At 41.4% G+C, this 61,873-nt stretch overlaps 1 protein-coding gene across 1 annotated transcript; it reads left to right on the plus strand.

The window, feature by feature from the left end:
• The first annotated feature begins 17,151 nt into the window (after positions 1–17,151).
• Positions 17,152–54,234, plus strand: si:ch211-137a8.4 (nucleolar and coiled-body phosphoprotein 1). The gene is made up of 4 exons (XM_059330994.1): positions 17,152–17,288; positions 45,347–46,917; positions 47,894–48,412; positions 53,121–54,234. The coding sequence occupies exons 2-4, from the start codon at positions 45,549–45,551 to the stop codon at positions 53,141–53,143; spliced, it is 1,911 nt and encodes a 636-aa protein (XP_059186977.1). The 5' UTR covers positions 17,152–17,288; positions 45,347–45,548; the 3' UTR covers positions 53,144–54,234.
• The last annotated feature ends 7,639 nt before the right edge of the window (positions 54,235–61,873 follow it).

The raw sequence follows: 61,873 nt of genomic DNA on the forward strand, positions 1-61,873 counted from the left end.
ATTTGTCCTCTGACCTCAACATATCTGAATGAAAATGTGTTCTATTGATACAAATCTTCCTTTAAAGACATGCCCGCTTTATGCTAATCCCATACAGTTTGGGGCAAAACTACCTAGTCTTTCTCATGCAGTACAAATGTGTTATTTTGCAGACTGTATGTATATATTTATGCATGCTGGGGTCCCTAAAGAGTCAGTTTCATAAATTGTGTATGACTGTAAATCTGAGGCTCTTATGGATTCAACAAGCCCAATTCATGTGTGTGTGATTTCATCGTCCCCATAGCTCCAAATCCATGTAACAAACACTGACAACACAAAAACGACTGCATGTTTCCTGCATGTTAGGATACATTATGCTTTAATTCTACACAGTATGTTTTCATAAACTCAGCCTAAACTTCTACTTAATTATGTGTGTATTTGAGAAACTAGACTTGTCCCCACTGACTATTTCAGTAAGATATTGACACCATACACTGACCACAAATGACCACATATTACATCTGTGTTGACATCTTTGCCATGTAAGCACAAAGTTAAGTAACCTTAAATGTACCAGAATAACTGGCACTGTACCACGACAGAAGAAATTTCAGTCTCATTTTGATTCATCCTGAAGCAGCCAGAACTGAATCCAACGTCGTGTGGATTAAATGTGCATTGAACAACCACCTCTCCGCTTGTTCTCCTCATTCATCAAACCACAACAAAAATGCATACTATCACTGCTTCCTAATAGACTTTCAGTTCAGCATTCCTGAAACTGATATTAGGATGGTTACTATGCTAAACAACGTTGACATTGGCATTTAACTCTGTGGCTGTCGACTCCTGCTCCTTGTTTCTCTCTGACATGATTCATGGAAGCGAGTCCTCCCGGGTTCTGTGTGTGAACGAGGTCGGAGAGATAAACAGAGAGAGAGAGAGAGAGAGAGGTCAGGATTGATAGAGAAGACGAGGATGGAGAAAGGGAAGTGAGTGGTGTATGGAAGAAAAAGGACAATTCGGAGAGGAAGGTGAGAGAAGTAGAGGAAGACAGAGGAGGAGAGGACAGATGAGTGGAGGGACGGAGGTAAAACTAGCCTGAAACCTAATTACACAGATTAATGTGGCTCGGAGAGAGCAGTTACCCAAATGGACTCAAGAGAGAGAGAGACTGTTACACTGCATGATGCTCAAAACTCTAAATGTTAATAGATGAGTCTCTCTCTCTCTCTCTCTCTCTCTCTCTCCTCTCCTCTCCCACTTGTTAGACAGAATGTGTCAGCACAATACTTTATCCTCTGTCTCTCTCTCTGTTATTACCTCTCTCCTCAATTAAGCTCAATTCAGTGGGTTTTATTGAAATAAAGTACAGTTCAGTGTATAAAGTGGCTGAACAAAATAACACCTCCGAGCCTGAGACAGTCCTGAGTGGGCAGATTCCCCAAGCAACTTTAAAGGACAAATTAGTGGAAAATGAAAAAGAATCCAGCATATTTGACTTATGATTTATACATTTCCTTAAACAAATAATTGTCATTGCCTGGAACTGGAGAGAAGATGAAATGCAATCCACAATGGTCCTGTTTGATTGATAGATCCATGAGGTTTAAGATGCCAAAACACTGCACAGAAGCTATTTTACAGCCCTGGAAAGCTTTCACACTCATTTTATCCTCTGTCTCCATGATTGTGAGGTAAACAGTAAATTCAGGATCCTTCAGCCTGTGCTGCTCTTCACCATTCTTTTACAATCTGCCTCAAGCAGGTCCCCCAACTTTATGTTTATATGGAGTGCAATATTAAATCACTGCAGTACATTTTTAAAATAACTTTTTGGGCATCTTGCCTTTATTCAGGTTGACAGTAGCTGACTGGTATAGTCACTGGTAGAACTGAGGGCGCTGCAAAGCTTCTGCATGTAGCTGCTGCATGTAGCTACCACACATGTAGGTGCTGCATGTAGCTACTACACATGTAGCTGCTGCATGTAGCTACTACACATGTAGCTGCTGCATGTAGCCATTACACATGTAGCTGCTGCATGTAGCTACTACACATGTAGGTGCTGCATGTAGCTACTACACATGTAGCTGCTGCGTGTAGCTACTACACATGTAGGTGCTGCGTGTAGCTACTACACATGTATAGCTGCTGCATGTAGCTACTACACATGTAGGTGCTGCATGTAGCCGCTGCATGTAGGTGCTGCACGTAGCTGCTGTATGAAGCCACTGCACAAAGCTGCTGCATGTAGCGGCTGAATGAAGCTGCTGAAGGCTACGCTGGAGCTGATGTGTTGAATGAATGGTTTGCAGTGATTCTTACAAAAAGTGATGCACTGGAATTTATGAGAGTCATGTACAGGCAGGTGGGAGGGGGGTGCATGACCCAAATGAATCCCGGATTTGAATCTAGGAGATCAGTGTGTCCCGTTGGAAGTTATGTCTAGAATTGGTGTTTTTTTTTAAGCTTAACCTGTTACATAAACAACATGTTGAAAACAGCAGTCATGACGTTGAAAACAGGGATCGTCACATGTTTAAAACAGCACTTCTCACATGTTCTTTTTTTTTTTTTAAAACCTGTTGCAGAGGTATGATGTTTAAACTACAGGATTGTTCAACACTGCTTGTGTTTTATGATGCTGCTACAGGTTGTTGAGAGTGAAGACTTGTTATCCTATCAAAGATTTATTTTAACTTTTGTAACAAATGAACTTATTTTAGCCCAAACATGGTCTTTTCCGAAACCTCACCCAGTAGTTTTGTCGCCTAAACCTAAATTGTTGCATTCAGCATGTTCTGTGAGATCACATTGGAGTGGATACTAGAGGAGCTGTAGAAGTTTCTTCCACCTGTCCTCTTTCCTTCTTCCTATACGGCTCCTTGTCTTTACCTTCTCCGGTTTCTCCTCCAGCTCCCTCCTCTTCCCTCCTTCTTTTTTCTTCTTCCTACTTGCTTTGTGTTGTTTGTCCAGCTGATTGTTCAGGCATGAAGAAGTATGATAAATCAGTCTGGTGTTGCTCTGGTGCTATCAACAAGTAAAATCCAATCCTCAAATTAAACCCATGCCTGATGATTATATCACAAGTCTATTGTCTCTAAGTCTTTGTGTCAAGTATAAATCTATTTTAAATATTAAAATAGGTCACAATGAGGGTTTAAAAAAAAAAAAGGTTCAGGAGAAAGTCTGTCCTCCTGCCATTTCAGCTTCTAACTCTTAATTTGATTTCAATGCTATTACCCCGCCTTTCTTTCTTTTAGTGTGTGTGTGTGTGTGTGTGTGTGTGTGTGTGTGTGTGTGTGTGTGTGTGTGTGTGTGTGTGTCTCATTATCACTCTGAGCAGTTCAAGCCGGTCGCTGGAACTAAAGACCACCACAAAACAAAAGTATGACTCATCACACACACACACACACACACACACACACGCACACACACACACACACACCCACACACACACACACACACACAGGCTTAAATTCATGTGAATGGGGTTTGCGGCTGTTTGGGGGTGGAGGACGCTGACATGCATCACAGCACAGCCACTGAAAGGAGACCTGCTCCTCCTCTCACCCCCCCCCCCCCCCCACCCCCCACCCCCACCCCACCCCCACCCTCCATCCCTCTTACTCTCATTCTTCCTTCTTTCTGCTTCTCTGCTCTTCCTCTCACCTCCACAAACTCTCCCTGTTTTTTTTTATTATTCCACGTTCCCTTCTCCCCACTCTGCTCCTTTACCTGCTCTTTTTTCTCCTCCAGCTCCTTCCACTTCCTCCCTTCTTTTTCCTCTTCTTACTCCTCCTCCTCTTCCTCCACCTTTTTCTGCTCCTATCTCTCCTCTTTTCAAGCCGTTTCTCATGCAAAAATGCACTGCAGGAATACATAAAATCTGCATGTGAACTTTTCCCTTTGCACACTGGCTCCAGTGAGAATTATCCACATTGTTCCATTTTACTCTCCACACAACAGAAACCTGTCAGATGAGAAGCTACAATATCTGGTTTCAGATCGTCAGCAGCTGATAACATGAAGATGCTGATGTAGCTGATAACGTTATAGGTTGATCATGGATGTTTAATTACGGACAAGTCCAACAACAGGAGGACCGGCTCTGCATAAGTCTGCAGCCAACAACTAAAAAACAGTCTTATCCAGCAGCCTCTTGCTCGGTCACTCTCTTCTTTTCTCTATTTTTCTCCCAGCAGTCTGAAGCTCCTGCACGTTTTACAGCAAGGAAGCTAGCTATGACCTGAACATATGACGTCAGTTGGATTATTGGTTAAACATCTTTCCACAGGTGGAAGTCCACAGAAATTGAGATCTGTCTGAATATTTTCCCCTGCATTGAATTTGCAGCTGTTCATATAAACCCATTAAATATTTTTTGGTCAGATTTCAATGCAAATGTTTTTGCTGAGTGTGAAACAGCTTTTCCTCTTCCTCTCATCTCTTCCTCCTCTCTCTGTCCTCCTCTGCAGCTCTCCTGCCAGACCACGTCTCACTCGTCTTCTCTTCTCCTCCATCTCCTTCCTCTTCTACCCTTCCCCTCGCTCTTCCTTCTCTTCTTTTTTCCCTTTCTCTTTTTCTTCTCCTCCTCCTCTCCCTACAACTCATCCTTTTCCTCCTGCTCCTTATTTCTACTTTGCCACCTTGTTCCTATATCTCATGCTTCTGCTCCTCCTCTTCTCCACCACATTTGCTCTTTTCTCTCTTCCTTGTCTGCTCCTCATCTACCTTTGGTTCTTGCTTCAATTCCTTCCTCCTCTTATCATTTATCTAATGCTTCATCCTCTTTCCCCTCCTCCCTCTTCTTCTCCTCTCCTTTCTCCTCTCCTTTCTTATGACCATTTGTCCTCGTACTCTCTCTCTTCATTTCCTCTTCCTCTCATCTCTTCCTCCTCTTTTTGTCCTCGTCCTCTGCAGCTCTCCTGCCAGTCTCATGCCAGTCATATCCTTCCTCTTCTACCCTTCCTCTCGCTCTTCCTTCCCTTCTTCCCTTCTTTTCTTTACTTGTTCTCCTCTCCCTGCAATTCATCCTTTTCCGTCTATTTCCAGCCACCTTGTTCCTTATATCTCATGCTTCTGCTCCTCTTCTTCACCACATTTGCTCCTTTTCTCTCTTCCTTGTCTGCTCCTCATCTACCTTTGGTTCATGCTTCACCTCCTTCCTCCTCCTCTTATCGTTCACTTTATGTTTCCTCTTCTTCTCCTCTCCCTTCTTCCCCATTTCTTCCAACCATTTGTCCTCCTACTCTCTCCCTTCATTTCCTCTTTCTCTGCAGCTCTTCCTCCTCCTCCTCCTCCTCCTCCTTGTCTCCCCCTCTGTCTCCTGCCCTCCGTCTCTTGCCTTCCTTTCCCCCACCTCCCCTCTTTTCACACCTTCTGCTCCATCTCTCCCCCTCTAATACACATAGTTTTCATGCTCTTTTATTTCCCTTCAAGCCTGACTTATTCTGTCTGTCACACACACATTTTCCACCACTTTCACACATTTTCACCTCCTTCTCCTTCCATCCTTCCCTTGTATACTTCTCCTTCCCTCCTCCTCCTCCTCCTCCCATCTCTCCGTCTCTCCTTCTGTTATTCCACCAGTCAACATTGATTAGATATCGAAGTTAATCCCAGATAAACTCCTCCGCTTATAGCCCGCTTTCCTCGACCAATCACAGAGCTGCTTGCTGCAGACAGGGGTTCTAAGCAGCATGGTGATTGGCCGACGGCTGCGGCATGCCGCCACACAGGCACACCGCACGTCCGAAAATAAGCGAGCAGGGATGGGTGAGCGGGAAATGAATTTGACAGGAAGCGCTGAGAGCCTGATACGACACACACACACACACACACACATGCACACCGCACACACACCTCCCCTAACCCTTGACATATACATAAGCTTACACACACACACACACACACACACACACACACACACATGCTTACTCAGCCATGCAGCTCAGCATGAAAAGGCACACAAAGACCAGATTTTATGAATGTACTCTCCACGTTCACAGATGCAGATTCAAAGAAAACGCTGCATTCACAGTTTCAGTCACATGATCGGTCGAGTAAATGCACATTTAGATTGGAACTTTATTAAATCTCTCAAATCTGCATGATTTAGCTTCGAATGTGGATGTAGTTTCTGTATTGTTAGACAGAACATTAGTCACATTGTGATTTCTTTCTATCAGCTTTTGTAAAGGTTTTTACATCTACACAAGTGTTTCTGTCATTTGAGGGGTCCCAGATTCTTCCACTTTGACACACATGCTATGCACTATTCCCTTTATATGCACAATATCATTCATGTTTACAATTGCATTTCCATGCTGCTCTGCACTTTGCACTTCCTTATAGCACCTCAATAGCATACCTCAAAAATTGACTACACTCTGGCACACTGTGAATTTTCTTTATATAACTTATATGTCCATTGTCTGTGTATATGTTGTGTCCATTGTTGTTGTCTGCTTGCACTATTTGTTGTATGTTATATGTTGTGTGTTACTCATTTACTACATTTGGAGTATGGAGAAATGCATTTTCAATCATCTGTGTCACTACCTGTTGCATTGTTTGGTTGACAATAAAGTTCACTTTGACATTAACTTAAATGGTAGTTTATATATTATTGATATGCAAAAGCATAAACCTGTTGAGAGAAATATACGCCAGATCTGCCCAAATTATGGTTTTATCAACATTAACGCGGAAACATTTTTTAATGGGCTGATCTGCAAAAACATGCAATGACAATCCATTTAATTTGTTTTCCCACAATGTCCACTTTTGCAGCAAAGTGTCTGCTTGTAAAATCAATAGTTTTATGGCCAAATAGTTTTCACATAAAAGGAACTCACAGTGTAAAAGCCAGGAGGCAGAACATAAAATCCAATAGAAAAGTTAAATGCAGCAACAAACTCAAAAGGCGAGCAACAACTTGTGCATCTTTCTAACATTTAACCAAAACTATTTTGTAATCTAACACAAACTAACACAACTGACTCGCTCTTTAACTCACTTGTGTGTGAATCAGCATACTGTTTTTTTCTGGTCACTTCTACCATTGCAAGTTAAAAAGTTGGCTGAACAAACATAGAAAATAGTGATATGGAGATGTCAGTTTGGATGTTTGGGTCTCTGGGAAGTGAGATCCTAAAACACCTGCAATTACTATTTATCATCACAGGTTCAGCCAAAGGGAACGAAACAGAGATCATCTGTAAATTTAAACTAAAACAAGGGAGTAACCTGGTTTCAGCAGCCAGACAGCTCAAGGCAGAGCGGTCTTATGAAGAGAAAAGAGAATAATAAAAGAGGAGAGGTGGAGGGATTTTTTCTGCTTTGAGATAAGAGGGTTTTAGAGTGAGCAGAGGCCAGAGATAGGAGGGTTTGCGTCAGTATTCTGTCCTACATAATGTAGAGCAGAACTTAAAAAGTTCTAATCTCTAACTTTACTGTCTTCTTTAAAGGCTCAGGGTGTCAGTGCGAGTGTGTGTGGTGTCTCACACTCACACGGTGTCTCTGAACTCAAGCAAGATGCTTTTTAACTCAATTCAGGATCTTTCCAGCAGCTGCCAAGTCATGTATGTGTGTCACATACCAAGGCTTAGTACTGAGGTGGAGATCAAAGAAATGCTGATATGAATAATTTAGTTTCAGAAGCCCCAGAATCACTCTTATGACTCATCTGGACATTTGGATTTTTAGTTTTTAAGATTATAAATATAATATACACATTAAATGTTATTGTTCATTCTACAAAGCAGTGAATCGTCTCTCTGTGATGCTCACTCACACACACGCCCCACACACACACTCACATAAAGCTCATAAGGTGTTTGCACTAATGCATGGTGATAGCATGAGTGGGAGGCAAGAAACGTGCGTGTGTGTGTGTGTTAGTGTGTGTGTGTGTGTGTGTCCTGGTCATTCACAGCTGCCTGCTCAGTGCAGAGCTGAGATAACAGAGATGACTTCACTGCGAAATCCCCCTTAAATCCCTCTCCTGTGCGTGTGTGTGTGTGTACATGCACATCCATGTCCTGCTCCATTCACATTATCGTCGTCCTCTCTCTCTCTCAGTCTGAATCCGTCTCATTTTCTCCTCCTGTCTTACTTAATGTCTGGGCGTTCACTCTTCTTTTTCAGAGAGAAATATTATTTTATTATTTCATTTAATATTTGAACGTATCACTTAACTGGGAATTACATTGCTGCAAAAAAAAACATATTAATAGGAAACCGAAGTTTGTGAGAAACTGAACCCAATTTCACGGCTGTTTATCCAGTGAAACGTTTCCCCTTGTTAGCAAAAGACATTTTTCACATGACTGAGAAATCAGGTCAAATTATGATAAATGAGGTCCATTTTCACGAGTTACTAGTGCGTACTGTGACTAAGATAAGATAAGATATACTTTATTGTCCCCAAGGGAAGATTTTGGGCAATAATGCTCCATACAGCTGCATTCATAAATTAATAGCTTGATATAGTTTTAGTCTGCTACCATCCCCAGCGCTAAATCCACCCGACAGGCCCGAAAAAACACAATTTACCAATTATACTATAATTTATTATTCCCAGCACTTCCTATTAGTCCTGATAATCCAACATTATTTATCGGTCCCAAGAACCACACAAGAATTTAAACACCATTTATAATCCCAGCCTTAATAATTAAACAACATTCACTATCACCAACACCATTCATCAGGCCTATTAACTCAACACCAACTACTGTCATGTCAGTTGGTAGGCTACATATGAGCCCTAATGCCATTTGGTATCACCATAGCTATTTACCATTTCAAAGATCCCTGGGGCCCATTTAACATCTCTGAGATGATCATATGTTAATTATCCATTTCCCCCTAACACCATTCCTAAAGTAATGTACCATCCACAAAACCATCTCCTAACGAACTTACCAAATTCAGTGTTTAATACCATTGTGCATGCCTTATTAACTAACCAAGACACTAATTACCTGCCGTACCAGTGGAACACTGTTGACTCATCCAAACACCACACTCTACCAGAACCCTTTACTGAACCTAACACAGGTTACAAGCCCTTAAAACACCACTTACAATCCATACTGGCACAAAATAATTCCCCATTTTGTATTCCCAAAGATTTCAGTAACTTTTCTAGGATGCCCCTGGTTATAATGCTCTATAAACTATCATGCAAAAAAGCTAATTATGAAGTATACTTGACCTTGACCCCAAAAGTCATTACAAAATGCTTTATAAGGTGTTATGATTATAATTATAATCCCTACTCATCCAACACATTTTATCTGTATCCATATCAACTTTCTATACCTAACACCATTTATTATCCCTAGTGGTAATTACCCTCCCTACCAGCAACATGATTGCTTAAACCACAGCTACAGTTACATCAACACTATTTGTTGAGCCGAACACCATTTGCAATGCCTGTTTGCGCAATTTTGTATCCCTCAACAAATCAAACCATTTACCTGCCATACTAATGGGACACATTTTACTATCTACAACTCCAAAGTCCTACTAACAGCTTTTTCAATCCCTATGAGTACCTTGAGCACACTATTTCACTTTATATCCCTAAAAAACTTTTTACTCACACTCATACTCCCATCCCTAACACCATTTATTATCCCCAGCACCATTTAACTGGCCTATCAATGCAACACTATTGCTTAAACCACCACTGCAGTTCTATTAACAGTATTTACTGAGCCTAACCCCATTTACAAGTCAAGAAGTTTACAATCCCAACTGGGACAAAATAATGTCCCATTTTGTATCACTCAACAAATCAAACCATTAACTATTCCTAACACCATTTATTATCCCAGCACCATTTATCTGCCCTACCACTGCAATACTGCTTAAACCACCACTACAGTGTTCTATAAATAGTGTTCTATAAACACTATTTACTGAGTCTAACATCATTTACAATCCCTACTGGCACAAAACGATTCCCAAATTTGTACACCCCCCCCCAAAAAAAAAATCAAAATCAAACCATTTACTCTTCCTAACACCATTTTCTGTACCTCTAACTAATAATATCGTAATATGCACAACCCCAAAGTCCTACCAGCATAATTGTCATTCCCTCTGAGCGCAAAACATTTCCAATTTTGTTTCACTCAAAAAATACCTTCCCTTACCTCTCCCTAACACCATTTACTATCTTCAGTGCCAGTAACTTGTCCTACCAAAGCAACACCATCCACTGAACCTTTTTACAGGTCCTGCGACCACCATTTAAAATCCCTTCTGACACAAAAAAATTCCCATTTTGTGTCCCTAAAGAAGACATTTCAGTTTACTGTCTCTAACACCAGTTCTACTGCCATTTAGCAAATATTTCACCTCTTTCTTATCCCTCCCATCCATCTGTGTATCTCTCTATCTGTCTGTTTGTCTCTGTCTCTCTCCCTCTGTCTGTCTGACATCACAGTGATGGTTATTTATTACCCAGCAGCCCCTGCTTTAGCCAGGCATGCCAAGGCTGGTCGCCCTGTCCTCAGGCAAACCCTCTCTCTCTCTTTCATTACCCCTCTATCGATGCCTCCGTCTCTCGCTCCCGCTCTCTGTCAGTGTCTCTCTCCCTCTCTCTCTCTTTTTATGCTGCTGTCTGGCACTTTCTCCGTCTCATTTCTTCCTCTGTCTTGCCTTCTGTCTGTTTCTTTTCCCTGTCGCTCTACATCCTTAGCTTGTTTTTTCCTCTGTCCATGTCGCTGTTTACATACACACACACACACACACACACACACACACACGCACACATACACACACACTGCTGTCACCAGAGGCAGGGACTCTCTCTCTAGACATCTTTCTGTCTGGTGACATCCAGACGACATTGGACTGTTGTGTTTGGATTTTGTGTGTGTCTGAGTTTGCACTATTGCATGTGTGTGTATGAGTGTGTGTTTTTGTCCTTTGTATGTATGTGTCATTAGACAGACAAAGACGAACGGATGCATGTATGGACAGACAGACAGATAAGCCTCCACATATGTCAATTCCTGCGTGTGTGTGTGTGTGTGTGTGTGTGTGTGTGTATGCGTGCGTGCTTGCGTGCGTGCGTGCGTGTGTGTGTGTGTGTGTGTGTGTGTGTGTGTGTGTGTGTGTATTCATTCAGCTTCCATACCAGCACAAACATAAAGGGTGCTTTGAAAAGATAGAGTGATGGAGATATAAAAGAATGCAGGCGGCGGTCAAGTGAGGTTGCGATCGGGAGGGAGAGGAGAGGAAAGGAGAGGAGAGGAGAGAGTTTATGAAAGGGGGATGGTGTAAATATATGCAGAGGTGTAGATAGAGGGAAGCAGAAGGAGCGTAGAAAGAGGGGATGAGCGGAAAAGAGACTTAAGAGGGAATTAAAGATGAAACCATGTTGGCATGTTTGTCAACTTTGCCCTGAAGCTTTATGTGTGTGTCTGTGTGTGCGCGCGCATGCATGCAATGAAAGCCACTTACAGCTGTGGAGCTTAATTAGCCTTCAACAACAGGCTCATTAGTGTGGTTTGAACTTCAAGGCCAAAGAGGGACATTCTGGTTTCCTCTGCAGGGTCTGAGTGGGACGCTCCAGCTTCCATTATAAGGTCAGAGTGGGACAGTCCATTCTGCACTGCGGGGGTCACAGTGGGAAAGTCTGCAGGGCCAGACGTAGCTGGATAACCTCATAATACCATGTGTCCCTTGTTTTTGCATACTAGAAACAGTTTAAACACCGATTAAGATATGAGCAGTGTTCATGTACTGAGGTACATTACAGAAACAACTCTTGTCTCAGCAGAATAACCATTGAGTTAGCTTAACATATCTTGTTTTGGAGATGAGCACTCCTTCAGAGGAACCTTCAGAAGTTTGTCAAGTTGACAACAGCTCAACAGTCACAATCATTTTTGCCTAGAGGAACCTGACGAATCTGCAAACTCATGTTTGGCCAATCTGGTGTGTGGTGGAATCTGTGATGATAAAGTCTAGGAAAACTCCAAAGTTAGTTTGCTTTACTATCGGCAGCAGAGCAGTTTAAAAAAATAGTTTCCTACCATGATGACTTGTTGGAGGTTCAAACTACAGTAAGGACCTGCAGATCTCCACCAAACCATTTCACTGCTGCTGCTGCATCCTTTATCCTTCCAGCAATCTGCAGCCTGCAAACATATACAGTTGACAGTTAAAACAGAAGTAACTGATTGTTGCAGGTACTTGCACCAGCCTTTGCATTTGTCTGTAATGGTTTTACATTAGGAGAAGGCTTGCAAGATTTCTTTTTCAGTTACTCATTCTGCTCTACAGTAAAACAATCCCAAAATTCAACCTCAACAAACCAACTTCATTACAAATATATAAACACCATGGAGAGTCTCTTTACCCTGAAGTCATTTTCCCACAGTTTAGTGCCAGGCTGTGTCTGTCCCAGCAGCTTCCACCAGTTTAAACCTCACCAGAGCTCCCAGTTCAACAGCCTGCATGTAACAACTGACTCAGGACGAAACATGAAACCTTTCTGGCTGCTCATCACTGATGTGAACATTACATCAGAATAAGTCTGCAAGGGTTTCCATTATCTATGTAGAGATTGATTGATATGAATATCATTTTTGGCTTTTCAGTGTGTGTGTGTGTGTGTGTGTGTGTGTGTGTGTGTGTGTGTGTGTGTGAAGGTATTCCTGGTCTCAAAGCCTCATTAGGTGAGCATATGGAGCGATCTGCAGACAGTCGCACGGTGATGTGGAGCAGAAAGAGTCTGACTCAGCACTCCTGCTGCTGAATTACAGCTGGAGCTTTTTCTTTTCTCCACGTTTTAATATGATTGAGTCTTAGTAGGATGCAGTAAAACTCGCCTGATTTGCCTTCACATATCTGAGATTTTTTTTATTGGCCAGCGGAGGATTTTATGTCGACTTTAAAAAGGTAGAAATTTAATGGCTTTAATTTGTTTTTTAACCTTTTTTTCCCAGTCAGGAAGTGTCCTCTGAGCAGAACGACCTGTTACTGCGGGTCACTGAGCAGCTCTGATGGAGCCGCTGGGGTCTGATGCTCTGCTCAGAGACACATCGACAGTAACATCAGGCCAAGGGAGGTTTGTCCAGCTGATGCAGGGATTCAGGCCAACAACCCTCCAGTCACTTGTCTCAGTGGTGGATGTCAGGCTGACTGATGACAGATAATAAAATGGGTCGGCTTACAGTAGTTCTTAAAAATCTCCATGTTTAGAGACATCAGAGTGTCGGAGTTAAACATCAATAGATCATTACCACTTTAATGTCAAGACATTGGTGTAATTACTGCAAACAGGAGTAGCTCAGCCTCGACTCGGACACACAATCAATCAGGTTAGGTTTTCTTCTGCAAATGCAGAGTATTGGAAACAAGTTTTAAAATATGCACCATGCAACATTTTTTCAGGGCTGATTTGTAGATTAAACACACTTTAAGTAAGTTTGTTAGTGAGTCAGTCAGAAAGCTAACCTTTTAAACATCTTAAACAAGCCAATGTTCACATTTTTGTTACATTGCAACCATTTAATCCAGTTACTTTTGGTTTGCACTGACATTATGAAAACACACTGAAGAACTATACATGGCCCAGCTCTGCCTGTCTTTCTCCTCCTTTTGGAAAAATTACTGAAAAGTGACAATTCTTTTCCAATTGACTGTAAAGTCGTCCAACCAAATGTTAGTTAAACGTTTGATCCACGGCTCATTTTGTTCTCGGTTGCCTTTCCTTTTATGATGCACAGGAACTGGTACAGGTGTTATCAGCAGTTATCAGCCCATTCATACTGCTGATTAGGAGCCTGCTAAACTGCAGGTAGGCCAGTAGGTCGTTATCAGCCCATTGAATGAACTGATGAGTTAACGTATGATATTTAGCAGCATTCTGGTGAGTGAAAGTGTCGAGGGAAGCAAGGGAGAAACCAGGACTTTCACCAGGAGAACCAGGTTTGTGTCCCATGTCAAAACAAAACATGAGTGAACGTCTGTGCGTCATGTTTTTACGTGACTTACATAACTGTGTCACTTCTGGCCCTTGTGTCACCTTCACTTCCAGCATTTACATGCATTTATTTCACTTTTTAAACTCTTCTATCTATTTCTCTTCCTTTTCTTTCCACGTTACTTACCTCCATCTCCTCTCCTTCACCCATAAGAACAGACGAGGTGTAAGAGGAGAGCGGGAGGAGCAGCTAGCTGCTAGCTGTCATGTCCAATCATCCTCAGACTCAGTGACTCGTCTCTGTCTTCCTCTCTGTCCGTCTCAATCCTAATTCCAGTTCAAAGTTCTTCAAACAAGAAAAAATGCTGCTATATCTCTGTCTCTCTGTCTCTCTCTCTGTCTGTCTGTATGACTTTTTCCACACAGAGAACAAAATCGTGTTCAGGTTTTTTTCTGTAAAGACTTCTGTCACCACTGAAACACCTTCATCTCCTCCTCTTCCTCTTCACCTGCAAACAACAAACTATGCATCACAGACAACATGTGTTTAGCAGACGGACAGACAGACGGACAGACAGACAGTTTCTGCTGGTTAAATCTCTGTTCTGTCTGTTCTACTCCCTGTTATCACGGTGCTGTATTTTTAGTCTCTGAGTTGTTCTCATTTGCATATGTTTTTATGTTTTGTGTTGTCAGACAGCTGTGTGAGCAGAAAATCTGAAAAGCCACCTGTTAACCAGGTGAAAAGTAACTTCATTTAAATTTTATGATCTCTAAATTATGTGAAAAAATTAACATTAATGCAGGTTGACAACTGTGTGATCCGCTACAATGATATTTTTTTAAATGAGTGATCACAAAGAGGTGACATCAAGTTGTTTTCCTAACTGGGCATGGCCTGAAAGCCTTGAATCATTGCTTTGCAGGAGGTTTGCATCAAGGCTTGTCCACTCACACACATACAATAACTTTATTAATCCCAAAATGGGGAAATTCCATCTCTACATTTAACCCATCCTTTTTTTACATTAAGTGAACACACCACTTGTAGCTCTTCGCTCCACTCTGCTGCGTCAGGTTTATTTTCCCAGAGCAGCAGATCTTATGAAGCATTAATTCACTTGTTAGTGTACATAAAACCCAAATTTCCTATCAGTTTACATGCATTTAATATTTACCAATGCAACACATTTGTTCTTAACTTTATCTTTATGTAAATACAACAGCAATACTTCCTCAATTTTGTCGTAACTTCTCTGCACTTGTCTTTGAAGCCAGAGAAAGAACTTTTGTGCTTCCTAAGAAATGATCGACAGAAACCAAATGAAGTGGTATATATCTGCCGATTCTGACTGACCCTGTTCTGTTCGATAAGTGATGGTTTTAGGAAAACACAATACTCCAGAAAAAAAAGGACACCACTGTAGCGAGCTATGCGTGCTTGGCTCCACTGTTGACAGAACGTTATTGTTCATGAGTGAGGATTTTCACATCGTCATAGTTATCGTTAATAATTATTGGTGTTGACTTCTCTTAACCCTGACTTTTTTCTGACCTTACTAAAGTAGTTTTGGTGCAGAAACATAACCGTTTTACGACATTAACAACATGTGTGAAACGTAGACTGGCTCTGGGCTGCAGTAACCGTTATAAATCACGCTCATGATTGTTCAAGTTTTCATTTCCGATCAGTTTTCTATGCACCTTAAGTAGTGGCAATCTCAATTTCGTTGTATAGTTTACTATATAATGACAAAAGAGGCTATTTGATTTGATAGATTTCCTGCATCACGTTTTTACTGAACTATGTCACTTCCAGTAGTCGCATCGTCCTCATAACTACTTCACCTACAGTATTTACATCATTTATTTAATGTTTGAAGTGCTGACGGAGCACAAATTCAGCCAAAATGCAGGATTTTTTTACAACAGTGAACCTTACGTTTATATATAATGACGTGCAAGCTATTTTTAGACACTGCCGCTCTGTACCTCAAGCACAAAACGCTCATATGCACATATTCTGTTGCTGAGGTTGGAGATCCTGTTGGATATGTCGCAGGATGTTGTATGAAACGCTCTGCAAGAGTTTTCTCAAAAAATCATGTGAAGCTGTTCATGAGGATACATTGTTACAGTTAAGGAGAGAATGTGGTTATGGTCAGGAAAGATGCAGCAGGTCTGTGACGGGAACAAACTCTGTTCTCTTTGTTACTCAGTGTTGGACGTAATTAACTGTTTAAAACAGCCAAAAATTACCTTATAGCAGCTGAAACTAAGTGCTGAGGACAGACTGCATGAATACGCTCGGCTGCTGCTGAGCGGACGCTCGAGTGGTGACAAACTGGAACGCAACATCCAGTGAACATGTTTAAATTTAGCTGGCTTAGTGTGGACGCAGTCTTTGCTCTCCATCTTCATTCTGAATGCTGGATCTTTGAAAGAAGAAGGGGGGGGGGGGGGTCCTCACCCCTCCCACACACCCACCCCCTCTTTCTTGCTCGCCCTGATGCTTTGCCCCCATTGTTCTCCTGCCTTCACACACACACACACACACACATGCGCGCGCACACACACACACACACACACACACACACACTGGTACAAAACAAAGCCCGAAACGTGAATGGAGCAGCCACCACAGGGAGAGTTGTAAGCTGTTGGCGCCCAGACTAGTGCTGACTCTCTCTCTCTCTCTCTCTCTCTCTCTCTCTCTTTGTTTGTCTCTCACTCATCTTTCTCTCCATCTTTTTTTTTTTTGATCGCGAATGAAAAGCTCTCGCGCCTCACGTTCACATCCCAGCGGCCAGAGAACAAATTAACCCCCGAGAAGATAATTTTTCTCTAAACCCTCTTAACTGGGGGATGAAATTTAGGGAGGGAGGGGGTGAGGAGGAGGAGGAGGGGGCGAGGGGCGGGGCTGGCGGTGGTCTTCATGGTTGCTAGTGGCAACCATAGGGGAGTGAGCGAGGAAAAAAGGCGTCCGTGTGTGTGTGTGTGTGTGTGTGCGGGGCGTGCGTGTAAGACCTGCCAACGTCCCGCTACGAGACCCCTCGCGCCAATTCCATCCCTCACAATTGGCAAAGAGAGAGAGAGGGAGAGGGAGAGAGAAAGAGAGAGAGACCTAGACTGAGACGCGCAAGGGAGAGAGAGAAACAGACAGTGAGAGAGAGACCTAGAGAGAGACCTAAAGAGAGAGAGAGAGAGAGAGAGAGAGAGAGAGAGAGAGAGAGAGGATGGCTGGTAGGATTTAGCCCCGGCAGCGTCTTTTCCCGTCCAACACAACAAGCTTATTACCTTTCTCTCCACGCGCTTGGAAACGGATTTACGCACACGAAAGGAGGTTTGTTTTCCTCTTTTATTTATCTATTCTCTTCTCTCACCTTCTCCCTGTCTGTCTGTCTGCATCCATCTCTGCCTTGCATTTATTTATTTCTCACCTCTTAAATTGAGTGTTTTGTTCGCCCCGGCGGCTGCAGTTTGAGGCTACAGGTCGCGGGAATGCGTTTAATGGCGATTAGCTGGCGGGTAATTAGTCGTTAACGGCCACATTAACCTGGTGGTAGTAGTAGTAGTAGCGGGAGTCGGGCAGGTTACACCGGCGGAGGGGCTTGTTTTGTCGCGGCTGGAGGGTCTCCGGTATGGAGAGGAGACGGAGAGTGGCGGTGGCGGAGGGGGACAATGAGCGGGGCTGTTGTTTGGCGACGCTGCGCGCCGTGGTGTGCCCAAAAAACCGTTGATCCAGTAGCTTCTGGAAGCAGCGGGGTAACAAAAAAAAAAAATAGAAATTTGTCCTTTTTATGATCCAGTCAATCACATGTTCTCTGCTGAGGCTCCTGATGCTTTCAGTGCGCCTTTTTATTCTTCTCATGGAGCAACAGAGGAAGATTATGTGCATTATATATGTTGTAATGTGCATGTGTGGCTCATTAAGGAGCTTTGTGATATTTTTAATTTCATATGGAGACGTTATTTATTTATTGCAGGGTTGTAAAGCTGCTCTGTGATATCATGGTTCTGATATTTCTATAGGGGCGTTTGTTGCGAACATACGGTCAAATGTTCAATCTGCTTCTGTGCATCTGACATGTGAGTCTGTCATCTGCTCATGTGTGTGCGCGCCTCTGTGTGTGTGTGTGTGTGTGTGTGTGTGTATGTGTGTGTGTGTGTGTGTGTGTGTGTGTGTGTGTGTGTGTGTGTTTGCATGAATGTGTGTTTTCGGCGTGTGCAGTCTGGAGAACAACACACAAAAATCCATAGGTGTATGAAGTTGTTTATGCGCCTTTATAAAATAACATGCAACAGTGCGAATAAAGCTGAGAATATGATACAATGCGCGCGCAGTGACACAGAGACTGAAGAGGGGGGAGGTAGAGAGGGTCTCTCAGCCATTTTTCGATGAAGCGCGTGTTAAAACGCACGCACATGGCGACAGACAGACTGAAACACATCATAATCACCGCCTGTCGTCCATGTGTGAGATGTAAACGAGGTCAGCGCGCAGAAAGCCGGGAATCATGATTATATTTAGAATCAAACGATGATTATTTTAATTATTATGCTTATTATGCTTATTAATGTCCGCAGCAGCAGCTTGTGTGTGAGCAGTGTGGAGGTTTGACGGTAGGAGGCTCACAATAGACAACAGCGCTGCTTGTTGGGAATTTGGCGCTTCACTTGTTTTGCTCAATGAGACTTGAGTGTCCCCCCCCCCCCCTCCCCCTGTTGTTGTTGTTGTTGTTGTTGTTGATGATGATGATGTTGGAGGCTTCATGAACCTCCTCGCTCGCTGCTCTTTCATCACTATTGATTATTAGTTTCCCTATCGATTGGCTGATAAATGGATCATTTAGCGCGCGCTGGGTGCACGCGTGTAGCCTGCCTGTGGCGTCACACTCAGTCTCTATTGTTCCTCAACACGTTCAGACAGGAAACATTTCAGTCATGAAAAGTCGATATTAGGCTTTCTGTAATATATTTAAAGAGTTTGTGCAGAAGCTCCGGTCAGCACTGAGCTCCTTCATGCTTCATGTTTATTTTCCTTCTGGGATATTTCTATAATTATTCAGCATTTCTGTAAATATTGCTGCAGAATGTGCAAAATATTCCATAATATCGCCAATATAATAATGCATCCTTTCATGTTTTGTGTGTTTCTGTAAGGAGAAGGAAAAGCAGAACCCGAATAAAAACATGTCGCCATATTAGAAGCTTTTTTTGCCCCCCAAAATGGAGGGGGAGGAGGCTCACAGCTCATTAGCAATGCAAATTAGTTTTTTTCTTTAACGGGGGCTCGGGCACCTGCTGTCTCGAGCATGCGCGCGCGGCTGGATGGCTGACTGGCCTCCTCCCGCCCTCCTCCCCCCTCGGCGTCGGGAGCGCGCCTCCCTCCCTCCTCCTCATTAGAATTATGTTGCTAGTCCCCGGCGCGCTCACGCTGCTGGAGCTTTGACGGATATAAAAAATAAAACAAAATAGAAGAAGAAGAAGAAGAAGAAGAAGAAGAGCGCTGTCTTTAGCATCACAAAAGGAGGAGAGGCAGACAGGCAGCAGAGAGGAGAGAGAGAGAGCAGAGAGACAAACAGACAGGCAGCAGAGAGGAGAGACAGGCAGCAGAGAGGAGGGACAGACAGGCAGCAGAGAGGATAGATAGACAGCAGAGAGACAGACAGGCAGCAGATAGGAGAGACAGGCAGCAGAGAGAGAGACAGACAGGCAGCAGAGAGGAGGTGAAATAAAGAGGAGGACAAGATTTTAGCATCATAATCCTCTCCATCATGTGTTTAAATGAAGGTGTGAGCAAAGATCAGGTGTGAAACACACGAATAAACACTTTTATCTGTGCAACTAGTGAATTAAAGTGTGTTATAACGCCAAATTATTCTCTCCTGATGCTTCAACTCATAAAATATCTCATGATAAAGATATTTATCATATTTTTTTGCTAATTCAATAAATTCATGAATAAATAGCCTAAATAGAATTACAACTTCAAATATTAGTTTATTAGTCAATTAGTCTACAGAAAATTATTACCAACAATTTTTACCAAGTATAATAGTTATTTCATGCAAGTGTCAGTAAATGCTGTTTCGGGCTTTGAAATATGTCAGTTTCCAGCTTTTTTGTTTTGTTTTATATCATATTAGATAAAATAGCTGTTGGAAATTTAAAGACATCGACGTGGACTTTGAGGAACATATTTTACTGCTTTATAACATTTTATAGACCTAATGATAAACTGTTTATATGAAAAAATAATCATCAAAATAATCAATAATGAAAATTATCTTTAGTTGAAGCCCAAATGCAACCCAGATCCCGATTGGATGTTAGCCAGATTTGGATGTTAGCCAAATAAAATTAAAGATTGTAATAATTCTTTTGTAAGATATAAATATATTATGTTCAAAATGATAATTGTTTTTGTAAATATACATTCAGAACTTTATATGAAACTTCTAAATGACATAAGAGAAATAAAAGCAATGAAGAAAAATATAAGGTAGACATTTACCATATTGTTAACCATTATTTACATTTATTGAGGCAACAGGACATATTCAAACTAAACGGATCATAAATCATACTCAACAAAATATTAATCTGAAAGGTGAATAAATGTAGTGAAGTAAAAATGACAATATTTCCCTCTGAAGTTTGGTGAAGTTTTAATTTGAAGTCAAACAGCTTGTGACCCTGTGATATTAAAGTCTCTGTTGTAGTTTAACAGCAGATCGAAGTGAGGCTCTGTGGTCTCATTGAGCACAAACATCACTAATGTGCAGAATCCTGCAGCACTCATCGGGCTGTGAAAGACTTTCTGACAAACAATAGGAATATTTGTTCATGCACAGCTCATAAAACAAATAAAACCATGAAATATTTCATCTTTTGGTTCAGTAACAAAGATTTCTTTGTGTTCTGTCACCAGCATCAAGTGTTTGAGACAAAGAGAAGGCTTCACTACTCTGAGATATATTTATATAAATATTTAATAAGGTCAGAAGGAAAGGGGGGGCTGGTTGATTTTGCTATTATTGTTATTATTTTTATACAGACCAAAGCTGAACAAACAGTATGAGACCTCAACACGAAGTAAAGCCGATGGGACAATAACAAAAGAGGTTAAAGGGTGAAAGGATGAAGAAGAGATTAGTGGAAGACGGAATGGTAGAGGACATGAGATACAGACAAGACACATTAAGACGAGAAAGAAGAAGAGTGTGATGTTGGAGCAATGAAAGGCAGATGAGAGGAGGAGAGAAGACAGAGGGACATGACAGCACCGGAGCGAAGGATGGACGATGAATTTAAAGAGGAGAGAAATGAGAGGAAAGTGTACAAAGAAAAGGAGAGAAAGGGCTGAGGATGGGAGGAGAAATTAGAAGAGGAAAGAAATGAGACATGAAAAGAGAAAACAGGAGGTTAAGAGGAGGAGAGGAGAGAAACAAGAAGGAGATGAAGAGGAAGAGAGAGGAGAATATGAATGAAACTCATGAAGAAGAAGAGAGAGAAAACACTTCAAAGGAGAGAAGAAGTGCTGATGCAGAGGAGAAGAAAGAGGAGTTCAGGAGGAGAGGTTGAGAAGACAGGAAATGAAAGGAGCAGAGGAAAGACAGATAAATTGAGAGGAGGTGAAGGAGGACACATTTAAAAAGCAGTTAAAGAAGGAGGAGGGCAAAAGGAGGCAAGGAGAGGAGGACAAAGATGTAAAACAGGGAGAGTGTGGTGGAATGAAATGAGAGAAGAAGAAAAAGGTGATAAGAGGAGAGGAATGAAAGATGGAGGAGCTGGTGGAGGAGGCCACATTCACAAACCGCGAAAAATCCAGCGAGCAGATGGAGAAAAATGGTTGTTTAGACATCAAACATGGCGTCGGCTGCAGAGACAAGGAGGAAACTGTTCAGTAACGTACAGACGTTCTCACATCACATGAGCTCATCATGAGGCTCAAAGTTAAAACAGCAGCACGGAGAAACGATTCACCTCCTCGTTCCCACTAAGGTTTACCAGAATGTAAAGTTTACCTTTAACACTGATGGAGCCAAACAGCACGGCCTCATTACACACAGTGAAGGTTAATGTTTTATTCCATAAAAAGTATAATAACTGTTTATAGCGTTATCTAAGCTGATCTTTGATTTGTGCATAAAACACTTCACAGTGGTGCTGTTTTTAGATTTTACACCTTTTAATATGCAAAAGAAGATCATTTGAGGTTATGATATTCATTGTCAGATATACATCATCACAGAGTTTGAAGACAGACTCGCTGTATATACCTGCAGGACAAAACAGTGACATGGATTATTGTAAAGCCTCTGCAGGTTACTTTTCATTCTGTAGAGACATGAAGGAAACACGCTGAGCGGTAGCAACATATATTTGGAAAGTTTCCAGCAGTAATGTTTGTGATTTGTAATTAATGTGCTAAAAATCAAACATGTGGCACTCATTGGAGCCATGTCAAAGACTTCAATATTGCACTTTTTAAAAATGAGTTCAAAGAGAGTTTTAGTAGAAAACTACATTTTACAATTACTAACTTCACTAACTCTATGCCTTTTGTGTTCTGTGTGTTCAATGGAAGCATGTTGGAAATAATTTCCTTTATATTCATCAAGCAGTTTCATTTATTTTAGCAGCCAAACTAAGTACAATTTAATGTCTTTGTTTATTTATTGCAAGTAATATTGTTAGCACAATACCTTTGTTGCATATCATACACTGGACTCTCAGGAAACCTTAAATATTAGACTAAAGGCTGAAATTACGACCTAAAAGTATGAATAGTTTTACAGAAAGATATTTCAACACCAGCTCACCAAAGCCCGACTTTATGCTGCACCAGTGGAGGAAAATCTTCATCATGATGAATTCTTTCATGAGTTTTAGGAATGTAAATGTACAAAAATGCAGCTTTTGTTTCTCTGCAGCTGATTAGAGCCGTCATCATCAGCAGAGTGCGTTTTGTCTGAATTTTGATAATCGATAATCGACATTCATCCTGTGAAACTGCCACACAGCCTGCTGTGGTTCCAAAATCTCAGATTGGAGGACGTGCAGCTTCTATGTGTTTTACATGATTGTAAGCTGAATATTTTTGGTGTTTTGGACTGTTCGTCGCACCAGCATTACTAGATTTAATATAATTATTTAATTTTCTCTCTGTAGGCCCAAAAGTGGCATTTAATCATTTAGTGAGTAGTTAGTGTTAGCATGTCCGACTCATTTTCTTTCGTTTTCAAACATGTTCGTAAAATTGCAAAACATGGATTCTGCGTTTGCGTTTACCTGACTTCTCACATAACCTCCTTCCAGCCAATCATGCTCATGTCAGCGATGATGAAAGTGACTTGTGATGAGTTTAGGCGAGTCAATTAAGTCTTTAAATGTGTGTTTTGTAAAGTTACACATTTACAGCTGTTTGTTCTCGTGGTAAGGACCCGTGTCCGATAAATCACCTTAAAATACGATAAATTTAAACCTCTAATGATGGTTTCCCACACGGGGTCACACAAAAGAGGTGGTATGAAGATGTCATGTTGTGCTATGGGAAACTACGTTTTTTAGACCTAATGATGGATGGCTTCATAAAGAACAGATGCTTTTAAATTTAAACAATAATTTGCAGCTCTACGGCTAAGTTTTCTTCACTATGGTCGTTTGCATCTGAAGAACAATTGTCTGAACGTTACAGTCCATCATTTACACGTCTTCCAGCAGACAGAGAGAGAAGACAACACGATGACATGGTGCACAGTTTAGCAGATATGAAGAGATTATTTGATCAGAAAATAAAATATGATAAAAAAAAACCTCTGCTGGAAAGACTTAGGAGATAACATCAAATCGGTATTAAGCTACACAGACAGATAGCGTGGCCATGGATAAAATATTTAGCTGGCTTTCCAAATCAGCCTTTTCCCTCTCGCTCTGCATGTGTGTGTGTGTGTGTGTGTGTGTGTGTGTGTGTGTGTTTCCCCCCCAAATCCTAACCGGCATGCCTGTTCACTGTGGAAAACAGGGTCAGGCTGGAGAAAAAAGAGAAAGAGAGAGCGAGCACATGATGGGCAGATAAAGGCTTGTCTGTGTCTGAGGGAGAAGAGAGCGAGGAGGATGAGAGGAGGAGGAGGAGGAGGGCAGCGTGATGAAGGGGCCTCTCTGTTGAAGGAGGGAGTTGCGGCTCTATAGAAGGCTCCCATGGCGGACAGAAACAAGGCATTTAGTCTGTGAGTCGGCCTCTGTAACGCCATAATAGGCTCTTATAATGATGCCACTATGGACAGGGAGGGAACAGAAAACACAGAATGTCCCTTTAAACTGGAGGCTTGTTGTGTGGAATGCCTATAGTGTGATGGAGGTGGAGGGAACAAGAGGAAGTGTGATCTGTGTGAGAGTTTACAGCCTGAACATGAAAGCCTGAACACTGGAGCATCTGATGACTTACAGCTCAGGCTATGTCGAACTTTTCAAGGTTTAACAAAGTAAAAACTTGACATTTCAACCCCGTCTTCCATAAATGATGTGGATGTTTAATTACTTTCCAACAGCAAATACTGTAATGACCTCTGGAATATGTTTTATTAACAAAATTAAAAAACATTCATTAACGTATCTGCCCAAGTTTGACTAATGGTGTGTTTCATTTGTTTTCCTGCGGCTGAAATGTCTCTGCTGCTGTGTGGTGGTTTGTGATATTCAGGCTGCATGTGGGCGCTGCAGGATGTGTTGCACGCTGGAACCAGTTTGCTGGTTTGCAGTCCAAGTTGAATTGTTCTGGTTTTTGGTTTGTGATGGGAAAATGTTTACTGAAGAACAGAGAAAGATTCTGGTGTTGTCATTGAGGAGAAGGAGTTATTCTGTTTAGTCCATCCACCATATAGTTGAATATTTTATTCTCCTCTTCTCTTGCATAAGTGAATGGAAGGAAAATACCTGTGAATGTTAATTCTGCAGATGTGTGACTGGGCCCTAAAGCCGCCCGCACATGACCAGCAGCAAAAAACAATTTGCGCTGGCTCTGCTGTTATTTTCCTACGGGGAGAGTGGTGGCAGTGGTTTGGCGCTCTTTAAGCTTGGATTCACTTTGACCTTTCAACATGAAACCAATAAGATAACAGCTGGCTGTGATGTAGCCAAGGATCCAAAGATCACAGTCTTCGTAAAATACAGAAAGAAACATATTTACTGTACAGACAAATAAGTGATTTTGTTGCTTGATCAGAACTCATTCAAACCTGGCAGTGATATCATCGGTGAAAACGGTACACATTTTCACTCCTGGAAGACATCTGTAGTGTTGTAGTTTTTCACATGAGGAGCGACAGAAATAGTTTAGTTAAGAAAGGAAATGGTGAGAATTGAGAGAAAAGTTCAAACCCTCCAACAAGCAGGCACAGACAAGCATCCTGCTGCAACTGGTGGCACATATTAATATAATGCAAACTATAAATTTTGGAAAAAGGGTTGAAAATTGTTCATTTATGGTTGGTTTGTTTGCAGGATTTAAATGTTGGTGCTGAAAGTGAATTATTTTGTCTTAGGGAAAGCTATCCGTCCCTACATGAAGCAGGAGGAAACCAGTCTACAGTCTGAATAGTGTTTGGAGTAAACTGCATTGTTACAGCAAGAAAGAAAATATTGTCCTCCTGCTTTAGTCAGTCAGGACTGAGATAAGACTGAGTTTGGACAAACAATTACAAAGATCTTAATTATTTTGCATAAGCTAAAGATGTGAACATGATTTCTAAATTACAGCTTCACATCTAAACATTGGTCTTAAACTGTGACAAGTTTTTAATGTGGCAAAGATGTTGAAAAGATTATTGGGGTTTGAAAGCTAAACGTATCTCAAGATTCTCATCACGAAGACTTCAATAAATCCCAGCTGCTGTCTGGAGATGATGGAATCAACTTGTGCGGATACGATTACAAGCATTTAGTCAATAAACAGACTATTAATCTGAACCAGAGTCCAGAGGAAGAATAAGACTTCATTGTCTCAGCAGTGATGGTTTTGTGCAGTACAGATACAAAATCTAAACTGTATTAAAGTGTCTATAATGTGAGATCAACTCACTATTTGTTCTGCAGGTTCTCATTAAACATCTAATCTTTAATATTCTTATTTCAGTCCTTCAGTTCAACTTGATCCGATCAGTAAACTTTATTTTAGTGCAACATTCAGTGTACTTTATTCTTAACTGGAGGGTAGTTAAAATGTAAACTGTCTGTAAAACAAACAGGAAGTGACAGAGTCCAAGTTATAGATGCACCCAGTGGGGAAATAAAATCATCTTAAATACACTCTTTGTTCTCCTCACGCCACCAGAACAGAGCAGAGCAGACTGGTGATAAAGACGCTACCTCTTCATCTATAGACAGAGGATCTCTGGAAATAAAGCAAAGGCAACATTAAACTGTTTCCTCTGTAGATTTGTATCATTACAGCCTAAAAAAAACATCTTGACATTGAAATTTTGTCTTAAGTGGACGTCAAGTTGATAGTTTTCTTTTCTTCTTATTCTTCTGCTCCTTGTTATAAATCTGTAGTATAAAAAGCTTAATGGAGCTGAGCGGTGTCCTGTACTTTGAGCAGGAGCTGTTCCAACTTTGACTTTGAAGTAATAAGAGACACAAAGCTTTTGCATCTGCACAGTTTTATGTATTTTAGTGATATTTACGTGGCTTATTCATTTCCTTTATGGATTAAAGGCTTCGATGGAGCCACACAGATTTCTGTGCGACCTAAATGAGAAAAGTTTGTAAGTTAAATGATTCTCAGGTTGATTCTTGTCTGGTTTTGTCTAAATATTTTAAAATCTGATTAATTTAAAAGCAAATAAATTAAACAAATTCGATTAAAAGACATTAAGTGTTCTCCAGTACAATCACTGGCACTGTAAAGCCTTCATACCAGTGTAGGAAATAATGTTTACATTAAATGTTGTGAAAAAGTTTTAAGGATGCAAACAATTTCAGAATTTTGGCATTTTCATACACGACCAGTCAAAATTTGCACTCAGAACTTCTGGTTTTAGCTCTGATGGATGTAGCATCTCAGCTTCATGGATATAAACTATCCTGACTAGTTTATACTTTTATCTTTATCTATATGTCTTTATGACTGAGGGACAGTAGCAGGTGCCTCATCAGTTTATTGCATCATGGTGGTCTGCACATTATTTATACCACCTGTGAGTGTTAGCGCACGACATGTCATTTTTGTAACTCTGCAAATAGCTTTTAATGTTCCAATAAATGAACAAGCCAAACAATAAAACGTTTAAACGTTTGCTGTCAGAAAAGCTGCCTGAGTGATGTTTCAAGTTCATTTCAGTCTGTTCTTGTCATGATCAGCTGATTGTTTTCTGAAAATACATAAATATCAGGTGGAATTACATTTTTTTAAATCAAATATTCAGTGGGGGGTTTCGGTGGGTAAAGGTTCTGAGTGTGTGTGTGGACGACATCAGATCTGTAGTCTGAAGCAGCAGACAGTGTCTGTCCCGGTTCAGACAGTTTAAACCTGATCACAGTCGTGTTCAAGCTCTGCAGATGTGTGTTCGCTGTGTGTTCAGTGTGTTGTGCCTCTCTGTGTATCTCCCTTCACATGTTAACCTGTGTGAGAGCTTTGCGTGCAGCCTCTGCTGATCCCTCTGATGGATTTAACAGGCTTAAATCAAGTGTCATGTAATTTGAAACTTTATTGCTCCCTGCAGGGAAATCCTCTTTTCTCCTGACCCTCCACTCTCAGGGGTCAGAGGTCAGAGGTGAAGGACGGCCGCACAGGGAGCAGATTTAAAGTTCTGTCGAAGGGCGTGTCAGCAGGGAGGGTGGAGGTGCAGTGCAGATGGAGGTGCAGTGGAGGTGTAGGTGCAGGTGCAGGTGGAGGTGGAGGTGTTTGGTGGCTGAGGGACAGTTTCTGTAACGTTACATCAGACATGCAGCTCTGCCAGCATCTTAAACACACAAACAAAACCAGATTTTAAATAAATCAAAAGGCTCCAACACAACAAAGCACTGGAACCTGCTGCCACTAACAGTCACAACCACTAACTCTAACCCTGGGTTTAGTCTGTCAGGCTCAGATTTATTTGTTGAGGGCTGAGACTTCATTACCTTGAGCTTCACATTCACAGTTACAAATCTTGGCACGTAATATTTCTGACTGTGTCTGGTAAACTCCTTTCAACAGTGAGCTGATCTTTTCTGCGGGATAACAACATATTTATCAGATGTTTATGTGGATGAATGTGTTTATTTTGATATTTATTCAGTGTTGACTACAGTTAGACACAATGCTAATGCTAACATTCTAGTGCCAATTTGTAACCAATTTTAGAAATGAAAGAGAAAATTAGGAATAAAAATTTAATGAAAAGCTGAATGAACATCGGTAGTGTTCAGTATCAATTAATGAGCATTTTACTAAAGAATTGTAACAAATACAGTAAATTGCTCACATCATATCTGAATCAAGTATAATTTATTGTATTATATGATCCGTAAAAAAAAGTTTTCATACCGGACAACAAAGACGTTGATGCAATAGATGCCAATATGTCTGTAATAGGCTGTCCGACTTTAATATCAGCTGATAAGACTGGTTTAATAGGGGTTTTTTTTAAATCACAGAATGCATAAAAACATATCCATTAGACTTCAGCATCTTATATATCTGGATGTTGTTGTTTATGCAGTTAAATAACAGCAAAAATGTTTATTAAAAAATAGAAATGATGGAGGACTGGGCATTTTATATATTTTTTGGTTTAAATTGTGAAATTCTTTACCAAAGCTGCTCTTCTCTTCTCTCCCAGAGTCACGAACAATCCCTCTGCTGTAAAGCTGCACACACAAATCTTGCTCAACATTTCTTTTCTGTGCAGGAACTGAGTTGAAAATAAATGGACCCTAACAGCGTTGCACATGAAAGCCTTTTCAGAGCGCCCCCTCCCAACCCGGCCACTGATGCAAAACTACGACAGCAGGGATAATTAGGGAATTGTATTTTGAAAATATAGGTCTGCATGGTAATGAGGGCACAAAGCCCAATAAAAAAAACCTTCAATTCAGCTCAAACTGCTCGAGAGCTGCAGAGAAGATGAATGGCTTCAAGGCAGATATTGAGAATAAAAATGTACTACTGTGGATTAAAAACAGATCACACACACACTCACACACACACACTGTGAGTCTCTGCAGGCCGTGACATCTGCAGGAACTGAAGAACAGCAACACAGCAACTTATTTAACTGCTGAAGGAAGATCACAGACAACATTGTTCAGAGCTGCAGAGAACAGTTTCCGCTTTTGATGAAACTCTTCATTGTTTTCTCACTTCATTTATAAATCAGGCTGCAGAATGCCGAGGACCTGTCAGGCCGTGTCCGCTCCTTTGTTCCTCTAATAATCCACAGCCACAGATATTCAGTTTACTCTCATAGAAGAGCAAAAACAGATCATATTAACATTTCACTCAGTTTTTAACATGTTTTGCTTAAAAGATGACAATAATCCAATCAATCACTAATCAAAGTTGTTGCAGAAGACTGCGAAATTAAAAGGACAATGCAGGTTTTTGTGCAGACCCAAACCAGCATAAGGTTAAAGGTTCGCTATAGTTTCAGACCGTATCAGATGGTGTTATACCAGGTGAGGTAACTTCCCTTCACACAAACAAACAGGAGGATGTTTGGTTTGTTGGGGACTATTTTCAGCAGAGGATTAATCCACATTTAGTGAGTATCATTAGTGGGATTAAGTCCAAAATAAACTCCAGTGTGTTTGCTCATGTTGACGACACAGAGCAACAGTAGTTCCCGTTCAACTGTCAAGCAAACTTTAAGCAAATCTTTGAAATGTCACAAAAATGAATGGCTTGTTTCAGTCCAGTTGATAGGTCATGTGAGATAAATGTTTGTTATGTTAAAACTTATTTGACAAAGGCTAATGGGTAACGCTTTATAATAAGGTCCTTAATAACCATTAATTAACAAGTAATAAGGCATTGTTCTCGCTTTAGATCCGGTAGTTGCAAAAAGCATAGTTAACTTATAGTTAACTTATAATAGATGAGCAATAAAGTATATTTTAATATCAATAAGCAAACAAAATAAGATTAATAAAGGCAAGGCAAAGACATAATGGGTGGGTCATGGGTGTTTGTAATGCCATTATTAACACTTATATAAACTTATAAACACACAATAATGTTAATAAGCATCTCATAAGGACTTACAAGGGCCTTATTACTTGTTAATTAATGGTTATTACAAGGACCTTAATATAAAGTGTTACCGGCTAATGCAATACTTCAAAATGTGCACTGGTTAGTTTGGTCAGTGCTTTAAAAAAAAGTTTTTTAAATTGGCTTTGTAACATAATAAATTGTGAACAAAATCTTAAGATTTTCCAAACAGTCAGAGTGAAAGTCAGAAGTATGTGAATGGAATCAGCTGTTGTGGAGGAAGAACATCTATCAGGATATAAGAGAAATAAAGAATATCAGCAGACTTGAGCTCACTATAATAGTGAAAATAAAGGAGGAAGCCTTTATCATGGAGGCAGAGGGAGAAAAATGCAGCACGAAAGATGAGGAGGATGGATGAATGATGTGTCGTCCTATGGGCTGAATCCAGTTTAAATTGGCTGCTCTCCTAGCTCTGGATTAGACCTGGGCTTAATACCTTTACACTAAAAGGCCTGTCCGTTCCCTCCGAGGGCAATCTGCTGCAGGAACACACCAGCTTTAATCCACAGCAACAACAACAACAACAACAGTTTATCTGGCTTCAGCTCGCAGCAGGCCAGGCGCTCCGTGTCCGCGCTGCTCCGGTCTGAGTCAATCAGCATGAGGACAGAAAATGTGTGCAAAGAGACTCAGACGAATGGAAGCAGCTTCTAATTCTGGCTGCCATCTTTGTTTGGGTCACAGAAGAAGCAGATTGTGAATGACTCTGCGGTCTGTAGCAGCAGAGCAGTTCATCCCCAGAGTTAATGAGCAGCCTTTTTCATAACAAATTAATGTTTTTACATCTCAATATTCTCAGTTTCAGCTTCTCTGATGTGAAGATTCACTGCCTTTTTTCTGTTTAATATCATTATAAACTGAATATCTTTGAGTTTTGGATAAAACATCTAATTCCTCCTGCAGTCTGAAACCTTTTCTAGGTTTTTATTTTGACGTTTTTGTGATGATGGCCTTCCAAAAATACGATTCAACATTTTCATTCAGATCTCGGGGATATAATCAAAACATCTGAAGACGTCACAGTGAGCTCTGGGAGGTCACCATGGACGTGTTTGATGATTATCAGATACATAAGACTGCAATGCACAATTAAGAGCACAAGAGAAGTCCTCAAACAATCAAACTGTCATCCAACCAACAGTCCAAAACCAACAATATTCACTTTGCAATGATGTAAAACAGAGAGAAGCAGCAGATCGTCACATTGTGTTTGGCATTTTTGCCAAATAAATGACGAAAGTGATCAGTTGGTTTTCAGTATTCAGACAGTTAATATTGATTGATGAATCAATTAATAACCAAAGTATGATTGATTCATTGAACAAAAATAATCATCAGTCAGTTGCAGGTTCTAATGAGACTCAGAGGATTACAAATCTACAAAAAATTCAACTATACCATCAGTGAATGGCATAAAAATACTTAAGCACATGAGATATTAACTATCAGCTTCATAAACATGCTTTTATTAATCGCACTGTGATGAAACTTGAAGCTAACTGCACACAAACTGATCTAACTGCTGAACTGATTCATGCAGCAAATACACATGACCTCATATGTTGTTTGTTTCTTCACTCAAATACAAACCACAGGAGCGTTTCCATAAAAATATCAGCCTTAGCCCACTGCTGCAGGAGACGACTTCAAAAGTAACGGTCACCCTTTTAAACATGTTGTTATTTAACAGCCACGTTTCATTGAGTTTAAACCAAAAAACTACTTCTCTTAGATTAGGGCAATGAAACTAAAGGATTTGTTATTAGAAAAAAACAGTTAAAATAAATGCATGTAACTGTTGAAGTGAAGTAGATACGCTGCTGATGTAATCACAGGAAGTAAAGTATCATCAGGAGACGAAAAGTGGAGATTTATAGTTGATTTGTGCCGATGTTAGACTGCGACTAAAATACAAAACGCCTCACCTTTTAAAGTGTCAGTTTCTCAGTAAAATCAGTGAGAAGTCATATCCCGGATCAGTGTCTGCTTCATGCAGAGCATCCAATCAGCAGCCTTCGTCTGGCTCTGGTCTGACTGGCTCACAGTCAGACTGGTATGGTGTCCAGCAGGGACATTTCATCGCAGACAGAAACAAACATGTAGTCAGATCGTCACAGAGCTGCATGATCTGCAAAGTGATTAGTTTGACTGATATTGCAATTACAGTACGATTCACAATATTGGAGGGAATTATCATTTTTGCATTTTTATTCTTATATTTTTCAAGTCCTGAAAGTTTTTAATAATTTATATATTTTTATGTAATGAATATTGTACCAGTGCATATCGCTCTTTTGATCAAATTTGGATTAATTGTGCAGCATTTATTCAAACTGTTTTACCTTCATCTGCTGCAGGGAGTATTATTATCTTTATAGATGTTTATATATGTTGAGCTGAAGGCAAAAGAACTCCTCGAGCAGTGATTAAATATGATCTTTAGATAAATATTAGTGCTTTCAAAGACACAGAGGAACCATTTCTGTGTCACTTTGTCCAGCTGAAGCTCCTGCAGCAGAGAAGAGATGCTGCTGCCGCTTTAAAGTGGAGAGGCGACCGTGCAGAACATTATTCCTGGAGAAACCACTCCACAGACAGCTGCTGGATGTGTTACTGCTGCATGAGCTTCAAGCCTCCAAATGAAAGTGCAGCAGGTGGAGAATCTCTGATCACTGATGTGAAATATGTCAGCAGGATCAGTTTGTCTGTCTGACCAGGATTTTTCTAAAACCTTTTGATCAGGTCTGCATGAAATCTGGCCGACGCTTTGGCCTCCAGCCAAGGAACAATTGATTAAATTTTTATAGTGATTTGGATCTGGGATTTGTTTGTGTAGCTACGAAAGTAAAGGATGCTTTGCTTTTCATTTCTTCATGGAGGTTTTCAGCATCAATAGACTTATCCTAAAAAGAAGGAAGAATAATCTGGATCTTTGCTCGGCAACAGCAGGTTGTTAGAGTCGTGTCTCTGCTGCTCTGAAGTAAAAGTTCACGATTCATTTTGTTACATAGTGACCACAAGACAAACTGACAGAAATCTGGATGAAATCAAGCCACAGAAGCTGAGAATAGTTACTATAAGATACCTGAAGCTGTTAGCTACTGCTGCATTCAGATATGATCATGGTGCAATAAAATGCACATAATTATCCCATAAAGCTGCAGTGGGTTTAACAGGTCGACAATACAAAGAAGCAGATCGGCTTTAAAACAAAAGACAGAAAGTTCCTCCTGCAGTCTGAAACCTTTTCTAGGTTTTTATGTTGACGTTTTTGTGATGATGGCCTTCCAAAAATACAATTTGACATTTTCATTCAGATCTCGGGGATATAATCCGTTTTGGAGAGGAACCCTGTGCACCCAGCTGCTGGAGATCAGAGGGAGATATATTCCCTGCAGGTTATAAAACTCAGTGTCAGATAACAGAAAGTCTGCTGTTGCTTCTGTTCTTCGGCTGATAATCATCTCCCTGTTTACAGTTTCTACTAATCATCAAAATACGAATGAACAAAACCTACCCGCATAATAATTCAAAGGCTTGCAGACCTGTGGTTCTGACCTGAGTGATTCTACCTGCTCTGAGTGTCCATGGTGATCAGCTCCCATCCCTGCAGGTTCCTGTCTTTGTCTGTCTTTGTAGTCTGGACACAATGGATTGTACAAACAGAGATAATAGCGCACACTTTCCAACAGTAACTCCTCGAAGTTTCAGAGTGAAAAAAGAGAGATTGAGATTGATTTTACACACTCGGCCCATTGTTGTGTGAAGTGATTGTCGAGCCATTTTTGGATCGTTCGTTTCAGAAAGTTCCAAACATTTCCAGACGCCAGTCCTCAGATGATGTTTGTCGACTCATTGATCAGCGTCTGAAAAACCACCGCCCCCGCCATGTTGTCCAAACACGGGAGCCGGGGTCACTGTGTCCAACAAATGTTTTACAGTCTTATACTGTAAAAAAAAACATATTTTCTGATATAGAACAGGTCTAGGGGGATTATAAACACTGTGAAAGTATCAAAAATAATCCACAGGGAACTCTACTTTACTCAAACTGTGTCCTTAAGGTTGTGATATTTCAACCCTACTATACATAGTATACATCAGTGGTGGGCTTACAGTCACCTGGAAACACTGACCATTCAGAGTGTTTCAGAAACAAAGTATCAGACAAATAATGTGTTGTTGAACATTAAAATTGTACTTCAACGGTGAATTTGGGATCTGCTTTATACTTTCTGAAAACTGGCTTGTTGCAGTGAATGGTCCGTTGTGTGGAAGAGAACGTAGTTTAGCTTTAATACAAACACACGGCCTATTTGTAGCATCCTGAACCCTTGAAGCACTCTGAGGCCTTGCAGGGGACCTGACACACTAAGCCAACTTTACATAACTTGCATGGAGTCCATAAAATTATGCAGATATCCATAAGATTGTGAAGCCTCTTAAAACAAATCTAAGTGGAAGGAAATTCAGAGAGCACCATATTATATCTCCAAATGTTAACGGAAGTGAAACATAACTTGTGCAGCCGCTCAATGAGTCAGATCCAATTCAGAGATGAACAGTTCTTCCTCAGCTCCCTCCCACCAAGTCCCATGAAAACAAGTTAAGCAGTTTTTCTGAGATCCTGCTGACAAACAAACAAACCAAACTGAAAACATGAAGGTAACAAACAAGTTTTTAATTGAGTTTAAATGCATTTTGTCTTTTTGTCAAATTCTCTGAACAAATTCAGCACATTAGGTGAACATTTTCTTCATTAGAGTCGTGTATTTCATGTGTGATGCTGATAAAACGCTGCAGCTGGAGACATATTTCCACGTCTGTCCTCCATCTTTCATCTGGTCACAGGATTGCTGTGAACTACCTGATTAAAGGCGGCTCGCTTTATAAAGCGCAAAAAATGGATATAGGACTCGCTCTCGCCTCAGTCTGGACACGCTTGCCGCTCGGCTTAGCCTCCGTCTGAGAGGTCACAGGTTCAATTCCCACAGCGACTCCCATGTCCCGCTGTCATGTCCTGGAGCAAGAGGCTGAATGTCTCGCAGCTCTTTATCACCGTAACTCCGACAGCTCCGTCAAGTGTGAACGCTCTGACTGGACAGAGCCGCTCTCCTGCAGGCCTGGTTTCGTTTAATGTGACTGATGGTTTTTATTACAAAATGCTGCAGAGTCTCTGCGTTCCCAGCTCCATATTTCACAAGTACAACTCCATACATCACCTGAAATGTCACCTTCAGTGCTCTTTTCATACATTTAGGCTTTTTCTGCATCATTATCGCTGCAATATGCAAAATCATTTTTAAACTCAAAAGGCTCAAGTCATCCAGTGCCCTTTACCAGTTTATAGTTTCAGACATATTTTCTGACCCGAAACTTTAGGCTGAATCAATATTTTTCAGGGCTTATTAACAAAATGTTTGTGATTAAATTATATTAAGCATGAAAATGACACTTTACAATGGTCAGTTTTAGACGTGATGATGGATTGATAATGCTCTGTGCTCTTTTGTACTTAAACTCATTGCATCATGTGATTTATCCAGTGATTCACTGTGGAAGTGAACAGCTCAGTGTGTGTGTGTGTGTGTCACCAAGACACTAACACACAGATGATAGTCAATTTGGGCTGAATGCAGGAAACTGTTTCCTGTTTATGAGCAGCAGGTTTTCCTGTAAATGTGCCTTTAGGTTGTTGTTCTTGCAGCTCTTATAAACCGGCTGCAGTTTTGTTCAATTCTGAATTTAATCAACAGAAATTACAGTATTACTGGGAAGAAGTTGAAAATGTGTCTTCACTTCAACCAAACTCCAAAGCCGCTTTTAAACACATATTCTGTAGTAAAGACCCGCCATCACGTCAGCTTTATTAACACTGAACCAAACACCAGCAGGATAATGTGAGCTCTGATAGCACGCCGGCGTTCCGGGAGCAAAAGACGTGTTGGCATTGAGCATATGTGTGCGTCCGGCTTTGCTCTTGTCCTTTGCACACAGGCGCTGATTCTGCTCTGTTAAGATCTTGGCCAACATTTTGATATGTATAGGTGCACAGTTTCCATTTGTATTTGTGCACATTTTCTGAAACCTTATGGATGCAAACGTAGCGATACCACCGGGAATCGTTGTGCCAGTGTAGTGAACTGCTCAAGCAAGACATCGCCATAAGACACAAGGAAGAAAGTTTAAATGGCAAAGCATTCTGAGGAGATATTTGTGAAAAAATTCTCGACATCTACAACGCTGCCTCCACTTCTGCAGATAATTACTTCCTGGGATATATTGCTTAACATCCCTGCCAACATAAATGCATGAACATATGCGAGAGTTATATTGTTTGAAATGGACGTATCTATTTTCATATATAAAAGCATTAACGGTGTAACATTCCCTCCATGAGCTGTCTGTGAAAGAGGCTCGTGTTCAGCAGCAGGAAACACTCTCCACTGATCTCCAGGTGAGCTCAGGTGGAGTCTGAAACAGCCCACTGAACTCAGAAATCAGAAAACACTGGAGATCTACGAGCCCAGCAGGGATCACTGGAAAAAATTCTTAATAAATTGTTGTTCCCGAATTTGAAATGTGTTACTCAGTTCAACTTATTTCTTGGTTTATTCACTTATACACATTCCCAGGTAGTGATAGCTTGCACATTATTTGTTGTGATATATTTGACACTCCTTGGCATGATTTAGTAATTTAAGTGTAGAAACTCTTAACTGGAGGAAAGCAATGAAGTAGTTTAAGCAGGTTTGAGTTTGAGTGTGCATGAAGGAGTAAACCGAGGGAGTTCTTTGTTTGATTGTGGTCCTGATGGTCGACACATTAAGGTAGTAACAGTTTGTTCAGTGAGCCATTAAATAAAAACCTCAGCAGCATCTGAACACATGTGACTTTATGATTACATCTTCAAGCAGTAAAAACATTAACTTTGGATAATTGTTTATTGATATTTTATATTCTGTTTCCTGCGTTTGCTGCTGCTGTTTCCCACTGGATGAGGTTTAAACCTTATCTTAAAACACATTCTGCCTTTCACACGTTTGAATGTTTTGAGCATTAAAGAGGCCGCTTGCACATCACAAAGAGTTAAAGTGGGGAGGCGTTTGTATGGGCTGAGGACATGTTGATAGCAGGAAGGTGTGAAGAGGAGGGCTATTATCACAGTGTGGAGAGGGAAGCCGTGATTGGCCGCTCCGCAGCCTCCCCATTGACCCCCATTACAGCAGCATCAACTGGGGGATTAGATTGTCATCAGAGTGAAAACACATGCAGCTGGAGATGCTCCCCAAAGGCTCTCATAGACCTCACACAATGACAAAGTTATCTGCTGCACTAACTGTTTGCCACCACAACTTTCAAACTTTTCTCATGCAGACAGAGTAAATCTGTGCGAACAGGTGACTGGCAGTTTATTATCACCTGCTCGATGTGCTGGAATATCAAGATTATAGAGGAAAGATTGGTCCTGATTCTGAGCTTTAGTTGCAGCTGTGCACACCTGCGCCCTCTACAGGGGAGCAGGGTAACAGCAGCATTAAGCTGTACTGCCCCCTACAGGTAAACAGACTAATTGCTATCGTTTATTTATTATGCCACCTGCAGACAATTTGTCACTTTTGCTGCTGATTTGGGTGTTTTTTGACATTTTGCATTTAAAACGTGCCACCTGTCAGCTAAGATTAAACATTATAACTCTTTATGTTCCTGCCTTAAGTTCTGCCTACGATGGTACAGAAGAAATGTAAATGCTGTTTTTCCAGCACGGGAGGTCGTATAGGAACACGAAAAAGATTCAGGGATTAGACAACATTTCAGATGATCACAGGAATGACTTCTTGTGTCTTTTCCTTGACCTCGAAGCCAAGGAACGATGTTAAGGAGAATTTATTGGAAAGGAATCATAATAAGAGATTCCTTTCTAATAAAAAGGAATCTCTTATTCCTTTTTATTAGTCCAAAGATGAACGACTAAAACTGCATCGTAGACACTTCCCCCGTGAAGTTCTTGCAGGCTGTATTAACTTAGACAAATAATATGTCTTCATTACCAGGATTAGTTGGTTGGCTACATGAATCCCAATTTGTACGACTGCATGATAATAATTGTTGCATTTATGCAAGATGAACGAGTTGATCTGTTGAATTGTTCGTTGCTTTAAATGCTTCCTTTACTAAAAGGTTGGTCCAGAGTTATTAAACGTGAATTAGTTAATACAGACAGATATTGTTGGAAAACAAATGTCCATTGTCCGTTGACAGATACATTAATTAAAATGTTCTCTCATTATGTTGATACAAAAACAAAACTGAATCATTATAATTTCCTAAAAAAAGTTTTCAATGTTGCAAATGAGAAGTTGAAGTTGGTTTCTAGGAGACAGAGCTGGATATTGTGTCCAGAAATAGAAATAGAAATGAGCTGGAGGCTGTGTTGGTGCGGTTACAGATATGAAGAGAAGAGACGGACTCTTGTCTCTCAGTCTGACCCGTACACGCTCCGACCACATTGTTTACACACTGAGCTCTGTGTCAGCTGATGAGTGTTCGTGTCTCAGTCCTCCTCAGAAAGTGACGGACATCCTGCAGCTTCTTGTCCCTTTGTATAATTTAATGTGTTTCACTATCAGATGTTGGCGTGGGAAGATTTATTATCATATCTGTCTTAATGTCAATGAAACAAGCTTAATTTAACTGTTAAAAGCTTGGAGGAGAGTTCATTATTTTATTTGTGGTGGTATCTGGTTGAATATTCACATCACTTTGACGAACGACACCGTTTGAAAACACAACGCCACACAGTTTCATCTGTTTTAAGATCACGAAAATCACCACAGAAATAATTGATTATTGTATCAAGAGTGGATACATGAAGAGACAGTAGACATAGACACATTTCGTTTGCTTCTGTATGTCATTTTCAAGCTGGTGCAAACAATTGGAAGGCTTGTTTTGGATAAGAAAAGAAGATGTTTTAGGCACTAGACCAACAATTGATATGCAAACACGTATGAACATTTTCATGCATTTGGAGAATCATTAGTTCACATATTCAGAAACAAAGACAGAATAACAGATCTCTGGAAATATAAAGCCTATACTGTATTCAGCAGAAAGTATTCTCTTGTTAACAAACCTGATATTTTGCAGGGTTAACTAGTATAATATAAACTGTCAGACAGGTCGCTGCTCAGCAGAAAGAACTCAGTAAAATACCACGTCAGGCTCATAAATCCAACAACTCGCTTTCCCGATCAGACAAGTGTTAAAAAAAAAGAATTTATTATATTCTGTTTCTGTGGTGAAGGGGTGAGCCATCTCAGTTCTTGAGACTTGCACATGCTCAGTACGTTTCGGGCACTTGTGAGAAAATGGCAGCAGACGAAGATGAAGTTTCTGAGCGTTTCCATGATCCTTTAGTTTAGTTTTGTGACATTGGAGGATGTGAGCAAACCTGCAGCCAGTATGAGAGGAACAGAGATTAACAGCTGTTTTGAAGGAACTGCAGGGAAGATTTTTGGGATACTCGTTGTGATTTTTGAAAAAGAGCCAACAGTTTCTCTGTTGCATTGCATTGAGCAGGCTGCTGACAGGATGCTGCAGGTCGGAGGGAACTTCAGGACGGCAGGTCGATGAGTTTCACTGAACCTGGATTCAACCTGTTTACCATAAATGACACAGTGTGTCCTTGATTCTCTGTCTTAAACATTTGACTTTATAATGAGGTTATGGGAATGTTTGCATGGTCTTTCACTCAAATTCATGTTTTTTAAACGATTAAAACAGAGAGAGGACATAAAGGTCATAAACTGAACGGCTGATGGACGAATATAGAGATAAAGACTGACAGGAAGGAAGAGATGAAGAGACATAAGTAAAGAGAGATACAGAAACATAGATAGAGGAGGAAGGTGAGGAAGAGAACAAATGGAAAACAGAAGAAAAAAAAGATGGCGAGACACCGACAGAGATAACAAAAAAGGCAGAGCGAGTAAGAGGAGAGACAGAAAACGAGACACAAAGACAGAGATGGACAGAGAGAATGCCAGAGAGACAAAAAGGAAACAAAGAGAGAAACAAACATAAAGTCAAAGAGGCAGAGAGACGTACAGTAGAGATAAAACGAGACAGTGAAAGAGGGAGGTAAACGAAGGAGACGAGAGCAAAAGCAAGACAAGAAGAAAAGAGACAGGGACAGAAAAACAGACTGGAGGAGAAACCAGACAGTGACACAGACAGACGGAGGTGAGAATGAAATTAAGAGAAAGAAGAGATGATTCGCAATCAGCCCATGTCTGCACCACTCCTCCTCTTCCTCCCATCCTGCACCCCCTCCTCTTCCTCCCTTCCCATCCCTCCCTCCATTTTGTCGTCGTCCTCTGTCTGATGCCGTTCCAACACCTCGGGGCTCCAGCCTCACATCTACCATCCAGCACGCTAATGCTGCTCTGCTGCTGCAGTGTAATCACCCACCAAGACCAAAAATAATCAACACAAAATAAAGACAAACTGAAACAAAGACGAGCACGGCAGAGCTGTCTCATGTGGCTGAATGTGTGTGTGGAATCTACGAAAAAAACTAATATTTATTAACAGCACAGAGTCTGTTCAAAGCTGCAATGTTTGGGATTATTATTCCTCAGTGTATCGCTGTTTGAATAATCCTTAAATCCTGTTTAATGACTGCAAACCAGTGAACCCATCGCTGACATTATCAGTCACCTCCTGTATGTTCTTCCTAATTAAGACTTAATTTCCCATCAGCCCCAAATGTTTCTTTCGACACCCTTCTGCTCCTTGAAAGCTTTGGTCGAAATTCAAACGGAAGGTGAAAAGCTGGACCTCATCAGTTTTTTATATGAACTCAAGATGTCTGGAGAGTCTGGTCCTTGTCCGGAGTTTCTCTTTGCATAAAACTGGACATTATCCGTACGAGGGGGGCGCCCAAGTAGAGCATGTAGGAAGCAGGACATGTCGTGGATTACACCGTGTTCGTGCAACTGGTTTGGAGAGCAAAACCAGAGACACATGGCAGAAAATGGAAGAACACCATCAAAATGGTTGGAAGAATAACCAAAATGGCAAAGGCTCAGCCAATGATCAGCTCCAGCATGATCGAAGACAGTCTGGAGTTACCTGACACTGCTATTTTTTTTAACACACCCCTTTCAACTAATTGCCCAATTTCACAGCCTTAAGAGTGTGCATATCACAAATGTGGGTCTTGTTGGTTTTCTGAGAATCTACTGCACCTACTGGTACCTTGTTTGCCATGTAGCAATAAAAAATATACTAAAAACCTGGATTAATCTGATTAGTCACATTTGACTGCTATTATATTGAACACTACTGTACTTGGGGGCTGGGAGAGTTCAGAGTGGCAGTTCACATACGGGAGATAACGGCACACAATTTCCGACATCTTTCTTGCAGTGCACTTCAGGTCTTTCACTTGGTTGTTTACGTGTAACATAACAAGAATTGGAGCAGGTTTCAGACGTTTTGTTGGAGCAGATCCGTGCCATAGCAGGTGCACTACGAGACAGACTGGAGAGTCCACAAGTAGGATATTTGGATCCAACCTCTGGCTCAGTTTGCTCTCAGCAGTGAATAGTCTGAACTCAGACTCTGTGAATGAATTTTGAGGCTCACTGAAATGTATTGAGCCTTCACATTTAATTCAGTGTTTTCAGGTTAGTAGTTTATTAATATTAACATGAAGAAAATGCCTTTTTAAACATTTTAATATTCTTCAAGGTCCCGTGGAGCGAAAGCAACACAGAAGGTCGAAGAAGCAAGTAGTGACTGGTGGAATAAAACAGACGAGATGCTGTTGCTGCATGTGAAGTATTTTGACAAATCACGCCATCAAAGGCTGAATTATTGATTGGCAGAATATTAGATCAAGAGCCTTGTAATCTCTTTCCAAATCCAGCTGCTAATGTGACTTTCCAAACAGTCTGAGCAAAGGTGTTGCTGAACCAGCGAAAGCTGTTCACCGTCTGCTGCGACTGCAGACAGACAGAGAGCAGAGCTGCCCAGCGAGCAGCGAGAAAACTTGCTCACTGTTGAAGTCCAGCAACAAATCATTTCACATCTGCAGAAAACCAGCTGACATGCAGAGAGGCTGGATGGTTCCTGTTGTCACTGAGGCTCATTTGTGTGTTTTTTTTGTACCTGCTGAATAACACTTTGATTCTAATGCTGGTGGATAGTAAGAGCATGTAGCTGCTTCTGTGTGCAGAGGTGGAGGTGTCCATTTCTATCTTTAGGCTAGTAGCTGGCAGAGTAAATGAGTTGTGTACACTGGAGCTAAAAGGCTAACAGCTCATAGTAGTAAACAGTGTAAGTGCAGCATTAAGGCCACTCGTGCAGCAGCCTATAGAGCCGGTCAGGTCATGCTTACCTGCAGGACTGCTGCACCTGCATGAGCAATCTGAAAGAGTGTGTAAAAGTGTTCCAGTAAGCAGCACGAGGTTCATCTAAAGCAGGGGTAAGTAACCTGGGGCTCCAGAGCCATGTGTGGCTCTTGAGGCTGCTGCATTGTTTCCCTGTGGCTGTAAAAAAAAAATGATACGAAATGAATTACTGATTCCTTAACGTCGGCCCATTGGAATTTGTATTGTTCAATTGTAAAAGTGTGCAGCTAATATATGGCATTAAAAAGTCAACTAAATTGTGCATCAGAGCTTATGAAACTTACAAAAGTCTCCAGCCCAGTGCCTTAACCTTTAAATTTTGTCAACTTCATGTCTAGTTTTGAGTTTTTCTAGCTGGGGTTGCTTTCGATTCCAAATCTCTTGAGATATATTTTCGGTGTCCAGCCTCTCATTTGCATTTGGGCCCACACTTTAATCTTTTGAAATCATATTAAGAAATGCTCATTATGGCCTATTAGTAATGTTGATAGACTAATTTAGACTGAGTAGGCTGTTTTATCGTCAAGGCTCAAAATAGGGTTTGCGGCTCCATTCTGACATTTTTTCTCTTTTTTTGGCCAAAAATGGCTATTTTTTTTAGTAAAGGTTGCAGACACCTGATCTAAAGGGTGCAATAAACATGTAAAACCTGTCCCAGAGTAACAGAGAGTAGTAAATAAATCAGTAGTGAATCAGTCAGTAAATCAGTGGGGCACACAGTTAACTTGTCAGCCGTCGAGCGATAATGTGAGTGAGTCAACCAACCAGTCAGTCAGTCAGTCAGTCAGTCAGTCAGCCAGTCAGCCAATCAGCCGTCCCATCTCGCAGCCAGCGAGCCAATATGGCAGCTAGTCAACCAGCAAGGCATCCAGTCGGTCAGTCAGTGAGTCAGTTGTGGCAACAACATAGTGAGATTATCTGGAGCATGTGATGTATGTGTTTACACCTCTCTCTCTCTCTCTCTCTCTCTGTCGCTCTCTCTCTCTCGCTCTGTCTGACTGTGTCTCCCTGGTGTGATTGTTTCTCCACCTGAGTGCCTCCTCGCTGTCTGCTGCCACTCAGTCTGACTCACTCGTTCACCTTTTCCCTGTGAGATTGTGTGACTGTGTTCACTAAATGTCTGGACTCTTCACACGTTCCTGCAGCTGAACAGGCGCTTACTCCACATCAGCGTGTGACTCACAGATTCATTGATCTGCCGCTTCATTCATTAAACTCTCCGAAGGTGTTACACCGAGCAGACGTGTGGAAACTACGAGTCTGGTCACTTTTATTATTATTATTGTCAACAAATCCCATGAAAAGACATCAAACAGCAATAACTTGATCCTATTAACAAGTAGAATTTGTCTATCTGTCTGTGCAATATCAAACACACATCTGTGAGCCACACACACACACACACTGTAGTTTATTATACATACACCGTCCAGCTGCTGCAAACACTCACCACAGCAACAAGTGTGTATTAATCAACCGCTGTATTCAGTCCTCAACAAATCCTCTATTACCTCCTGTTTGTCTGTGAGCAGCTGTTTCAGAAAATGCCTCAGAACAAAGCAGAATAAAATGACATATTTGTGTTTTTAAATATTAACCAGTAGGCTTGGAGCTGAAAGCCACAGACAGGAGAATTGGTTGGCTGTCTGTGAGCCTCATGATGTAAATGGACTGCACTTATATAGCGCTTTTATCCAAAGCGCTTTACACTACAGACTGCGCTCATTCACCCATTCACACACACATTCATACTGGTGGCCGAGGCTACCAGGGCACACTGGTGCCACCTGCCACCATTGGGAATTCATTCACACACCGATGAATGCAGCATCGGGAGCAATTTGGGGTTCAGTATCTTGCTCAAGGATACTTCGACATGTAGGCTGTCATGGTCAGGGATCGAGCCACCAACCTTCCGATCAAGGAGTGGCCGCTCTACCAACTGAGCCACAGCCGCCCCTATGTAATAGTGATGTCACCAGCTTTGGTCAGAAACTACAAATATTCAACTGAAATGTCACATAGAGATGTGGGTTTTTTTTATATCAGACAATCTAGTCTCAAAGTTTCATTATTAGAAACGAAGGATCAGGTCATCTAAAGTTTGTCTAATATTTTTTATCTCAACATTATGAATATGCATTTTTAAACAGATTTTGTATACTTACTCATACTTTTAGCTGATAGTTTTCCATTTGAATTTCTGGCACTTGGATATAAAATTCATCATGCATCACCATGTTGCCTAAATAACCGGTCGGAGCTGGATGAGGCTGTCAGACAGAACTGATTTTGGATCTTTGGGCAGTTAGCAGCTGCAGGTCTGAACCACCAGCTGCTCAAAGCTACCAACAGAATTAACAGGAACCTTTCAGGCCTTTTTATTGCTGCGGTCTGCTGAAAGTTTTGCATCTCCAAAAACCTCTTCAGCCATTTCATTTAAACAGAGAAGTAGGAGTGTGTGTGTCCCATCAGATCACACAGGGTGCAGGTCTGGAAGTGTGACTGATTAGGAAACATCATAATTGCATTGCATTTCCCGCTGAGATTCTCTATTTTGTTACACTTCATTCCCCATTCAATGCACAGTCTAGACCAGACTAATTGAGTGTCTATGGTGTTGATTCAGGCTATTAACCATCTGCGCCTCTTCCTCTCTTTTCATCCCTCTCTCCTCACCCCCACCACCTCCTCCACTCCCCATCTCTCTCTCCTCTGCAGGAGTTTGGAGGACTAGTAGGATGCTGAGTATCTTTCCTCCTCTCCACTGTTCTCCACTTTGCTCTCCATGACCTGAGAGCGCCACCACAGCGGGAGGAACGAAACACCAGAAAGAGAGAGGAAGAGGAGGGCAGAAGGCCAGGGAAGGCAGGAAGGAAGGAACACACTTTTTTGTTGTTGTTGTTTGTTTTCCCTTTCCGAAATGGCGGCGACAGAGGCCAGCGCGGCGCCGGTGGTCCAAGAAGACGGGAAAACCCCCGAGAGCAAGCCGACGGAGGCCGAGCAACCGGCGAAAAACTCCAACGCAAACTCAGAGACTGTCAACAGCGAGGTTGTCGATAAAGATGGCACCGCTGTCAACAATGAAGTTGTCGACAACAAAGAGACTGTGAACAACGACACAGCGGCGGCAGCAGGAGCCGAGGAGGGAGAGGCAGCAGCAGGCGAGGAGGCAGCACCTCCTCAGAGCTCGGAAAACGCCTCCTCCGCTGAGCCCAAGACCTCCTTCCTGGACTCCTTCCTCAACAAGAGCGGCCTGGGGAAGGTGATGGGAGGAAGGAAGAAGAAGGAGCATGCCACAGCTGCCGGAGGAGGAGAGGAGAACGCAGCTGAAGGAGCGGAGAAAGAGGGAGAGAAAGGAGGTGAAGAGGCTGCAGCGGCTGAGGGAGGAGCAGAGGGAGGTGCAGAAGGAGATGCAGCAATAGAAAAAGCTCCAGAAAATGGAGAGAAGGAGGAGGACAAGAAAGCGGACAAGGGCAAACCGGCGGAGACTAAATCTACAGTCCGAGACCTGATCAGGAAGCCAGTGGCGAGGATCTTCTCCCACCGCAGCACCGAGAAGAAGGACGGTACTGCAGAACCCCAGAAACAAGTCAAGGTCCGCTCCAAGTCCCTGGACCGGCTGGAAGATGCCGAAGCACTTAACACTACTGCAGACTCCACCGTAGAGGAGGGTGGAGCAGCGGGAGGAGCAGAGGGAGGTGCAGAGGCCGGTGCAGAAGGAGGCGCAGAGGGAGAACAGAAAGCCTCCTCTTCCTCAGCAGCCACCAAGCACATGAAGCGCTGGCACTCCTTCAAGAAGCTCATGGCTCAGAAGGCGCACAAGAAGAGCGGAGGAGGTGAGGACGTGAAGGAGGACGGAGCGGAAGAAGGAGGTGGAGACTCCTCTACGCTCGACTCCAAAGAGTCGGGGCAGAAGAGGTGGAAGCTGAAACGCTCCTGGACCTTCCAGGGCCTGAAGAGGGACACGTCCATCGTCGGCATCAGCGGCAAGGCCAAGGGCTCCGACAGAGACTCTGCCGACAACGCCAAGCCAGAGGACGCGGCCGAGGGAGGAGAGGAGGCCAAGGCGGAGGGAGGAGCAGAAGAGGCCAAGGCAGAGGAAGGGGAGGAGAAGGAGAAAGCTGAGGGAGGCGAGGAGGAGAAGGCGGCAGCAGCAGCGGGAGGCGGGACGGTGACGCAACACGCCAACGAGATCTGGACCTCCTTCAAGAAGCGCGTCATCCCCAAGTCCAAACGTGCCAACACAGAGTGCGCCCCCAGCGGGGAGGAGGACGCAACTGCAGCCGCAGGTGAGTCGACAAAACAAGAGAGCAAGGAGACATTAACCCTCTAAACCTCTCAGCTTCATTTAAACAATTTGAGGCCCAAGCAGGTTCAATTATCCAATATTCATGTTCTGATGTCCCACCTCATGTTGGAATCCATACATCTCAGTGTCGATCTCTACCGAGCTTTTATTTCATGCTTACAATCATTTATAAGAAGCTTTAGAACAAATCATTACATATGTAGTGGAGAGTTTTTAGTGAGTATTACAGTCAAGCAGGGTTCAACATGGACCATTAAAACAGTTGGACAGGCTGACAGCGTGTTCACACAGACAGGCAGGAGGTGGTGGCTTGCTCATTCTGGGGGAGGTAATGTAATTGAACATCCTCCCAAATAAAATATTCAACATCTGATGGGAAATTCAAGTCACACTGTGGCTTCAGTCAACAGTAAAAACTAAATTTAGCCGACTCTCTGCTTTCTGGCTGCAGAAAGAAAAAGGTACAAATATACAGAGGGAGCAGCTATCTGGGTTTTTACTGAGGAGAATGGTTAAATGTTGACCTAAATTACTGTTTATGATGATCGTAGCTCGACTTTCCTTAAAGCTTGTGAGCTAAATGCAGAATTTGCAGCAGTGTCTCTAGTAGAGTAGAGTAGAGTAGATTGTTGTTGCATCTGGTATTTTTTCAAATTTGATTTCCACTCGGAGTAGATTTACTAAAAATCGATCTTCATCCAGACTATTTTAATGAGCCAATGATATGGCTGTATGTGTCACTATATAGTTTTTTTCCTCCCAAGTGGCCAAAAGGTAATTAAGCATCTTAAATGTAGTTATACTAATCATTATGCTTGTGAAACTCACCTGTTAATGAATTCATTTCCATCCTTTGTGATTGAGCTGTTTCCCTTAAATAGCAAATTTTTCAGAGACGATCAATAAATCTCAGCATTAATAAAGCAGTTTTAACCATTGCGCTGTTGTTCCTGCAGGTGAGGACGGAGCAGCAGAGGACGGTAAAGACGGCAAGTCAGCCAAGGCCAAGCGCTCACACTTCGGCCGTGCAGTTTCCCTGAAGAACTTCATCCTGCGAAAGGGCAAGTCCACCAGCGTGGACATGGGCGAGGGCGCCAAGGAGGAGGAGGAGGAGGCAGCGGAGGGAGAAGAAGCGGTGGAGGAAGGAGCTGCTGACGGGGAAGTTGCCACGGCGGCCGAGGAGACCAATGACAAAGATGCAGCAGAGGCCGAGAAGACGGCGGCGGCGCCTGAAGCAGAGGCGGCAAAGGAGGAGGAGAAGGAGAAGGAGAAGGAGAAGACGCCGGCCGAAGCTCCGGTGACCAACGGGGAGAACGGCTGCACCAACGGCACGGGGGAGGAGAACGCCACACACAATCACCAGGAGGAGGAGAAGACGACAGGGGGCAGCCCTGTGAAGAAGGGCAAGGAGACGGCAGGGGCGAAAGAGGAGGCGAACGCCAAGATCATCAACACCACGGCGGCTGTGAACAGCGGTGAGTTAGAGCACGCCGACCGGGACTCTGCTGAGCCACAAAACATCAGCAGCAGCAAAGAAGGAGATACTAACAACAGACAACAACAACAAGCACCAGCACTAACAAACCATAGCAGTAAGCAAGAGGCTGAGCTAGCACGAGCCGTTAGCGAGGAGCAGGAGGAGGGGGAGGGAAGGGAGGCGGAGTCTCCACACAATGGAGGCTGTCACGAGTCATGTGACCAGGGAGAGAGGGATGAGGAGGAGGAGGGGGAGGAGGAGGAAGATGAGGAGGAGGAGATGAGGAAGAGGGATCTCCGAGAGGCAGCGGTGGCCATCGTTCAGAACGTAATGTCAGCAGCAACTGACCAGTTAGAGAGGGAGCTGTGTGTCGACAACGGGCTGAACGGGTGTTATCATGCCGACATTTGATACTAAGAACACACAGACACTGACACATTCATGCACAGTAAAACACATGAAACACACCTAAATGTGCCAAATGTAAAGTTACACGTTAGCACAGACTAGTGCACACACACAGAAACACGTTTTGAGGAATTGTTCAACATGTTGAGAAATACACTTATTTTCCAAGCATTAGATGAGAAGACTCACATTAATTTCATGTCCGTGTGTTAAGTAAAGAGCTGGACGTCGTTAGCCTAGCTTAGCATAAAGACAGGAAGCGGCTTTCTTGGCTCGTCAAGCCTGCCTATGGTCTTCGTAAAAACTTATGTTCATTGGCAGTGCACTCTTTGTGCCTTCGGAGCATCTAAATAATTTAATGTTATCCTTTAATTAATTATAAAGTATATAACTGCATATTCTCTGTACTTTCCATCATTTCAAGAATCATAATTATTATGATTATTACATCCCAACTAACAACAGATGTCGGATAGACAAAAGATTTGTTCCTGTCATTTGTTATTACTGTATTGTGAACTTGTGCTAAGCTAGGCTAACAACAAACATCCTCCAGCTGCGTACTTAACACACACATACACACACACACAAACACACACACACACACACACACACACACACTGAAAAAGTGTATTTCCCCAAATGATGAACTATGTATTTTAAGTTGCAGACACATGATTTAAGCCACTGTATATGCAGCAGTACATATACTTCGGCATGTCAACTCTTCTGAGTGATTGCATGATAAAATCTAATGCAGCAGTTCTTCCCTTTAAAGAAGTCGTAGTGTAGTTGTTAAACACGTGTTTGTTAACATGTAAATAACCGGAGAGTGTTTGATAGAGAGAAGGAGAGAGAGAGAGAGAGAGAGAGAGAGAGAGAGAGAGAGAGAGAGAGAGAGAGACATCCCTTTCATTCAGTCTCTGCTGATTTCATTACAGTGTCGAGTTCATGAGCAGCCAAACAGCGAAACCACTTAACAAACACAAGGACTCAGGTGGTGAGTGTGGGTTCCCAGGGCAGCGTGAACTTGCATAAAAATATGAATATCACATAACTGATACAGTGCAGGCAGCCGCGATGAAAGAGCAGCTTTAACATGTTGGATTCTTTACTTTTATGTGGTGCAGTCTTTAATGACCTGCAGACATGAAGGGATTTAGAACTGAAATTAAATGATGGAGATGAAATTTTTAAATCTCCTGACATTTTAAGCTTCTTTTTATTCATCTCAAGGCTTTTATTTATTTGTTTTCGAAGCAGTTTTCCAGCTTCACTTGTCGTTCCCACCTGGGACCTAAAGCTGGGAGCTACTGGACACAGAGCACGAGTCGGTGATGTGAACCACCAGGCGCTCTGTGTCCTCCTCCATTATGAATCAGTCCCAGCCTCCTCTCTGTTCAGTCCCAGCCTCAGCTCGGTGTCCAGCAGCCGCCACGCTTTGATCTCTCACAGCACGGCAGATGTTTGTGCAGAGCGCCGCGGCTCCTGCTGCCGCCGTGCCACTCGCTGGAAACCTCTTTGAAGCTCAAACTCTTTTGCTAAAATTGAACTCTGTTTAACACAGTGTTCGGCTCACTGAGGCCGTAAACTGTGCCGAGCTCTCCACGCACCAGCACTTGCTTTTTACTGCAAGTAGCATTCAGTATGAGATGAGAAGCACATCAGATACACAATCACACGACCGGTACTTAATGTTTTTGTATGATTTCCTGCTAAATCTTTTGCAGTGCAATTCCTGCAAAATGTGATAAATGCTGTTTTCAGCTCATAACCACAACTCACTGTTGACCTATGACGCTCGCTGTTATGTACCCTACGTTTTTTAAACATGTGTAACGATTAGGTTTAGGAACCAAAATCCCTCTCCTAACGTTAGGAAAAAAGAACAGGTTTAGGCTTTAAAAACTTACGGACATAACTTCCTTCAACGGGACACAAAGATGTCTCATGGTCTCTTGGTTGAAATTAGGAGGTTTTCACCCATAAAGTACATGGCTTTAACATGAAGTTGCTTCTTCACTGCACAGAGTTTCGTGGCAAACCAACGAATTCCTGTGCATCACATTTCGTAGGAAGTTTCTGTTTCATAGACGTGTTAAACTGAGTTAGAACTGTAACACATCATGTGGGTTGTTAGCTCAGGGAAGATCTTCCCATTAGTAGTCTCCAAACCTGACTAGAAAACTCTTGAGGGTAGAGTGATGTACAGTTAGGCTGCACTGACACCAGATCAGGTGCTGTGCATTCAGGGGACCACAGGCATAGGTTTTACAGTCTTTAAAGTTTTAAAAATGCTTCATTTTAACCAAGTTTTTAAGGTTAGGAAAATGCTTCCATTGAAAAAAAAATACTTAAGGAAAAATGATTGATTTTCATTTCAAAATCTGGTATTTTATCTGCACAATTATTTTAAAAAATGAAAAACGCAGCAAGTCTGCTGCAGAAAGTTGGAAAAGAATCAACTTTTGGAGAAACGTCTCCTGTGGCCGATCATGTAACCTGCGATCAGAAGGTTCTGAATTCTGAAAACAACACGGTGCAACGTGATGTTATGTTTCACCTGCAGACCATCACATGCTAACAACAGGGGAACACAATGGAGACACAAATGGAAAACACTCCCACATCTTAGACTGATTGTTGCAACACCTGATTCAGTGTGAATGCAGCGTTCCTAAGAGTATTGTGCAGTTAATATAGCGCCATAGAAATCATTTCAATTTTGGTTTGATTTCCCTAAACAGCAGGTTTTGGCCCGTGTAAGGCAGCTATTAAGGACAATTTCTTTTATTCAGCACCATGTCCTTATTATGAGTTTTTCCATCGTAATTAGGATATAGGAGTTGATGTAAACAGTGTTAAATATAAGTATTTATAACCTGGTGCCTTTATTGCATTGTACTGCCGCTCCATTGATCCAATTAGGAAGTATACAACAGTCTTTAGATTCAATTTTCAATGCATAGTTTAAATTTTATACAACGTTGTGCCCACCAGCACAGAAGAAGAGCACAGTATCCTTCACTCATACTTCCCACAACTAAATCTGCTGCTGTTTTAGGTCAAAGTTAAACTGTAAACGGCTGGTGAAGTGAACACGGAACAGCTCTTAGAAACCACAAGAAAATAACCTTAAAAGAAGCTCCAGCTCATGGTTTAAGCCACTTCTTTATTTCATCAGACGTGCACGAGTTAAAAGTTGTTGCTCAAACTTCCTTTACGTATGCAGCCCCACAGAAACTGTTTATTCATTAGATTATATAAATGTATGCAGATTTGATTACCGTCTCTATACAATCAGTCTTCCAGCCGACAGAAGCAGCTCACTGTAAGCTGTTGCTCAAACATTGCAGTTATGATAAGAGACTTCACACTTCGTCTTCCATCACAGCGCTGAGCGAGACACCAAAATGATCGATAACTGATAACTCAGGAAATGTTTTGCACGATTGACAATTTCTCTAGAAATGCTCAAACTGTGATTGTGAACATGTGATTCTGTTTTAAAGGGAAGTACACACAATGCTCAGCTTCAAGCCCTTAAGCTAGTGCTAAAAATATATGCTGCAGAACTCCAAAAAGTATGAGCAATTTAGGATTTTTAAGAAGGGATAAAAGCACCCAAAGCTTCCTGCAGACCCTGGCCCTCGGTGTTCATACCTCCTCGATCCTCTAGCTGACAGGCAGCTGGCTGCTAGCTCTAACTAGCTGTAGCTTAGGTAGTTAGCTCTCTGTTTGCTGTGGAAGAGAAAAGCTGGTTTAGCAGACATCAATAGAGTTGAGTCCATCAACGGATTAGTGGGCAAAATCAAAGTGTCACGGAGCCTCTTCAACAAGCCAGATTAACTAGCCTTCTCTCTCGCCGCCGGGTCGTAACCAGACAGAAACAGAGCATATTCCAGTCAGCTGATTTTATTTCAGGGAAAAGTTTCTCCTTCAGGTGTGTGAGCTGTGAGGAGAAAGGCACAAACAGATCAGAACAAAGTGGGGAGGCAGACAGACTGAACATCTTCCTGTGATCATGTGATAATGATGATTATCTATTATAATGTGGCAACACTTGTCATATTTTCCTTCTAAAAATTGTTGTGTTGTTGTTGTTTGCTTTGTGTACGTCCTTAACATAAACTAACTAACGTAAACTAACCAACACTAGAGAGACATCAGCACTAAACCACTAAACACACATGACACATATAACCCTTTTTATATGACTGTTTATTATTATTATTATTATTTTTCCAAGACCTATTTTTTAATACATTTTTTCAATCTCTTCTGTTATCATTTACCAGACAAAAAGGCGGGAAACGTGTGAGGCCACACAAAGAGGATTAGAACTGCCCGGGATTCGCTGAGCAAGGAGCTCTGAGCCCCGCCCCCCTTAACTCCTCCTCCTCCTCCTCCTCCTCCTCCTCCTCCTCCTCCTCCTCCTCCTCCTCCTCCTCTCTCCCTTCATCCCTCCTCCTCCTGCCTCCCGAATAAACGGAGTAATCACGTGTTAACAGAACACCATGGTGAGAAAGAGAGAGAGAAAGAGATTGAGAGAATGAGAAAGATGCAATTCATGTAGATGAGAAGTGAAAAATAATAATTACTCAGAAAGCAATAATTCAAGCCCTTCTTTTCATCCCCATCCATCCATTCATCCCTTCATCCATCCCTCCATCCATCCATCCCTCCCTCCGTCCGATACATGCATACAGACATACAAACATGTACATCCAGTGTTTTTATTTTTTCTTTGCTTGTCTGTGAGATTTTATATTGTCTACGAGAGAAAAGAAAAATGCAGAAATGTAAAAAATGAAAATCGAGACATTCCACCCCCCCCGTTCCCCCGGCGCCCTATTTTCCTCCTCGTCAAGCTACTTAACTGCTCTCTGTCTCTGCCGACTCCTGATTGGTGGATTAAAAGAACAAAAAAGGAAAAAAAAAGACTGTTAGTTTTATATTGACGGCCATTCTGGTTTGTAGTCCCCCGCCCTGCCCCTCCCCCTCCCGTAGATCTGACAGTAAGCAGGACCATGTTGCTACAGTATATAAACTGCCCTGAGGACTGCCACCCCAACCAACACTGCAATGTCTTCAGCTCTGTGTGTTTAATGTTTTTAGACTGTTATATTGTGTACATGCATTAAAAAAAAGAAGAAAAAAACACCATCAAATATTAAAGGTCAAAATGTTTTTCTTTTTCTTCTTCCTGTTCGGTTTGGATTCTCTTTTTTCTTTCTTGTTTTATTTTTTAAAAACACATCTTCTCACTGTTACCGCAGTCTGGCGATATGCTGTAATTAAAAAAAATGATGATAATAATGATGATGTTTTGTTGGTCCAAGTTTTCACATGTCCGCTAGCAAATTGTCAAGAAAAAAATAGTACAATAAAGACTAAAATCTAACAACTAAACTGCAAGTCATTGTGGGGGTTTCTATTTTTATCTGGATGATTGAATGTGTGCAGACGGGCGGGGCAGGGGGGGCGGGGCCTGGAACACCATTGGACGTTCATTAATCTGTGTATCGATAATCTCATCCTTTTACGTAATGGGCACAATAATACGAGATTTCTTTGTATTAAAGTAGATCTGTGTGTATTATCTGCAGGACGTCCATATGCCAGCTGCAGCCTCCTCACACCGCCGCTGCTCCACTATGTTTCTGTTTTACACGTTCAGACGAAACTCTGAAGGGCACAGTGACCTTCAGCCCTCTGGAGCATGTTGGTCCTGTGGAAACATACGACTGAAACAGTTGTTGTAGCTCATCTTCAATTATTTCACATTTAGAAATAGACAGAGAACATGCAGCTAAAGTAAAATATAAAGATAAAATGTACTCTGTCTCACCAGGGCTGTTCTTTCTTTATTGTTTGGGTAACTGGCCCTTTATTCCAATAAAGACCAATCATACGTGTGACTCCATACAGAGACATTTTAGACCAGCAACCAAACTTTTCTTCAGGGAATCCATTTTATAAACGAAACAAACCATCATGAGCAAGAGTGAAGAGCAAGTTTATTCATAAATATAAAATTTTTTAACCATTTTTACTGCCATTTTATGCTCATCTCATTGAAAATATAACAAGTTTAAATAACAATAATGCAGAAGTTCCCACATTTTTTTCTGAAAGCCGATCTTTTGTTAATATTTCCAAGCCCCTTCACAATTAAATGTGGCGTCTCTTCATTACTTTATGTTCTGGTGAGGCCGAGGGGAGATATATAGCATCATATTTACTTATTGAGCTTAAGCTCTCTTTTTCCCTGCTAGACTCTTAAATTTGATCAGTCTTTTAGTCTTTCTATCAATGCTTGGTGGAGAAAGTTTTTGAAGAGATCGTGCCTGTAAGCAGAGCAGATCAATAGCAGATCAATGCTTCATTATCAGCCACATCAGCTCTATTTCAAGTCCAGTCCCATAAGATACAATTTTACTTACACATTGCTTGTGTGATCGGAGGTCTGCTGGCGTTCTAGATTGCACTAGAGAATTTTTTGCAAATTAATTTGGCGACCCAAATAAAAAATCTCCTGCAACAACCCAGTCTGAAGGAATTTGTAAGACCTTTAAGACCTTTAAAATCTTTAAAATCTCAGTCACTACATGGTTTACAGGATAGAAAAAGAGACTCAAGCAAATCTCGCTTTAAATATATTCAGGTAAAGAAAGTAGAATTTCCTCAGCATGTACTTATTGTATGCAACATGGAAGTGTAGCTTAGGTTTCCTTATCTGAAATAGACTAGAGAAACTGGGCTTATTTGTATTTGCACTGAAGTTACAAATTCATTAACATAATACAAATGAAAGTTTAATTCCAAGGCGGAAAACTGTCGTGAGCCAGGCTGAAGAAAGGGAAGCTGAAACAGTAGAAACATTTTCTTTCTTTTTGACATGTTGGGAAAAAAAGAAACACGAAGATAAAAATGTTTCTGCTCATGTTGAGCTCATTCTGTCTCCAGTTTCTCTTCACACTTCTTCACAATTCTTTCACCAACAATTAAAAGAAACATTTTTTTAGCTTCTAATTTTTCTTTCCTGAGGGAGCTAGATGTCCTCACTGCTGCTGTGTAGCTTCTTCTTTCCTCCTGACGATGTTAGATCAGTTGGATCAGTCTGTCCAGCACCATGAGCTGCTTCAGTTCTTTTCAACACTGTTTCCTGTGTTCTAGCACATGCATTTTAATATTAGAAGCATAAAAATGACCTCTTTTAGTCTAGGATCAGAAATATAAAGGTATATTTCCATACATCTGTATTTCTTTACTAACTTGCTGCTCAGACTCACAGACCTCCATCATTACTGAGATGATGGTGAGCATCCTGTCAAAGTGTCCTTGAGCCAAACTGTGAACCTGCTCGCTCTGTAAGCACATCTGAATGTGAACTGCTGACATACCTGAAAAAATGAACAAAGGAAACTGCAAGACATGTCAGACAAACTGTGAGAAGTTCAGTCAGAACACTGAGGTCACACTGAGGCACTTTAACTGAACTCAGCCTCAAGTTTCCGTTGGGATGGGAATTTAATTTGATGTTTAATTTAACACTTTCAGCTTTGTCCAAATTCTGACTCCTTTATAAAAAAGCTTTCAGGTGTGCAGAGAGAAGAGACTGAGCTGGAGCTGAACTTTACATGGTAATTTTATCATTTATTTCAATGCAATTCTGAAGTTTAGTTGTGATTATGTAAAACTATTTTTTTTTTTAAATAATTTCTAAGTTCAGTGTTAGAAAATATGCATCTTTTATGTGAGAAAATTGTTAAATGAAAAAGGAACTTTGGCAGTTTTGGGCATTTTCTAACCAGCATTTTTCACACAACAGTAACATAACTTCTTTCAATAAATAACATTTAATTTAGTTAATTTTCTTTGTGGATATAGCAGTATTATGAATCGTTCTAAAACTTTGATTGCTTCCGAAATGACAGAAAAGGTTGGTGTCATGTGGTGTTTATTGGTGTTTGTTCAAGGTTCAAGGTAGAAATGTTTCCATATAAAATATTCAGCATGCAGGAAAAGAAAACTGTGTTTCTTCTCTGTTACGGTTTACACAACAAGAACAAATCAAACAAGTACAAAGACTGTAGAGTGTTATTTAGTCAGGGTTCGTACAAAGTCTGGAAAGTTCGGAAAATACCTAATTTTAACTGTTATGTTTCTGAAAGATATGGAATATTCTTCAACATAATCTGGTGTTTCATCGACACAATCAATCATGTAAACCAAGAATCTTTTTATTTTTGAGATTAAATAATCCTGTCTTCATTTGTTTGTTGTCTCCGTTTCACTCTGCGGCGCCGTGACAGTCTGGACATTTTAGGCAGGTTTAGACAAAATGCAATGGATGAAACATATAGAAAATTAATTCTTATTAAAGTAAAAATGTGAATTCTTATATTTAACAAAGTTAAACGGACCTGACAGTCTGTATAAATGTCTCATAACTTCCAGCTCATTGTAGACTTCACTCTTCCTTAAACTGCAACTGTGAGCGTCCCTCAGAGGGTCTGCGGGCCGCATGCTGAGCCTCCCAGCAGCAGTAATAACAGCGTGTGTCTCGCCGTCTGTAAAGTGCGTGGTGACGATAATTCCCTACTGTCAGTTGAAATCGGCAGCATACTGTCTTGCTGTCAGCCAAATCTCTGGGATTATGTTATTACAGCCGTAATGCCAGAGTACAGTAGCTACACACACACAGACACACACACACACACACACACACACACACACACACACACAAATACAACCTTAGGAAAACTGATGCTTTGTGGTTAAAAGACGTTTTAATGGACAAAGTGGGTAATAATGTTGTCAGTTCTGACGACATGTTGGAGTGTAAATGAACAGCGATGAGATCCACAGGAACTCGGAGCGTCCTCGATGAACTGGAAGCAGCTTTTTGAAACAGATGGAGAATATGTCGGGATAATGATAATGTCTGAGTGGTTACAGGCGTCTGTAGATCTGTCTTCCAGTGGGTTACACTCGAGGTCAAAGACATGGAACAGATGGATTACATGTCAGGATTATAACGTAAAGACAACTGCTGCTAAAGATGCAGTGAACACCTACATGTACCGGCTTCTGTCTTACATTAAATCACAATAAATATGTGAGGAGTTTGGCGAACTACTGACTGCAGCTAAGTGTCTGACATTTAGGCTACAGCTGCTATCATTAGATCAAATTAGAGTCTGCAGATGGAGGATTTGGGGTCAAGTTTAAAGACATTTTAAGCACATAGGATTCAGATAGAGAGCAGATAAAAACTGCTCCATGCTGCATGTGTTAAATTAATGCATCTGCACTTCACAATTTATACCTAATGTGCCCACTATGTACTGCTAGCGCCCCCTAGAGGCTGTGACTTTCATTCCACTGTGCAACATAAGGAGGCGCTACATCCTGATGACTGAGCTTTCCACACAGTTGTTAAGCTACCGGTTATTTTCCATCAACATGCAAAGCGAAACAACAGATTTTTCACTAGAAAATTGTTCAATTTTGACCCCAAACGTGCAGAGCTTCACAACAAGCATCTGTTCCATTTGTTCTGTCCACCAAATCGTACAAACACACAACGTGACCTTTACTCAAAACCAAATTAGCAGCCACAAGGAGAAGCTTCAACAAAAAGTGTCACAGTGCTCAGTTTCAAATATCATCTGACAGCAGCGCTACAGGAGGATCCAGCCAGGCATCAGAGCATCGGTGTGGCAGAAACAATGTTATTATAGACCAGAGCTGAAGAAAAGTTTCATTTATGTGTCTCTGAACTCACTAGGCTCTATAACTTTGATGATTATGTGCTGCTTTTCATTCTATGTTTAAGTAAGTGCAACTATTTTATGTATTTGGTCTGAAACTGGAATATGATAAAAATGCTGCTTTTCTGGAGAGTTTAAGAGCAAAGACTTTTGGAAATAGGACACAGACGATCCTAACGGGGAACATAACCAACTCTTCCTACCACTTTTGTGACAGTTTATGAAAAGTTATACTCCATTTTTGTGTGTTATCCCATAAATGTCCAGAAAGGTGAATCACTGCCTTATCTGTGCAGAACCTGTTTCAGCAACAAAACTACCTGGTTAGAAATTTAGAAAACTTTGCAGTTTTGATTAAAATTAAGCTGTTTATGAAACACTTGGTTAGGTTTAGGCAACAAAACGTGTTGATAAGGTTAAGAGAAACATTGATTTAAAATAACAAGGTTTGTTTCAGGTCAAGTACGTAAGTTTTCCTGGCGGAAAGTCATTAGTTTAAGCCATCTATCCACTCCAACCTCCTCCGTACGCAGACCAGGTTGCTCATGATACTGATTTGCTATTTTAAGGCAGTCCGGCATGTCCGGCTCATGATTACACGTTATAGTGCCTAACTGAGAAAATATGACAAAAGGAAACAAATACAAAGAAGGCAAAAGACAATAAAAACTTTTACTGAGCCTCTGTGGAGTTTGGAGTTAAACTCCTACAGATTTCCCTTTTCTCAGTTCATTTTAGCTGAAAGTCACAATTCCCCTGAGTTGATTGGAGGTTTATTCAGATCACCTGCTGCACCAGGTGTGGTAACTGGCTCCTCATTAGGAATTGAAGGCAGCTTGGTGTGTTTCCTGTCTCGGCCAATCAGATGTGCCGACGCCCCTCAGAGAGCTTAAAAGAGGTGGAGAACCGCACACTCAGGAGATTCTGATCCTCCTTCAGACAGTGTAGACTCACTTTAACATCCAGAACTGCTGGTCTTTAGGTTCTGTTGGGACTTTAGTGATTGAGGGTGATTTTAAGGGGATGTTCATCTTTGCATTAAACCCTTACCTGCATCACAGCAGATTTTCATCTTAATGCCTGAAGGATTTTTTTGTTACTAGTTTATTTTAGTTTATTTAACTCCTTTATTCTACATGAAAACTGTCCTGTTTCTTGGAACATTGTTCAGTCTTTTTGCCATAATTGCCATATTTTCTAAGTTATGTTAGTTATTTATCCAAATGTTTACATGCAGATATCAGGAGAAATGCAGGCTTTGGGCCAGTGCACATTAAACAAGTTGATTGGTTGATTTGTTACCTGTTGAGAGGCGTGTTGGAAAAGTTTTTACAAATTTAAGAGAAGCAGCTACTGAAACATATGTGCATGTTTGCCTCCCTGCAACCTCGTATCCCTGCTGCTATAATATCCCAGTGAACTCACACTGTCATTAAATTCTTTATGGTTAAACATGTGACATGTTTTTAAGTCTGGAGAAAATGTTTCACCACAAGGCAACAAATACTGAGGTCCTAGAATAAATGAAAAAATAAACGGACAACAAAAATACAGTAAAAAATTTACTTTCCAACTTTTTTAATTTAACTTATTAAAGTTATTTGCAAACCAAACAGCCCAGTCCTTAATAATCAAGGTCTTTCTGGACAACAAACAGATCCTGCTGTGATGTGAAACACAGATGATCCACATGAAGGCTTTCTCTCCAAAATGACACCAGTGACTGACACACACACACAGATTAACAGCAAAGTAATCACAAAGGCTTTTTAAATAAGTGTAATTACTTGAAGTCTCCACATGACAAACAAGAAAGTGAACAGCTCAGAAGGAACAGATGTTTAATTCTTAAAACCATTTTCATTACTTTCCCTTTCATCTGAATTTAACGGCCCTATAAACAAACCGCTCTCACACTGTGGCAGATATTTTGGTGTAATGAGTTTTGACTGTTGGATGTTTTACTGCAGTCTGAGAGCACGTCGATGCTGACACACTTCTCAGCCGCCTCTGTACTCCTTCACATTTAAAATGAAACAATCGAGCTGTCAGACTCGTCTTATCTAAATCTTCTTTATGAGTGCAACCGTGTTATGTAAGAAAACATAAATACTGAAGCACTCGCAGTATCTGCACAGATTGTAAGATATGCAGAAGAGGAAAAACTTTATCATGACAGCCATTATTTTAGTTTCAAACCTGGAAGAAGAAACAAACAAAACATTTAACGTGATGTTCCTGATAACAGCGAGCAGGCGGCGAGCATACACACACACAGACAAACTCAGAGCGTCTTCTCCCTGCGGCTCAATGGGATGATGTATGGAGTCTTTAGTCCATTCAGACAAGCCACTGTCAACACTTAGCTGGCTGGGGCACACACACACATGCAAAAGCACAGACATGCATAGTAGTCTATATGTTCACACACACACACACACACACACGCACGCACGCACGCACACACACACTGTCTCATGTGTGTAATGTTTTCTCTGACAGCAGCCATTATTGCTCTGAGTGGCCCGTACAGCCAGCTGTATGTGTGTGTGTGTGTGTCAGTGGTGGAAGAAGTATTCAGATCCCTTACTGCAGGAAAAGTACTAATACCACACTGTGAAATGACTCCAGTAAAAGTCCTGCATTAAAACTTACTGAAGTAAAAGTATAAAAGACCCACTGAGATTGTTAAATATATTATTAGATTATTTGTATTGATGCATTTATGTAAGCAGTGTTTTAATTTTGTAAAGGTAGGATAATTTACATTTACATTTAGTCATTTAGCAGACGCTTTTATCCAAGCAGCTTACAGGAAGTTAATATACTTTTATGTGGTTTGATTTAACAAAATGTCTAAACACTATGTATCATGTCTTTTATGTTAAATCTTGACCCGACAAGTAAATAAAGCAGTCAGCTAAATGTAGGGGAGTAAAAAGTACAATATTTGCCTCAAAATGTAGTGGAGTAGAAGTATAAAGTTGAATGGAAATACTCAAGTAAAGTACAAGTACAGTAGTTGGGTAAATGAACTTACCGGTAGTTACATACCACATACGTGTGTGTGCGCGGCCATGCTTATGTGTGACCAAGACAGATATTAAAGGGTCATGCTCGTGATGATTCACTGCTGTGTCAGATACATTGTGGATTAGCATATTAGCATGCTAACATTTGCTCATTAGCACAAAATACCAATTGCAGCTGATGCTGATGGGGATCTAACTGGTTTATGATGGAATTCTTGCAAAACTAAGTAATAGAAGAGG

This window comes from Centropristis striata, chromosome 4, assembly GCF_030273125.1.
Source record: "Centropristis striata isolate RG_2023a ecotype Rhode Island chromosome 4, C.striata_1.0, whole genome shotgun sequence".
Taxonomy (NCBI): Eukaryota; Metazoa; Chordata; class Actinopteri; order Perciformes; family Serranidae; genus Centropristis; species Centropristis striata.

Bases quoted from the DNA above. Each gene is read 5' to 3' on its own strand.
- si:ch211-137a8.4 (XM_059330994.1), top strand. From the start codon at position 45,549: ATGGCGGCGACAGAGGCCAGCGCGGCGCCGGTGGTCCAAGAAGACGGG. The intron at 46,918-47,893 runs GTGAGTCGACAA...TTGTTCCTGCAG, and splicing joins GGACGCAACTGCAGCCGCAG to GTGAGGACGGAGCAGCAGAG. The intron at 48,413-53,120 runs GTGAGTTAGAGC...ATCATTTACCAG, and splicing joins CACGGCGGCTGTGAACAGCG to ACAAAAAGGCGGGAAACGTG.